A 70,639-nucleotide genomic window follows, 5' to 3' on the forward strand; every position below is an offset into this window, starting at 1 on the left:
CTGGTACTTACCTTTAAGGCCCTACTTGGCTTAGGCCCAGGATACTTGCAGGACCATCTGCTGCCGGGAACGACTTCCCATCGCCCAGTGCGCTCACACAGAGAAGGCCTCCTCAGGGTACCGTCAGCTAGGCAATGTCGGCTGGCATCCCCCAGGGGGAGGGCCTTCTCTGTGGGAGCGCCAGCCCTATGGAATCAGCTCCCCCCTGAGCTTCGGATGGCCCAAAACCTCCAATCCTTTCGCCGCGGCCTCAAAACACTCCTTTTCCGCCAGGCTGACCTGGACTGACAGGCATTTTAATTAATTATATTTACAATTTTTAATTTATTTTTAGTTTTCAATTTTAATTTATTGCACAGATGATTTTAATTTTATTTTTATCTTAATTTCTGTACTTATTATATGTTTTGTTGTTAGCCGCCCTGAGTCCTTTGGGAGATAGGGCGGGATATAAATCCCATCAATAAATAAATAAATAAATAAACCTACAATGAAGGAGAAATTTCCTAACAATGAAAACAATTAACCAGTGGGACAGCTTGCCTCCAGAAGTTGTGGGTGGTCTTATCAATGGAGGTTTTTCAGAAGAGATTGGACAGCCAATAGTCTACACCATTGAAACACCGACGTCGTGAGAATGGCTGATGGTTGGATTCCGAAAGATCTCCTGCATGGAGAACTAGTGCAGGGAAAGCGCCCCAGAGGGAGACCCTGAGCTGCGATATAAGGATATCTGCAAGAGGGATCTAAAGGCCTTGGGAACAGACATTAACAGCTGGGAAACCTTGATCTCTGATGGTTCAGCCTGGAGGCTAAAGACGCAGCATGGCCTTCTCCAATTCAAAGAGACAGTTGCGCGGCAGGCTGAGGCAAAGAGGCAGTCCCAAAACCAGCGAAATCTGGGGGCTGGACAGGGGACAGACTGTATCTGCCCTAAGTGTGGAAGGGACTGCCACTCTCGCATTGGCCTTTTTAGCCACACCAGATGCTGCTTTAGGACCCCTTTCCAGAGCACGATACCATAGTCCAGGGGTAGGCAACCTCGGCTCTTTTATGACTCATGGACTTCAACTCCCAGAATTCCTGAGCCAGTCCATGAGTCATAAAAGAGCCGAGGTTGCCTACCCCTGCCATAGTCTCCTGAGACTGAAGGATGCCAGTGACTTTGGACAACCACCTGTCTGAAATTGACACATTGACTTGTGCTTAGATTGTAAGCCGCCCTGAGTCTTCGGAAAAGGGCGGGATATAAATGGGATTTTTAAAAAAATGATATACGGTTTCCTGCTTGAGCAGGACGGGGTTGGACTAGAAGCCCTCCTAGGTCCCTTCCAATCCTATGATTCTATGTTTCAAGTGATGACGGACACCCCCAAAACAGCACTTATAACCTGGTTCTGAAGTTCCCACAACTGCCCTCCCCATGGTCACGTGACTGTGTTTCAGGCACTCGGCAACTGGTCTCCATTTGCAGCCTCCTGCAGTCACATAACCACAACCTGGGACATTTTTGCCAAAAAACATTCTTTGGATTGCTCTGCATAGAGGCTATAAGGAAGGAGCCTGGCACATCTCTGGGGGTAGCATTGGGGGTGGGAGGCATTACAGAGAAAGCTGTGTGGTAGAGGGTTAAACCATCTAGTGCAGGGGATCTTCAAACTTGGCCCTTTTATGACTTGTGGACTTCAACTCCCAGAATTCCTCAGCCGGCGTGCCAGCATGCTTTAAGAGGTGACAGTCTTCCCGTACGAATAAAGAAGAACTTCTCAATCAGCTGTTTTGGGTTTTCAGTATCAAAAGCACAATAGACTGCAGGCAGTCCTTGACCTATCTTCATAACGGAGCCTGCCCATCACAGTTGTCACAGGACCAACCTGATTTTTACAACCTTTTTTCTAGTGGCCGTTAAGTAAACACAGCAGTTGTAATGTGGCAAGTGTGGTTGTTAAGCAAAGCAGGAGCTTGCTATGGTTTTGTTGCCAAACCCCCAAAAGTAAACGCCAGTTTCTGGCAAGTCCGTCAAAAAAACATGGTGTCGTGACCACGGGACACTGAAAATGGCCGTAAATGGAGGACAGTTGCGGTCACATGACTGTGGGGAGGTTGAGCCTGGCTTGAATTCAGGTCATAAGTAGCCCCCCACCCCTCCCTGTTAGGTCCATCTTAACTTCAAATGGTCACTAAGGGACCGGTTGTAAGTTGCAAACTACCTGTAGACAGTTTCCCCCATGGACGAAGTGATGCATATCTAATTCTGTTACTGTCCAGTTCACTTCTAACAATACCTAGGTAGCTAAATCTGCAGTTAACAGACATTTGCCTGTGGAGAAGCAGCATTTGGCTGATTGAATGGTTTTTTTGTTTTTGTTTTAATATGTACGTGCGTGCGCGCGTATTTATTTATTTTTTTGGCACTGCCAGCCATCTAAAGGGCATATTACCACTTTGACAGTATGTTTTTACATCAGGTTAATCGACAGAAGGACCAAAAAGTGTCGGACAGCAGAATGAGCAGTGTAATGTAGCCACAAAATTAATGATTATAGTAATTAGGAAGAAAAATAATAACTGGAATAAAACAAAAGTGTTGTGAAACAGCTCCAAAAACGGTGACCGTGTTGTCTCAAACTCTCTTCCCTCGTCTTTTGTCAAAATAATGATAACTCTTCAACGGTTGACAACCAACACATATTGCTGCAGATCAAATGTAGATTTCTTCTTCCAAAATTGGATAATAATTAGTTCAACCTGCTCTCATTCATTCCCTCCCCCTAAGCCTGAATTTGTGTTATTGCCACTTTTGGCAATACATTAATAATGTGAGTTTGCCGTCTCTTCCTGAGGGGGGACGATGCATATATTCTCGGCTAAATCCCTCGTACAGGTAGTCCTCAACTTACAACTGTTCATTTAGTGACCATTCAAAGCTAGCACAGCACGGGAAAAAAGTGACTTATGACCGCTTTTCACACTTACGACCGCTGCAGCATCCCCACGACCACGTGATCAAAATTCAGAGACTTGGCAACTGGCTCCTATTTCGGACCGTTGCAGCGTCCCGGGATCATGTGATTCCATTTTGCAACCTTCTGACAAGCAAAGTCAGCCCGATTCACTTAGCAACCATGTTACTAACTTAACAACGGCAGTGACTCACTTAACAACTGCAGCAAGGAAAGTCATAAAATGGGGTAAAGCAAACTTGACAAATGTCTCGCTGAGCAACAGAAATTGTGGTTGTAAGCTGAGGACTACCTGCATTTGGGATCTAGCACAAAGCCGTTAGAATTGAGTTTCGGGGGCGTGGGAGAGGGTTCACTTTAACATACTGCTAAGCTTGTAAGCCGCCCTGAGTCTTCGGAGAAGGGCGGGATATAAATGGAATTAAAATAAAATAAAATATATAAATTCACCCTTCAGTTTGAAAAATGAAACAAAATACTTAAGAAAATACTATTGTGCAGTTAAGTTCTGTTAAATGGGAGGAGACTAACCGAGAGAAGGGGATTCCTTCCCAGTAAGAGCAGGGGGGGCAGTGACATCCCTTTTAAATTTAAGAGTTGTTGGTGCGAGAATTTTGGAACAGATGAAGAACTAGCCACACAGCTGGAAGGAAGGAAGTGAAGGATTAACCCAGAGCAAGATTGGCTCCCGTGTTGAGAGATATCCAGGAGTGAAAGAAATGGCCAGGATTTCTTTGGTGTTCCTGTTCAGTTTGATCTGTTGTAGTTGCAGTAAGTCAGATTTTTTTTCTCGTACGTGCGTGTGTCTGTATGTGTGAAATCGCATATCATATGTCCTATTTATATATCTCTTCCAAAATTTCAATTCGCAAAAGCATTCATGCGCATCCTTATTATAGCTAATCTGAATTTAGTTGTGGGGAGACCCCGGAGAAGAGAGTCCAAAAGCGAATAGCGGTTTGCAGCACAGACAGTTGACACTGATTGCCACTGGATATCCAAGTCACTTCACTTCATAGATACATTTTGAAAACTGGACCCACAAAGCAATCAGAGGTGTATCTGCTGTGTTGATTGGTTGCCGTTTTTATTTTGTTCAGCCTTTCTTTTGCTGTAAGTTCAGAAATAGAATCTGAAAACGTTCGGTTGGCTGTGTACAATACACTTACAGGTGATTGTAGAACAGGTCCATCTTCCGGGTCTGCATTAGTATTAAAGCATCGATTAATTTGCCAAGGACCTATTTCATCCCCTGTGATTTCATCCCCAGATTTGTCCTTGGGGGCACTGGAGAATCAGCCTTTACCTTTGGCATAGGTAAAGGTAAAGGTTCCCCCGCACATGTGTGCTAGTCGTTTCAGACTCTAGGGGCCAGTGCTCATCTCCGTTTCAAAGCCGAAGAGCCAGCGCTTGTCCGAGGACGTCTCCGTGGTCATGTGGCCGGCATGACTAGACGCCAAAGGTGCACGGAACGCTGTTACCTTCCCACCGTAGTGGTCCCTATTTTTCTACTTGCATTTTTACGTCCTTTCGAACTGCTAGGTTGGCAGAAGCTGGGACGAGTAACAGGCGCTCACTCTGTTACGCGGCACTCGGGATTCGACCCGCCAAACTGCCGACCTTCTGATCGACAAGCTCAGCGTCCTAACCCACTGAGCCACCGCGTCCCTTACCTTTGGCATAGCAGACAACAAAATAACAGACTTCTGAGGTTTTCTAACCTGCTGCTCAGGCAGGAAACCCATTTTGCTATCTAGTCTCATCTTGAAAGCCTCTAGTGATGGAGCACCCAGAACCTCTGGAGGCATTGATTAAATGTTGTCGTTGACAGGGGAATTTCTCCCTAGTTTCTAAATTGGATCTTTCTTTGATCAGTTTCCACCTGTTTGTTCTTGTTTCTGCCTTCTGGTGCTTCGGAAAATAAGTTGACAAACCCCCCCCCCCCCCGCTCTTCTTTGTGGCAGCCCCGATGTAAGAAAAAAGAATATCTAAATAGCAATAGCACTTAGACTTAAATACCATTTCACGGGGATTTTTACAGCCCTCTCTGAGCGGTTTATAGAGTCAGCCTGTTGCCCCCAACAATCTGGGTCCTCATTTAACCCACTTCGGAAGGATGGAAGGCTGATCCGAGCAGCCAGTTAGCCTGCAGTACTGCATTCTCACCACTGTGCTACCACGGCACTTAAATGCTGATAGATTAACCCAGGATCTCCTGCACTGTAAAGCTGGGGTCTCCCAACTTGGCCCTTGTATGACTTGTAGACTTCAACTCCCAGAATTCCTCAGCCAGGCACGCTGGCTGAGGAATTCTAGGAGTTGAAGACCACAAGTCTTAAAGTTGCCATGATTGGAGACCCCTGTCCAAGACTGTCTAGCCTAGGGGTCTTCCAACTTGGCCCTTTGATGACTTGTGGACTTCAACTCCCAGAATTCCTCAGCCAGGCACGCTGGCTGAGGAGTTCTGGGAGTTGAAGTCCACAAGTCATAAAAAGGCCATGTCTGAAGACCCCTGAGGTAGAGGAGGTGGGGCTTACATTGTACCGGGTGGAAGGGGATGGAAGTGGCAGTCGAACTCAGCTGAGCAAGACATCTCCGTCAGTGCCTAGAGCTGAGGAAGTTGTTCATTTGCCCCAAGCAGGTCTTCCAACTTCTCGGCCCACCATCCAGCCTCCGAAGCCACTGGTGGAACGTGGAGGCACCCTTCAACTCATCTGTTCCATGGATTGTCCTGGCGCTGAAGTGCAATGGGAAGGCCTGGACACCGACTTGGGGAACATCATTTCAGACCAGAGACAGAGCATCCTAACGCTGAGCAGCGCAACCATTAACATGGAGGGGACAAAGTTGTGCTCGGGAGAGTGCCACGGCGTGCCCTCTGTGGCCAAGGTGGAGCTGAAAGTATATTGTAAGTTCAAAAGACATCTGCTCTGTCGGTTTCCTGGAATCCATTTCTAAGGGAGGAAGGGAAGGGAAGGGAAGGGAAGGGGGGCAATTTAAGAGAGAAGCAGAGTTAGAAGACTAGAAGGAGGGAGGGAGGGAAGGAAGGAAGGAAAGAAGATGGAAGGGAGGAAGGAAAAGAGAAAACAAAGGACGGAGATCATCTTTGCATACTTGTGTTCGTACTCGTGAAAACTCAACTTTGTCTCGAGGGCATCTCTAACATTTCGGGGACAGACAATGATGGAGTGTATCTCTTCTGGAAGTTGTTACCACTGTTCTTTCACAATGGGAACTATAATTATATTTCTAATCCAATAATGCCAGTCCTCTGGGTAGATTCCAACATTTCCCGAAACCATAAGGAAAAACAAATGGCCCAGGAATATCATTATAGTTAATACAGTGCAGTGCAATTATTACTCAAGTGGCACAGAAAAGAGACTGCCCCAGTTGGGGATGGGGTTGGTTGGCACTTAACAGCCGAAAGCAAAGCTACAAAAATACACAGCAGGTCTGCATCCTGCATCCTCTTGTCTCAGCTTTTCCAGATACTTTGCAGTTGGACTCCCAGCCCAAGACACTGACCGTTGGGCAGCCGGCTCGCCTGCTCTGCTCCATGACTCACGTCTACCCTCACGGCGCCCTTACGTTGAGCTGGTTCCAGGGAGACGAACAACTGGAGGCCTCCAGGGAGACGGAGGAGGAAGTAATGGAAGAGGAAGAAGAGCAGCTGTTCGTCTACCGCTCTGAACTGGAGCTCCCAACGGTTGCGGAAGCCATAGCTTATAAATGCAAAGCAACTTTGGTGGTCGAAGACCAGAGCTTTACGAAAGAGAGGGTTGCTATGGCCATCGCCAGCCCCAAATGTAAGTATCACGCGCGGTCGACATTTTTCCCAAGACTTTGAAACAGGGCCTGTTGTGTTGTGGGTTCTGGAGAGCAGGAAGGACGCCGAGACGATGAGTACAGCATGGCAGATCTTTATTCGGTGGAAGTGACTGTAGTGGGGAATAGGGGTTACCTGCCCTCCTTTTATACCTGGCAAGGTGAGCAGCCAGCCAATCGGTTTGAACCTCTGTTTCCCGCCGAAACTGGGTTCCCGGCCAAAACAGATACAGTTCAACGCCCCCTGGTGGTGACTGCTATGTAAGTGTGTATGTGTTCACTTCACCTGGATACATAACAGGGCCCGTGCCAAATCAGGATTGCAGGTGAATGTTTTCTTTGAGCGATGTTTTTTTTACTGTTAATTTTCACTTTAAAATAAAAATACAGGGGGGGAAAAGTTATAAAACTGAGAGAAAGAAAAGGGGCGCAAAGAGGAGGAAACATTGGGTTTTTTTATTACGTTTTTTTCAGTGCAGTAAAATACAAAAAAAGAGAGAGACAACCTTAACTTTTGGCTTCAGATTTCTAAATATTTCAAGTCATTTCTAGAATAACAAAATCATTCTAATCATCAAAGTTTCTTTTTTTCCCCAGTTTCCAGCAAAAAGTCCCAAAGCAATTTCCAAAGCAGAAACAAAACTAGATAAATCCTTCTAATTAAAACAATTTGGCTATCTCCATAATTACAGGCAAATCTTATATTTGGAGAGCTTGCCTTCATTTTAAATATTATCATTTTCATCCCCAATTTCATTAGTCAATAACTTTCACAAAAAATATTATTCATGTACAGCTTGGGTTGTTTTTTTTTAAAGAGCCAAAAATGAACTAGCTAAATTTAATCCATTTTGGATTTGGCAAATTCTTCAGCCTTCAGCCCCATTTTTTTTGGCTTTGGCTTGGGTGATGGTGGGGGGGGGAGTGGAACAGGACCAGTAAAGTTTTGACTTTGTTGTAATGGGTGAGGCCAATTTTTCAGGCCTGTTTTGTGCCTAGGGCAGAGATCCCCAAACTTGGCAACTCTTAAGACTTGTGGACTTCAACTCCCAGAATCCCTCAGCCAGCCACGTTTGAAGACCCCTGTCTCGGGGTTTTGCTGCTTTGTGAATACCTTAATTTAGGGAGGTCATTTTGCCAATTAAAAACTCCCTTTCCTGTCATTCTGGAGACTTTTGGAGGCTGCCAGTTGACCCCTACCCACCCTCTATCAAAGGAGACCTAAAGCCTTGAAACAATTTCTCTTAACAATTCTAAATATTTGGTTTCCAGCTATGCAGGAGCTTCTCAGTGCTAGTGAGACCACCGTCCTTACTCCCACGTCTGGAAGGACAAGTCGAACATCTGCTCTGGGGCTACTCACCACAGCTGATTGGAAGTCCTCACTTGGGACAACCACTAGCCTTCTCCAACTTCTTTCTGCTGAGCATAGCAGCTCTGGGGCATCTGTGGTTACACCAACAGCCACCCCAGCGCTGAAATCCCTAACCGAAGACCGTAACTCCATCACAGTGGCCACCGATCTCACCGGATCTTCTTACCCAACAGGTAACCCTCTGACAGAGCTGGGGACAACCTCTCCAAAATTTGAGACGTGGTCCATCACCATGCACAATTCCATCTTGAGATGTCCCTAGGTTTAGGTCTTTCAGCCAAACTCGTCGTTGGCGCTGTTTGAATTTGTTCTGACAGCAGCAAGATCTGACTGCTGGCCCAGCGACAGATTCTATTGCAAATCAGGGCTGCTTCCGAAGGAGGCAGAGGAGGAGAGGTCCCGGGGCTTATGGAGCGAAGGAACTGGATGAGGCTGTCGGCAGGCCCAGAGGAAGAGAGACATGCTTTTGGAGGAGTTGGTGGCCGCGGCAGTGTGCTCCAGGGGTGAAAAGAAGCAAGGCCTCTTTAAGGAAAAGGTGGAAGGGACAGGATCAGAAAAAGGAAGGGAGGTGAGGTTGTCGTGCAGGAATACAAGCTAATTTGAGGGCTAATCCACATGGAGCCCCGTTTCCATCTGTCCTGTTTGCCATCGTTCGCTCCCTACAGACTAAAATGGACGATCTGAAACTTGAGCTGGCCACGAACAAGGAGTGTATATTGGAGGTGGTGACCCTTTGAGAGCTGCATGCAACGAAATTTCATTTTGATGTATGCCGATTGGTGCACATTCAAAGTGACAATAAAGTTGTTGTTATTATTATTGTTATTATTGTTATTGTTTGTTGTTGTTATTATTATTTTGCTTGTCCCTTTCTTAACAGACCAAAAATTAACTACCAAGCCTCTTTCCAAGACCAACAGTTTCTCGACAGAAGGGGCCACAGAAAAACCAGCCACCAAGCCTCTTTCCACGGCCAACGGTTTCTCGACAGAAGGGACCACAGAAAAAACAGCCACCAAGCCTCTTTCCACGACCAACGGTTTCTCGACAGAAGGGGCCACAGAAAAACCAGCCACCAAGCCTCTTTCCACGGCCAACGGTTTCTCGACAGAAGGGACCACAGAAAAAACAGCCACCAAGCCTCTTTCCACGGCCAACGGTTTCTCGACAGAAGGGGCCACAGAAAAACCAGTCACCAAGCCTCTTTCCATGGCCAACGGTTTCTCGACAGAAGGGACCACAGAAAAAACAGCCACCAAGCCTCTTTCCACGGCCAACGGTTTCTCGACAGAAGGGGCCACAGAAAAACCCAAGGACCCCTGTCGCCCCCTGATCGTACCTGTGCCTGCCCAAGGGACCATGGGAGGTGCCCTTCGCATCACATGCCAGGCATCAGAGTGCCGCAGAGATGTCCAAATCCAGTGGGTGGAAACCCCGGTGGCCCAATCCCGGTACCGTCTGGAGGAAGCCGAGGGCCGGTCGACCCTGACGGTGGAGAATGTCAGCTTGGAGCACCAGGGGGTCTATCGATGCGTTGCGATTGCCAGCCCACCCCGGATAGCCAGCCTGCGTGTCGTGGTGTCTGCTGGTGAGTGAGATGAAATTGCACACTCAGGAGACAGGTAGTCCCTGACTCGCTAAGAGCACTCCAAGTTACAACAGCACTGGGGGAAAAGTGACTTACGACCGTTTTTCACTGCAGCATCCCTCACGGTCACGCGATCAAAACTCGGACGCTTGACAACTGACTCGTATTTACGACGGTTGCAGTGTCCCGGGGTCACTTGATCCCCTTTTGCGACCTTCTGACAAGCAAAGTCAAAGGGGAGGGGGGAACCATATTCACTTATCCCTGTTACTAACGTAACGACTGCAGCGATTCACTTAACAACTGTGGCAAGAAAGGTCATAAAACGGGGCAAAATTCACTTAACAGCTGTCTTGCTTAGCAACAGAAATTTTAGGCTCAGTTGTGGTCGTAAGTCAAGGACTACCTGTATTGGGTTTGGGTCGCATTGAGTGCACTAGGGTACAATCTGGTTGGGCGACTTTGGGCTAATCACCAGGAGACTGTGAGTTCTAGTCCCATCTTATGCAGAAAAGCTGATCTGGTCACTTTGGCTCAATCAAAAGGAAACCATGAGTTCTAGTCCTGCCTTAGGCATGGAAGCCATCTGGGTGCCTTTGGGAGAATCACCGTCTCTCAGCCCAATCTCACAGGCTTGTCATTGTGGGGAAAAGAGGAGGAGGAGGAGGAAGCATTAAATAAGTTTGCTGCCTTAAGTTATTTATAAAACTAATAAAAGGTTAAAAAAAAACCTTAATGTATTTTTTTTAAAAAAACATTTTTTTGAAAATGTGTTAAAATGGTTAATTGTAAAGTTTTTTTAAAAAAAAATCTTTACGAACAATATTATTTGCATTAAAAAAGAATGAACTTATGTGAATAAAGAAGAGGTCAAATTATCCTAAATTGTGGAGAAATGTAATTTACGGGCCTAGGTCTTTAATATTTGTAATCTTAATATTCCTACAGCTGGGAGGTTGCTCATCTTAGTCTCTTGCTCACCTACAGACAAAGGAAGGGTGGAAAATAATAGCAATAGTGATAACAATAGCCCTTAGACTTGTATAGTGCTTTACAGCCCTCTCTTAAGCGGTTTACAGAGTCAGCATATTTGCCCCCCAACAATCTGGGTCCTCGTTTTACAAACCTCGGAAGGATGGAAGGCTGAGTCAACCTTGAGCCAGTCAGGATCGAACTCCAGACTGTGGGCAGAGGTAGCCTGCAATCCTGCATTCTAACCACTGCACCACCACGGCTTAGATAGCAATAGCAATAGCAATAGTGTTCTGTCCCAGCCTACGTACGTCTTTGTTACTTCACAAAGACAAACCCCTCTTTTAACAAGTAGGCTGGAAAACTAACCCCTTTTATTTGAGTTACAAACCTGATAATTGTCCCAAAAGCAAAACGGAGCACGAGTCAAACAGGAAATAGTTCACAGGCAACGCGAACAAAACATGAGCCCTTGAAACTGGGATCCTTTACAAACAGTTGCCTTCAGCAACCAGCACCTCCCACACCTTCCCTTTTTATTATGCAGCCCCAGGGCATGGCTTCTGAATGCCTTCTCCTCCTCCCCTGGAGCCGCCCCATTGCCTCCCTCTGTCCTGCTCTTGTAACCTGTCGGTGTTTGCAGCATCTATAATGTCTTCCAGTTGTGCGTCCTTAAAGTCTGACTCAGCTTCCCAGCACATCTGAGTCTCATCCTGAACACAAGTGGAGGGGCCAGGTTCTCCATCAGTTTGTAAGTCTGGAGGCTCATCAGAGCCTTCCTCCGACTCTGATGGCTCCCCAAGCCCCTCCTCCTCCTCCTCCTCCTCTGATTCCCCGCACTCAGCTGCCAGGATTACAGGCTGGCACGGAATCACAACAAATAGCCTATAGACTTATATACCACTTCATAGTGCTTTACAGCCCACTCTGAGTGGTTTACAGAGTCAGCCTGTTGCCCCCAACAATCTGGGTCCTCATTTTACCACTCTGGAAGGATGGAAGGTTGAGTCAACCTTGAGCTGGTCAGGATCAAAACTCCTGGCTGTGGGCAGACTTTCCCTGCAATCCTGCCTTCCAACCACTGCACCACCAGGGCTGTATGAGGTGGGTGACTAGAAGATGGAGGCGTCTGTCTACTTAAGGTACTAAATGCATGGTTTGTGCACCTTTTCTTTTGCAGCCATTGTCAGGACAGATGCCCTTTTCACCATCGGAGCCACTGGATCCCTCTTAGGACTGATCGTCATAGGCTACGTCTCACATCGATGGCGGCAACAGCGGCGGTGGTGAACAAGGGAAGGGCCAAAAACCTGCTGTCCATCTCCTTGGCTATGCCCCCTTCTGGCCCCCTGGACTTCTGACAAGGCCACAAAAACTATTCTTTGGCCTTCAAGGGCTATCAAGCAAGGACTTCGCTGACATGTTGGCAGGATTTTCTGCCCTGGGCAAGAGGTGGAAACAAAAAAGCCTGTTTCCAAGGCCCTGCTTCAGGCCATTTGCCACATCGACATTCAGGCCATTTGCCACATCGGCATTCCCTGCCGAACCAGTGGCCGGATCCTGCTCCAGTTTGGATGTGAACTCGGTGGAACTGTAGTTTTGAGTGCCACTGTTTATGTCAGGCTCAGACAATCAGATCTATTGTGAAAAGTCTAAGTCAGCAACTTTATTGACTCGTATCTGTATTACAAGAATCTCGCCAGACCGCTTGCCTTCGCCTGGGAACAGCCAGATAAGGTTCCATGGGATTCGGGGCGGGGTCAAAGGTATATCTCTTGTGGCTGCACCAGGACTCAAGGCTAAGTCCGTCATGGGTGGCATGGGTCTGGATTATTTATCAACATCTATATGAAGCCGCTGGGTGAGATCATTCGTGGTTTTGGGGTGGGGTATCATCAGTACGCTGATGATACCCAGCTTTTTATTTCCACCCCATATCAACCCGGTGATGCCCTCGACGTGATGTCCCGTTGCCTGGAGGCGGTCCGGGTCTGGATGGGGAGGAACAGGCTTCGTCTAAATCCCGACAAGACCGAGTGGCTGTGCATACTGGCATCTCAGGTGGTCCATTCTATTCCATCTTTATCTATAGGGGGTGAGGTGTTACCCCCTGTAGATAGGGCTCGCAACTTGGGTATCCTCGACTCACAGCTCAGTGTAGAAGACCACATAGGAGCCGTGACCAGGGGGGGCTTTTGCCCAGGTTCGCCTGGTGCGCCAGTTGCGGCCCTATCTGGACCGAGATGCCCTACGCACAGTCACTCATGCGCTCGTGACCTCCTGTTTAGACTACTGCAACGCTCTCTACATGGGGCTGCCCTTGAATACCACTCGGAGGCTCCAGCTGGTGCAGAATGCGGCCGCGCGAGTTGTGATGGGGGTCTCCCGATACTCCCATGGAACACCTCTACTCCGCGAGCTGCATTGGCTTCCAGTTGTCTTCTGGGTGAGATTCAAGGTGCTGGTGATGACCTATAAAGCCCTAAATGGCTTGGGTCCGGATTATTTACGGGAGCACCTTCTGCCGGCGTCAACTTCCCATCGTCCTGTGCGCTCCCACAGAGAGGGCCTCCTCAGGGTGCCGTTGGCCAGGGAATGCCGACTGGCGGCCCCCAGGGGGAGAGCATTCTCTGTGGGTGCGCCTACCCTCTGGAACCAGCTCCCTGTTGAGCTCCGGATGGCTCCCGACCTTCGCTCCTTTCGCCGCGACCTGTAAACTTGGTTATTTGAGCTTGCCGGCCTGGACTGAGGGTTTGGGATTTTAAATTTTTAGAATGTGATTTACTTGTTGGGGCTAATTTAATTTAATTTATTTTTAACCTTGTATATTGTGTTTTAACTGCCCTGTACACTGCCCCGAGTCCCGAGTTCGGGAGAAGGGTGGTATATAAATCCAATAAAATAAATAAAATAAATAAATAAATAAGTCCCCGCTTGACCCCCTCCTCCCTGCCAGGTTGGACGTTTCCCAACAGTTTAGGATGGTCCTGTGCCGGATTGACTGCTATGGTTTTGAACAACGAGGGGAGAGTAAATCAAATGCTGTTTTTTTTCCTCTCTCTCTCTCTTTCTCTCTGCACATCCTGAACCTACATAAGCTGGTTCTCAGCTATGCACTTTCTGAAAGTTGCAGGGTGTTTTCACATCCAGCCAGCAGGAATTTTATTTCCGAGAAGGGCTAAGCTATCACTGGGGCTGGTGAGTATACTGGGAATTTTGAGAGCAACATTTATTTCCCAGGCAAGATTGGTCCTGCCCACCACGAGATAATAATAATAATAAAAATACAGTTGGAAGGGACCTTGGAGGTCATCTAGTCCAACCCCCTGCTCGGGCAGGAAACCCTATACCATTTCAGACAAATGGCTGTCCAGTCTCTCCTTAGAAACGTCCGGTGTTGGAGCATTCACAGCTGATCACTACCATGCCTGCTTAGCTTTCTATGTTGTTGCAGGTACATTTGAGTGAATCCCAGTTTCTAACTATTTAATTATTTGGTAAGTTGTAAGACTATGAAGGGATGCGGTGGCTCAGTGGGTTAGGACGCTGAGCTTGTCGATCAGATGGTCGGCAGTTTGGTGGGTCGAATCCCAAGTGCCGCGTAGCAGAGTGAGCGCCTGTTACTCGTCCCAGCTTCTGCCAACCTAGCAGTTCGAAAGGACGTAAAAATGCAAGTAGAAAAATAGGGACCACTCCGGTGGGAAGGTAACAGCATTCCGTGCACCTTTGGCGTCTAGTCATGCCGGCCACATGACCACGGAGACGTCCTCGGACAAGCGCTGGCTCTTCGGCTTTGAAACGGAGATAAGCACCGGTCCCTAGAGTCAGAAACGACTAGCACGCATGTGCGGGGGAACCTTTACCTTTACCTAAGACTATGAAGCTTCTGTTTTGTTCTTGTTCCCAGCATTAGGACTGTAGTTGGTTCCCAGAACAATAAGGATTGTCAACAGCCAACATCTCACTTGCTCCCCAGATCCCAGAAAGACCATTAGGAAAGGGCATCAGAAATTCTCAACCTACATGGGGATAAATTGGTTCTAAAAACGGAACTAATTCAGTTGCTGGAATTCTGGTGACACCCTCTCAATACCGGCGGCCCTCCGTTTATGAACATCATTAAGCCTAGCAATTGTGGTCCTAAGTCACGACGGGTCAAAAAGCAGCTCATTATGTGACTGACCGGATTTTACGACCTTTTTGCAGCGGTCGTTGAGTGAACACAGCCATTAAACAAACCACCGTTAATTGCTACGGGTAGCCTTTGCCGGAAATTAGAAGTAAAAAAATGGGGATCGCATGTCCGTGGGACGCTACCAAGGGCCATAAATGTGAGCCGCTTGCCAAGTGCCCAAAATGCAGTCACATGACCATGGGGGGTGGGGGGACATAGTTGGGACATAGTTAAGCTATCAGGCACAGAGTACTTGGCTGCCCTCTAGGGGCAGTCTAAGATTTCACAATCGATATGTTAGCTCTGCTCCAGCAAGCCAAAATTTTGCCTTTTTGGAGGCTAGAGATTTTTTTTTTCCCCCCGGGAAGAGGCTGCCGAGTACAGATTCCCAATTCAAAGGCAAATGTTTTGAAAACAGTTGCTAGGGAACAAAAAGTTCTGCTTGCAGGCTCTTTTGATTCCTCGTTATTCTCAAGAAAGATCTTTTTATGAAGATTGGATTGCAGAATCTGGGGACAGAGTTAAAAGAGGGATCAGGGTAGAATCATTACGTAGCCGCAAGAGAACATAAGTCCTTCCTTGAGTGCTGTTGACTCGTATCTAACTCCAAGCAGGGACATGCTTTAAATTGAGAAGACTTAGCAATAAATCAGTTTAATCAAATCTTCATGTGTGGAACTGATCTTTTCTGGTCTTTTCGTGCCTGACCCTTTCCAAATATATGAATCTTATACAAAAAAAGGACAAGTATTTCCATTAGCACCGGTCTCTTTTAATTTCTCTGATGGCTCTTGTCGTGGTTCCGACAGATGAAACTCTTCAAAGAATTTTGAGGCATTGTTTACCCTAAAGAATCTTTTTTTGAGTAGCGTAGCATCGGCACTAACACAATCGAAGCCAAAAACTAAATTCCTCCCCCCCCCCCCCGAGCAGGTAGTATCAAAGCACAATTCCCTCCTCCAGTGGACAGTCATAAATCACATCCCCCAATTAGTCTGAAACACGGGCTTTCCCTCCAGCTCTCCAGCCCGATTCTTATCATCTCTTATTTCAATAACCTTGGTTCTCACGCTAGGTCCAGCGTTATTATGTCTAGCTAGACTCTCGTGCACATTTTCCCCCCCCACCTCCCAGCATCATCTAACTCTAAAAGCAAAAAGGAGAAGATGGCTGCATCTCCATCTATTGTCAATGCAAAAACATCTGATGTTAGCAGCATTGACAGCTGTTTTAACAACTCCATTCTTGCCGTCACCCCGGTGTCCCCTGACTCACACGATACTTGCTGAAATTTATGCAAGAGCTTTCCTACATTCTTTAGGGCAGGAACCACTGCCAGATTTACACACACAATAACTCAAATTCATTCCCTGACTTCTGCAGTGCAAAGTCTAATGGAGTAAGCGATGGGTGGATGGGGAGGGGGGCGGGGGAACCTAATTAGATAAGAAGCAGAGATGGTGAACCTACGACACGCGTGTCCAAAGTGTCACCCTAGCATTCACCAACACCCAACACCTATTCTCAAAAACGTGCTTGGTAACTGACATGTACTTTGCAATGGTTGCAGCATCCCATTTGCCATTTGCAATCTTCCCAGCCGGCTTCCAACAAGCGAAGTCATGAGGGGAGCTGGATTCAATTAATGACTGTGTGACTCACTTAACAACTGCCTGGCTTAGCAATGGAAATTCTAGTCTCAATTGTTCTCGTAAGTCAAGGGCTACCTGTACTGTATGCTTTTGCCCAGATGTGTGTAAGTTTAACCATACAGGGCAAAAGTACACAATACAGATACAATCTGAGGAAGGAGGGAGGGAGAGGGAAAGAGGGAGGGAGGGAGGGAGGAAAAGAGGGAGAGGGAGGGAGAAAGGGAAAGGAGAGGAGAGAGAGAGACAGAGACAGAGACCAGATAGAAAGGTGATCTACTGTACATTTTTAAAATGCTGACTGATCATCCCATCCTAGAATGTGTGCTGATTTACGATCTTATGACTTTCAGACCAACTGTCCATTCAGAGATTTCAAAAAACCAAAGGGCTGGAAGGGGCCTTGGAGGTCATCTAGTCCAACCCCCTGCTCAGGCAGGAAACCCTATACCATTTCAGACAAGTGGCTGTCCAGTCTCTTCTTAAAAACTTCGTGTTGGAGGCAGGTAGTTCCGCTGGTTAATTGTTAATTAAATTGTTAATTGTTCTCACTGTCAGGAATTTTCTCCTTAGTTCTAGGTTGCTTCTCTCCTTGCTTAGTTTCCATCCGTTGCTTCTTGTCCTGCCTTCAGTTGATTTTTAAAAAAAAAAATCCTAGAATGTGTGCTGATTGACAATCTTATGACTTTCAGACCAACTGACCATTCAGAGATTTCATAGAACCAAAGGGCTGGAAGGGAGCCTGGAGGTCTTCTAGTCCAACCCCTGCCAGAGGCAGGAGACCTTATTCCAACTGGGACCAATGGCTCTCCAATCCTTCCCTGAAAACCTCCAGCTCAGAACTCTCACTGATGGCTCTCAAGTGTCAGGAAATGTCTACCTAGTTCTAGATTGGCTCTCTCTCTCTCTCCAACTAGTTTCAGAATAACAGTATTGGAAAGGGATCACGGAGGTCCTCCAGTCCAACCCACCCGATCAAGCGGGAGATCAGACCATGTCAGACAAATGGCTAGCCATTCTCCCCCTAAAAACTGCCAGCGAAGGGGCACCCACAACCCCTGGACACAAACCGGTCCATGGATCAATTGCTCTGTCAGGAAATTTCTACTCATTTCCATGCTGGATCTCTCCCCGCTAAGCTTCGACCCATTGCTTCCCATCCTGCTCCCTGGTGCCCTAGTCAATCCCCTTTTTTGCTACAGCTCCCCAAACACTGGAAGACCACCACCCCGATCCCTCTCCTGATTGAATAGAGCTGGAAGGGACCTTGGAGGTCTTCTAGTCCAGCCCCCTGCTCAAGCAGGAGAACCTATACCGTCTCAGACAGGTGAATGTCTCTAGTCTCTTCTTAAAAAACCTCCAGTGATGGAGCGCCCACGATTTCTGGTGGCAAGCTGTTCCACTGGTTGATTGTCCTCACTGTCAGGAAGTTTCTCCTTAGTTCCAGATTGCTTCTCTCTGTGATCAGTTTCCAACCATTGTTTCTCGTCCTTCCCTCTGGTGCTTTGGTGAACAACCTGGCCCCCTCTGCCTTGTGGCAGCCCCCCAGATACGGAAATAATGCTATAATGTCTCCCCTATTTCTTCTTTTCTTTAGACCGGCCAAACCCAAGCCCTGCAGCCGTTCTTCGTATGTTTTAGTCTCCAGGCTTTGGATCATCTTAGTTGCTCTTCACTGAATTTTTTCCAAACTCTCAATGTCTTTTTTTGTGATATGATGACCAAAATTGGCTGTAATATTCCAGATGTGGTCTTAGTAGGGTTTTATAAAGCGGAATTAATACTTTGCGTGATCTTGATTCTATGCCTCTGTTTATACAACCAAAGGATTGTTAGATAATGGAGAAGAGCTATTATTTGTCCCTATGCAGAGAACAGGCAACAGACAGCAACTTGTAAAAAAAAAATTTAATGGAAGCTACATACATTTTAGTGTAGATTTCATTTCTTGTAACAAAATAGGGCTATTTATCACTGGTTACCATTGATGCTTTTTTAAAAAAAATGCAAAACACTCTCTCTCTCTCTCTCTCTCTCTATATATATATATATATATATATATATATATATATATATATATATATATATAGGGACGCGGTGGCTCAGTGTGTTAGGACGCTGAGCTTGTCGATCAGAAGGTCGGCAGTTTGGCAGGTCAAATCCCGAGTGCCGCGTAACAGAGTGAGCGCCTGTTACTCGTCCCAGCTTCTGCCAACCTAGCAGTTCGAAAACATGTAAAAATGCAAGTAGAAAAATAGGGACCACTATGGTGGGAAGGTAACAGCGTTCCGTGCGCCTTTGGCGTCTAGTCATGCCGGCCACATGACCACGGAGATGTCCTTGGACAAGCGCTGGCTCTTCGGCTTTGAAACGGAGATGAGCACCGGCCCCTAGAGTCGGAAACGACTAGCACGCATGTGCGGGGGAACCTTTACCTTTATATATATATATATATATATATATATATATATATATATATATATATATATATATATATATATATATATATATATATATATACACACACATACAGACACACACACACATAATATATATATATATATATATATATATATATATATATATATATATATATACACATACAGACACACACACACACACACACACACATATATATATATATATATACAGACACACACACACACACACAAATATATATATATATATATATATATATATATATATATATATATATATATATATATATATATATATATATATATATATATTCCAAATTTAATTATTATCTTCAATACCCAATGCGGAGTCAGGTTTTTTCCCAAAATAGGTGGGAAGCAAGTCTCTTAAGTCAGATGGTATGTTAGCTGCAGCAAGCCACAAAAACCTAGACTGAGACCACGGATGTATAATTGGGAAGCCTAGCCAATATCAATCATCACATTTGCTACACCATGCTAACATTGAATCCAGTAATAATGAGAATTACTACACCACCCCTTCACTGAGCATAAAAACAATTTTCTACATTTCCTTGCAATGTAGCATCGAAAAACCCCTAGTTTCTCAACCGAGGCAACTTTTATGATGCAGGGACTTCAACTCCCAGAATTCCCTAGCCAACATGCTGGGGATTCTGGGAGTTGAAGTCCACACATCTTAAAATGAGAAACACTGCCCTATACTTTTAGATTCCCAGAAAATAAAACCTGGGAAAAAAGACTTTCTGAAACCCTCAGATCCATCAGAGGAAACCAAAATCAGTTTTTGGTCCACTGATTTTCAAACTGGGTACCCAGGTGCCAAAATACTGGCCATTGATGACAAATTGTTTCTAGGATTCATTTGATTGGCTTTTGTTTCATATGCTCAAGCAAAGGGAAACACTCAGTTTTACAAGAATTATAATACGTATTTTTGGGTGAGGTTAAAAAAGGCACAACATGGTGGTAGACCGAAGGAAGAAGGCATCGTAAAGTATATAAAAGCTCACTACAGCAGGGGTCGCCAACCTGCGGGCTGTGGCCCACTACCAAGCCGTGGCTTACTGGCCACCGGACTGCGAAACAGGCTAAGTGCACTCACCCCCACTCGTGCTACCTCCGCCATGCAAACGGGGGCGCACAGCACAAAAATTGGGTGGTGTGCGGCATGAAAATGGAAAATTGGGCATCGGGCGGCTCAAAAATTGGGTGCTGCCCGGCGTGAAAATGGGGGGAAACCAGGTAGCGCGAGGTGCGAAAATGGGAGAAACCAGGGGGCAAACCGGGTGGCGTGCAAACCAGGCGGGGCACGTGAAAACCGGATGGCACACAGCACGGAAATGGGAGAAAACCAGGCAGCGCATGGTGTGAAAACAGGCAGCGTGCAGTGCAAAAATGTGGACAAACCGGGCAGCGGGCGACACAAAAAGTGGGCGGCACACATGGAAAACTGGGCAGCACGTGGTGCGAAAACCGGGCACTGCACAGCACAAAAATGGGGCAATGCTAGCGCCCACACGGCAAAACTGGTGCAGTGCTACCGAGTGTCACGTGAGTGCTAGCACCGCCCCATTTGCGTTGCACGTGCTCGTGGCCCCGTTTGTGTGTTTGCGTGCGCGCGTAAAATGCTTCTCTCCCGCTCTCTCCGGTCCGCCAACTGAGAGAGGTTGGAGACCTCTGCACTACTGCTCAAACCTGAGGTGGCATTTACCATGTCCAAAATGGGTAAGTAGTCCTTTACTTACAACCATCTGTTTAGTGAGTTACAACAGCATGAAATAAGTAACTCATGTCACATTCTCACATGACTACTGCAGCATCCCCATGCTCATGTGATCAAAATTCCTCTCATGAGAAGCATACTTCTTTGTACAAATGAACACAACGCGCTAATTTTGGCAAAGGGGCGGGAAAAGATCGGGGGGGGGAGTCCTGGGTGGTCTCTGAGCTTGGTGGTTTTCTTGTGGACCTTTCACTACCCAACTAGGTAACAACCTCAGTCAAAGGGAACGCCTCCATTTTTATCTGCTGCTGCTTCTTCTACAACTCAAATCCTTTGGTCACCTAATGAGAAGGAAGGACTCACTGGAGAAGAGCCTAATGCTGGGAAAGGTTGAGGGCAAGAGAAGAAGGGGACGGCAGAGAATGAGGTGGCTGGATGGAGTCACTGAAGCCGGAGGTGTGAGCTTAAATGGACTCCAGAAGATGGTAGAGGACAGGAAGGCCTGGAGGAACGTTGTCCATGGGGTCACGATGGGTCGGATACGACTTCGCAACTAACAACAACAACAAACTTCTTCTACAAGACATTTAGGGACAACTGTCTCGTTTGAGCTTTTGCCAATGAGAAGAAAGCCGTTGCACATCTCACAAAGTCTTGAAAGAGGAGGTGGGGGGGTCACTTGTGGATCCCTTCCTCACTCACCCTCTGGCCCCTAACAGTGGGGGTCCCCAAATCCTGGTCCGTGGACCGCTACCGGCCCACGGCATGCCAGCAACCGGTCCGCACAAACAAGCAAAGCCCCGTCCGTGGGATGCAGGCAGCACACAAAACCACACACTCTCCGGTCTGTGGAAAAACCTTTCTCTACGGAGCCAGTGGTCCCTGGTGCCCCCAAAAGGTTGGGGAACCTCTGCCTAAGAGTGCAACCGACGGACGTGCTTCAAGAGGTTGGATTTGTGATTGAAGGACTTGGTGCAGTGCTTGCAGCTGAAGGCGGGGTACTTCTGGTGGGTGCGCTGGTGCTGCAGGAAGGTGGAGCGGTGGGTGAAGGTTTTGGGACACTGGTCGCAGCAGTGGGGGCGCTCGCCCGTGTGGACCCGCTCGTGCTCTTTGACCGAGGCTTCCCACTTGAAGCGCCGGCTGCAGTGGGAGCAGGCAAAGGGCTTCTCCTGGGTGTGGATCCGCAGGTGCTTCACCAGGCAGGAAGATCGCTTGAACCGCTTGGGACACAAGTGGCAGGGGAAGGGGGCCTCGTCCGAATGCACCTTGCCGTGCTTGTCCAGGTCGGCCTGCAGCTTGAACCGTTTCCCGCAGATCCGGCAGCGGAAAGGCCGGACGGCCGAGTGCACCAGGCGGTGCTTAATGAGGTCGGCGCCCCGGACGAAAGTCTTCTGGCAACGCTTGCACTGGTACGGGCGCTCTCCCGTGTGGATGCGCTGGTGTTCCCGGAAATTGGACTGGTGCTTGATGTCCTTCCCGCAGATGTCACAGTGGTGGAGCTGTAAGTCGGGGACAGCCGGCGGGAGACATCTCTTTGGCTTCCAGACGGCTTTCTTCCTCCGTTTCCGCAGCCGGGTTTTGGGAGGGCTGAGTCGGGGGTCCATGAATTGCCTGGGAAAGCAGAACAAAAGGCCGCAGCGCACCTTTTAACGCTTTTCACGGATTTCTCGCAGCCAAAATCTCCGTGGACTGGCTCAAAGATGCCATTTCAAGAGGCAAGTGGACTTTCTTGTTTTTTTCTTTCAAGACGTTTCGCTTCTCATCCAAGAAGCTTCTTCAACTCTGACTGGATGGTGGGGAAGGGAAGGATTTATGCTCCTTGGAGACAACTGGTCATTTGCCTTCTTAGAGTCGTTGAGGCCACTTGGAGGCTTACCTGTGACCTCAGGGTCACCTGAGTGGTGCGAATGTGTGTGGAGCCTTCAAAGGACCATGTTGTAGACTGGAGACAGATGATGTCATATCTCTCCCCCTGTTCAGAGAGGGCTGTTCAGACCCATCGGGACAAGAGTCAGCAGCCCATCTGGATTTGAAAGACAAAAGGCCCCTCTCTCGAAGACAGCAGAGTCCACATTTTGGACAGAGAGGACCGCTGGTTTGAAAGAGGAGTCAAAGAGGCCATCTGTGTCAAAACTGAACAGCCCTCTCTCAACAGAGGGGGAGGGATACGACATCATCTGATTCACGACTCAGTTTTGAAGATCATATTGGAGTCGTGGCTAGGGGGGCATTTGCCCAGATTCGCCTAATATACCAATTGTGCCCCTTTCTGGACCAAGATGCCCTACGTACAGTCACCCTCGCACTCGTTACCTCCCGTATAGACTACTGTAATGCTCTCTACATGGGGCTGCCCTTGAAGACCACCCGGAGGCTTCAGCTGGTGCAGAGTACCCCGATACTCCCATATTACACCCCTCCTACGTGAGCTGCATTGGCTACCGGTTGCCCTCCGGGTGAGATTTAAGGTGCTGGTACTTACCTTTAAAGCCCTACATGGCTTAGGCCCGGGATACTTGCAGGACCATCTGCTGCCGGGAACGAATTCCCATCGGCCAGTACGCTCACACAGAGAAGGCCTCCTCAGGGTACCGTCAGCTAGGCAATGTTGGCTGGCGACCCCCAGGGGGAGGGCCTCTGTGGGAGCGCCAGTCCTATGAAATCAGCTCCCCCCTGAGCTTCGGATGGCCCAAAATCTCCAGTCCTTTCGCCGCGGCCTCAAAACACTCCTTTTCCACCTGGCTGACCTGGACTGACAGGCATTTTAATTATATTTACAATGTTTAATTTATTTTTAATTTTTAATTTTAATTTATTGCACAGATGTTCTCAATTTTATTTTTATCTTAATTTCTGTACTTATTATATGTTTTGTTGTTAGCCGCCCTGAGTCCTTCGGGAGATAGGGCGGGATATAAATCCCATTAATAAATAAAATAAATAAATAAATCATCTACCTCCAGTCTACAACACAGTCCTTTCAGAGGGTTCCAACAAGATTCGACACCCACTTGCGGCACTCAGGTGAGCTTGAGGACAAGTGGCTTCAATGACTCTCTAAAAGAATGCAAATGACCAGCTGTCTGCAAGGAGTATAAATCCTCCCATTCCCCACCATCCAGTCAGAACCTGAAAAAGCTTCTGGGATGAGAAGTGAAACATCTTCAAAGAAAAACAAAGGAAGTCCAGTTGCCTCCTGAAAAAAAAAGCACCTTTGGGACAACCGTGACCTGGATGACGGAGAACCTCCATAGGCACTTTGTGAACTGGATTAACATTATCAGGTACATGTTCACCAAAAGTGAGTGAGTGACTAGAGATAGTCCTTGACTTACAACCTTTCATTTAATGACTGTCCGAACGGCACTGAAAATAAGCAACTTAGAACCATTTTTTGCACAATTGCGACATCCCCCTTGGCCATGTGATCAAAATGGGGACACTTGGCAACCGGCATTTTATTTGTGTCGGTTGCCGTGTCCCGAGGTCATGCTGTCCCCTTTTGCGACCTTCTGACAAGCAAAGTCAATAGGGGAAGCCAGATTCGTTTAACAACCGTGTTACTAACAACTGCAGCGATTCACTTAACAACTGTGGCAAGAAGGGTCGTAAAATGGAGCAAAAGTCACTTAAAGTGTCTTGCTTAGCAAGAGAAATCTGGGAGTCAGTTGTGGTCGTAAGCTGAGGACAATCTGTAAAGGCACGGCTGGAAAAGGCAACTCACAGGTCGCAAACGGCTGCCTTTGCATGACTTGATAAGCCAATGACAGAATGCAATTCGGCTAACATCTGTGTATCAAAAAAAAAAAATCACAGTGTGCCTTACATCAGCATCATCATTCATGCAGGCAATCCTCACAACTATTGGTTTAAACCAGGGGTCTTCAAACTTGGCCCTTTTATGACTTGTGGACTTCAACTCCCAGAATTCTTCAGCCAGGGAAGTTGTGGAAAAAGCAAATGGAGGAGGCATATAGGTAGCCCACAACTTACAGCCACCACCCCAAATTTATGTTGTCAAGACAGTTGTTTTAAGTGACCTTTGCCCCATTTTACAACCTCCCTTGGCACAGTTGTGAAGTGCATCACTGCAGCTGTGAAGTTAGGAACACGGTTGTTAAGTGAATCTGGCTTCCACCACGGACTTTGCTGGCCCGAAGGTCGCAAAAGGGGAATCACGTGATCCTGGGACACGGCAACCGTCATAAACATGAGTCAGTTGCCAATCTTCTGAATTTTGACCACGTGACCCTGGGGATGCTGCGACGGCCGTAAGTGTGAAAAACAGTCATCAGCCACTTTTTTTCCAGTGCTGTTGTAACTTTGAACAGTCACTAAACGAACGGTGGTAAGACAGGGACTAAACCTTGGGTAAGGCAAAGGAATCCGGAAACTGCCTGGGAAGGATCTTTCTAAATCCCCTTAGTCTACCTTAGAATAGAATAGAGCTGGAAGGGACCTTGGAGGTCGTCTAGTCCAGCCCCCTGCTTAGGTAGGAGAACCTGTACTGTCTCAGACAGATGAATGTCCAGTCTCCTGTTAAAAATCTCCAGTGATGGAGCGCCTACAATTTCTGGTGGCAAGCTGTTCCACTGGTTGATTGTTCTCACTGTCAGGAAGTTTCTCCTTGATTCCAGGTTGCTTCTCTCCTTGATCAGTTTCCAACCATTGTTTCTCGTCCTTCCCTCTGGTGCTTTGGTGAATAATGTGACCTCCTCTGCCTTGTGGCAGCCCCTCAGATACTGGAACACGGCTATCGTGTCTCCCCTATTTCTTCTTTTCTTTAGACTGGTCGAACCCAAGTCCCGCAGCCATTCTTCGTATGTTTTAGTCTCCAGGCCTTCGTGCCCTGGATCAATTTTTTTTCCCCACAAGCTGCTGATCTCTAACTTCCCTGCAAGGGGCCACTGAGCCCCTCTCCTGCACCTCCATTTTACCAAAACTCTCTTTTGCAGTAAGAGAAAGAGGGGGCAGTCGAAAAACGGTATCCCATCCCACAGTCCCCCAATACTTACCAACTTTCACGTCTAATCCCGCTCCCGAGACCAAATGGTTAGGGAAAATATTCCGTGACCTAAAAATGAAGACACCAACATGGAAAGAGAAGGTTTGTGGCTGTGGATCGGTGTCACAGGAACAAAACGCCAGTGTCAGCACACACACACACACACACACACCCCAAAAATGGATTTGCTTGCAGTTTATTGCCTGTGCCTATGTATTCATTTTTTGGGGCCTGCCATTCTGTTGGAAGTGGGGGTGGGGATGTGCTTGTTCGTTGGGGAACGTAATTGCCTTGCTCTGCTTTGCCCTCCCTCTGTGTGAAACGAACGTGGTCTGAAAACATCTGCCTTTATCTCCAGGCAACGGAGCCTGGGACTGTTGCGAAATGAAAAACAGACTCCATTGTCTGGAGACAAGACAGATGTTTTCAGACCATCTTCCTTTCACATGGAGGGAGGGCAAGGCAGAGCAAGGCAATTACGTTCCCCAACAAAAAAGCGGCCCCCCCCACTCCTTCCAACAGAATGGCAAGCCCCGAAAAATGAATACATAGGCACAGGCAATAAACCGTCAGCGAAAACATTTGGGGGGTTCTGACATACGCCCCCCCTAAAAGAACGGCAGATCCACCTGTAAAACAAAGAAAAAGGAAGGGGGGAAAAGAGGAACACACACCTAGCAATCAGGTTTATGGGGATATCGTTCATGAAACGGTTTGAGCAACTTAGGAGCTCTAACGTGCTTCTTATAGACCAGGGGTCACCAACCTCTCTCAGTTGGGGGGCTGGAGGGAAAGGGGAAGGAAGCATTTTATGCGCGCGCACAGGCACACAAATGGGTCTACGAGCATGCGTGACGCAAACGGGGGGTGATGCTAGCGCCCGTGTGACACTCGCTACCACCGCGCCGTTTTTGCCACGTGGGCACTAGTACCACCCCATTTTTGTGCTGTGCGGCACCCGGTTTCCAGCCATTTTTGCGCCATGAGGTTTTGCACCACGTGGCACCCAGTCCTCCCCCATTTTCGTGGCCGGTAGTGGGCTGCAGACTGCAGGTTGGGGACCCATGTTATAGACCCATTCATTCTGCGAAGCAGGAAGATCTTTCCAGAAAACTAAATACCGAGTGGACCCATGATGTTTATGAGAGTCTAGAATGTCCTTGATTTCAAAGTCCATAACAGGTTACGGGGTAGCAGCAGAGGCAGGCCTTAACGCAGAAGTAATCTCGGGTTTCAGCAGGCTGCAATGGAAAACCGGGTGGATTTGTCGTAAACTCTTAGGGAGTTCTAATTCCACGGTGACAGGATTTATAATACACTTAATGGGAAAAGGACCGATGTCAGGATGATAATTTACAGGCTAAACAGCTTGTGTAATTATGTAAAGATGTAATGTAATATGGATGATGCAATACTAGGAATGACTCAGCAGGTGTGTGTATCCCTTTAAGAGTCTGAGTATAAAAGGGAAGTTTTTTGCTGGAGTCTTTCTCTCTCGTCCGACTGCTGTAACTGCTGTGTATTGGAGTTTGCTGTTTCACCATGTGTATGTATTTTATTTCTAGTGTATATTTGTAGATATAGTGTAATATAAAGCATCATTTAGATACAAACTACTGTGTACTGCATTTACTCCTGGGTTACCTCAGCGATCTGGCAACCGATATACTTCGGCCCTAACTTTTGGGATGGTTGCAATGACTGTAAAAATCTAGCGGAGAGGTAAACCCTATCCTCTATATCAAGGGTAGGCAACTTGGCTCTTTTATGACTCGTGGACTTCAGCTCCCAGAATTCCTGAGCCAGCCTGGCTCAGCTTGGAAACCTCTCCCTTTCCCCTCAGCATGGCTGGCTCGGGAATTCTGGGAGTTGAAATCCACAAGTCATAAAAGAGTCAAGGTTGCCTACCCCTGTCCTATATAAAAGGGTTTAGGCTGCATCCATTTTTTATCTGCTGGGGCCTTATATGCCGCCCTGGCTTCATCCAGAGCTTTCCTAACAACGGCCAAATGTTCTGCAACTGATTTGCTCACTCCTTGAGGGAAGGAATGGCAGGTTCGTCAGCAGGCAATTCAGGCATAGGGAGGAAATGGATTGGCTGGATTTCAAATGGACAGTTGGACACTGGGGGGGGAGGAGACCCGAATGGGCATTTTGATGTAACCTTCTGCGCGCAAAATCTTCAGACCTTGCTTTGCCTTCCCGCTATCACTAACTCTCAATGAAAGTTCCTTTTGAAAAAAAAATGCCTGTTTCCTTGGGAGATCTAGTTGAGGCAGGTCCTTATAGCCAGTAGCTCAGTTCGGTGGATAATGCATGATATCTTAGTTGTTCTGTTGCAATTTTAATGGGTTGCCATTAATGTGTGTGTATATATCACAATGCTACAGCGGTGTTTCTCAATCTTGGAATTCTGGGAGTTGAAGTCCACCCATTTTTAAGTGGCCCCGGTTGAGAAGCCCTGTCCTATCGTGACAAACGGAAAAGATCGTAAAAGACTCCTTAAGGATGCACAATCGTTTTATTCTGCTGTAATTTCTATTAGCTATTGATTCGACTGTACCCCTTAGGAGGTACATAATTTTCATTACATCAAACAGGAAATCACACGTGTCGGAAGAATCAGCGTTTCTGCCAACAGAAAGTCCCTAAAAGCTTGCATTTCACAGGTGACCCTTAATTACCTCCTTTACTGAAAATACATACCCTAAATTTGACTTTATTCAAAAGCACACAAAATTTATGTCTTTTAGGACACTACACAACGAAAGACCCAGTTCAGTGTTCGGCAGTGGAAAGAAAAGGGCTTTCCTTTCCAGACTTGTAAATAGTTCCCTACGGACATAAAACAATTGTTTCCAACCAAGTAAGAATCACTTTAAAACATGTTCAGCTGAAGCTTAACATAATCGTCACAGCATGAACTAAGTTCTGCATGTAGAGATCATTCATTTCATCTATACCTTGCCATGTTTCTAGAACTGCTTTGGATTCTAGTGGAGGATTCTGAAACAGATATGGGTCGTCTTTGTTATTGGTGGGTTCAGTATATGCTAATTCACTGACGGACTGAAGTATAAACCCTAAGTCCATATTTCCTAGACCTAGTTCTTTGCAGACACGCACTGACTCGCTAGCGGATAAACTGTAACCCTAAATCAATACTTCCTAGTTCTTCGCAGACATGCACAAAGGGGCAAAAATTTTGAGCCGACGCTCTGCACGTTTTCTCTCACACTTTACAAAGCCCTAGTAAGACCACACCTGGAGTACCGCAGACTATTTTGGTCACCATATCACAAAAAAAGATGTTGAGAGTTTGACGATGGTGGTGGTGGTAGTGATGATTGATATTGGCTAGGCTTCCCAATTATACATCCATGGTCTCAAACTATGTTTTTGTGGCTTGCTGCAGCTAACATTAACCTACCATCTGACTTAGAGACTTGCTTTCCATGTATTTTGGGAAGAAACTTGACTCCGCATCGGGTATTGAAGATAATAAATTTGGGATAGATTATACATATACATACACACATATTTTTTTAAAGAAGCATCAATGGTAACCAGTGACAAATAGCTCTATTTTGTTACAAGAAATGAAATCTACACTAAAATGTATGTAGCTTCCATTAAAAAAAAAACACGAGTTGCCGTCTGTTGCCTGTTCTCTGTATAGGGAGAAATAACAGCTCTTCTCCATTATCTAACAATCCTGGCTTGTATAAACAGAGGCATAGAATCAAGATCACGCGAAGTATTAGTACCACTTTATAAAACCCTAGTAAGACCACACCTGGAATACTGCAGACAGTTTTGCTCACCACATCACAAAAAAGTTGTTGAGAGTTTGGAAAAAATTCAGAGAAGAGCAACTATGATGATCCAAGGCCCGGAGACTTAAAACATACGAACAACGGCTGCAGGACTTGGGTTTGGCCAGTCTAGAGAAAAGAAGAAATAGGGGAGACGTGATAGCAGTGTTCCAGTATCTGAGGGGCTGCCACAAAGAAGAGGGGGTCAAGTTATTCTCCAAAGCACCAAAGGGAAGGACGAGAAACAATGGTTGGAAACTGATCAAGGAGAGAAGCAGCGTGGAATTAAGGAGAAACGTCTTGACAGCGAGGAAAATCTACCAGTGAAACAGCTTGCCACCAGAAATCGTGGGCACTCCATCACTGTCTGAGATGGTACAGGTTCTCCTGCTCGAGCAGGGGGCTGGACTAGAAGACCTCCAAGGTCCCTTCCAGCTCTATTCTATTCTACCTATATGCTGGTTGCCAAGTGTCCAAATTTTGATTATGTGGGGATGGTGCAGCGGTCTAAGTGCAAGGACAGCTTGCGAGTCACTTTTTCAATGCAGCTGTAACTTCAACGGGTCGCTAAACTAATGGCTGTTAAGGACTGCCTGCATTTAAAAGCCTCGAAAAGAAACAAATCTGAACTTAGGCTTGGAGGCAGCGCTTTAAAATGGTAGGAAACAGCTCAGATTGCATTGGATCAATCCGGCGTTTATCAACTAAGGCCACTTTAAGAAGTATGGACTTCAACTCCCAGAATTCCCCCTTGCTAGCTGGGGAATTCTGGGAGTTGAAGTCCAGACTGCTTAACGTTGCCTAGGTTGAGAAACAAAACACCGGCTATACTGTAATTTCCCCAACGGAGGACTAACAGTTCCAATTCTTATCTGAAACTTTATCGTTAGCATTTTTCGAAGATGATATTAGCATTTTTAACACAGCAGTCGAGGCCTGTTTTTCTTCTTTAGCCAAGGTCATTTCTTTTGAGATGGAGAACTTGCCTTTCCAGTCAGTAAACAATAGCGTAAGTATTCCAAAAGTCCTTGAATACACTTGCAAGTCTAAATGCTTTGGGGGGGGGGGCTGCAGCGGAAGGAGTAACAGAATCCATAAATTTTCCACTTGCCAGGAACGTTATCTAGAGTTAATGTTTCCTGTTGTTCAAGTCTCACATGAACTCAACATGTTTTGTTGTCTAATCCTCTGCTGTCTGATGCATTAGATATATTCACTGTATCTTTTGTTTCTCTATCCCCAAATAGGTCAGGGGGAAGGAGCACTGGATATTTTCCCTGCCTTGAGCGGTTTTACAAAAATAAAGGCAGGGCACGCACGCACAAATAAATAAAGGAATAAATATTGCCTGAGCCTTAATAAACTTTTTTCTTTTGCTTGAACTGTTTGGCGATTCGTATTTTTGGGAGGTGGGGGGAAACCCCACCTTCACAAACCACTTTCCCTTCCAAAATCAGAGAATCGGTCCCTTCAAGTCGAGGCAAACTTGAGTTTTAAGGCAACACCATCATCCCCTGCCAGGGTGAACAGGAGGAGTAGCCCAACACCTGGAAAACGAAGAAGCTTTGCCGGCTGTCTTGCAACACTGAAGTCATGCCATGGACTGCTGGGACCGTTTCTCCCAGAACAAAGAACTGGCTGAGTTCAGGCGCCCGGGATCAACCCTGCTAAATTAGGCTAGGCTCTTACGGGAACCCTATTTCCTATTTATTTTTTTATTATTTATTAAATCTGTTTGCTGCCCATCTCGCTACAAGGTGCCTCTGGGCGGCCTACAATGTCAAACCTAACCTATCTGTTAGGTAATCCCGAAGACGCTTTTTAAAAGTCAACCGGACTTTGGTTTCTCTTTGAAAACATTTCGCTTTTCATCCAAGAAGCTTCTTCAGTTCTGACTGAATGGTAGAGGCTGGGAGGATTTATATTCCTTGCAGTCATCTAGTTGTTAGCCCTCTGAAAGTTGTTGGAGTTAACTAGAGTTTCCTTCCTTCCTTCCCATTTTTATACATTTTTCCATACTAGAGTTAGAGTTACAGTTGCAAGAAAAAGTATGTGAACCCTTTGGGATTACGTGGAGTTTTGCATGAATTGGCCATAAAATGCGCTCTAAACGTCATGTAAGTCACAACAATAGAAAAACACAGTCTGCTTAAAATAATACTACACAAACATTAGCTGTTGTCATGTTTTAATTGAACATAAGATGGAAACATTCACAGTGCAGGGTGGAAAAAGTATGTGAACCTTTGGACTTAATAACTGGTTGACCCTCCTTTGGCAGCAATAACCTCAACCAAACGTTTCCTGTAGTTGCAGATCAGACCTGCACAACGATCTGGAGTAATTTTGGACCACTCCTCTTCACAAAACTGTTTCAGTGTAGCAATATTCTTGGGATGTCTGGTGTGAATCGCTCTCTTAAGGTCATGCCACAGCATTTCAATTGGGTTGAGGTCAGGACTCTGACTGGGCCACTCCAGAAGGCGTATTCTGTTCTGTTGAAGCCATTGTTTTGTTGAATTACTTGTATGCTTTGGGTCATTGTCCTGTTGCATCACCCATCCTCTGCGGACCTTCAGTTGGCGGACAGATGGTCGTACGTTTTCCTGCAAAATGTCCTGATAAACTCTGGAATTCATTTTCCCATCAATGACAACAATCCGTCCAGGCCCTGAGGCAGCAAAGCAGCCCCAAACCATGATGCTCCCTCCGCCATGTTTTACAGTGGGCATGAGGTTTTGATGTTGGTGTGCTGTGCCTTTTTTTCTCCACACATAGTGTGTGTGTTTTTCCCAAACAACTCAATTTTGGTTTCATCTGTCCACAGTATATTTTGCCAGTAGTGCTGTGGAACATCCAGGTGCTCTTTTGCAAACTTCAAATGTGCTGCAGTATTTTTTTTGGACAGCAATGGCTTCCTCCGTGGTGTCCTCCCATGTACTCCATTCTTCTTTAATGTTTTCCTTATTGTAGATGTGTCAACAAAAATGTTAGCATGTGCCAGAGATTTCTGTAGGTCTTTAGCTGACACTCTAGGATTCTTCTTTACCTCATTAAGCATTATGTGCTGTGCTCTTGCAGTCATTTTTACAGGACGACCACACCTAGGGAGAGTAGCAACAGTGCTAAACTTTCTCCTTTTGTAGACAGTCTGTCTTATCGTGGACACATGAACATCAAGGCTTTTGGAGATACTTTTGTAACCCTTTCCAGCTTCATGCAAGTCAACAATTCTTGATCGTAGGTCTTTTGAGAGTTCTTTTCTGCGAGGCATGGTTCACATCAGACAGTGCTCCTTGAGACCAGTAAACCCAAAACAGGTGTGTGTTTTTAAAGGGCAGGACGGCTGTCAGCAACACAGCCAATATCATCACACTGATTGGAGTCAAGGTTGGCTCACTCCTGGCTCCAATTAGCTCTTGGAGAAGTCATTAGGCTAGGAGTTCACATACTTTTTCCACCCTGCACTGTGAATGTTTCCATCTTATGTTCAATTAAAACATGACAACAGCTAATGTTTATGTAGTATTATTTTAAGCAGACTGTTTTTTTCTATTGTTGTGACTTACATGACGTTTAGAGCGCATTTTATGGCCAATTCATGCAAAACTCCACGTAATCCCAAAGGGTTCACATACTTTTTCTCGCAACTGTAACTTTAGCAATCGATCTTCAGAGTGCTGACGATCAGATGACAGCAAAGAATATAAGGGAATCCTCGACTTACGACCACAATTGAGCTCCAAATTTCTGCTGCTAAGCAAGATAGTTGTGAGTTTTGTTCCTTTTTACACCCTTTCTTGCCACAGTTGTTAAGTGATTCATTGCAGTTGTTAAGTTAGTAAACTGGCTGTTAAGTAAATGTGGCTTCCCCATGGATTTTACTTATTTTATTTATTTATTTTAATTCCATTTATATCCTGCCCTTCTCCGAAGACTCAGGGCGGCTTAGAAGCTTAGCAGTAGCCTTCATTCTATGTATATGCCTGCTTATTAGGGCTTTCACACACACCCCAAGCAGCATTATTACAAAGCTTATTGCCCCCAACAATCTGGGTCCTCATTTTACCTACCTGGGAAGGATGGAAGGCTGAGTCAACCTTCAGCCTGGTGGGACTCGAACCTGCACTAATTGCAGGCAGCTGGTGTTACTTAAGGAGGCATCAGCCCACTGCTCCACCAAGGCTCTAATATTTTGATTTTGCTTATCAGAAGGTCACAAAAGAGGATCAGGTGACCCCAGGACACTGTGACCGTCATAAATATGAACCAGTCACCAAGTGTCTGAATTTTGATCACATGACCATGGGGATGTTGCAGCGGTCGTAAGCATGAAAAATGGTTATAATTCACTTTTTTCAGAGCCATTGTAACTTCAAACGGACACTAAACGAACTGTTGTAAGTCGGGTTAATCCTTCCATTCCCCACCAGCGAGTCAGAACTGAAGAAGCTTCTTGGATGAGAAGTGAAGGGTAAAAAGTCCAGTTGCCTTTTGAAAAAGCACCTTGCAGGGGGGGGCAACCATGACCTGGATGACTGAGAATCTACACAGACATATCCATGGATGGTTCAGCAAACTCCAGGTTCCACGTGTCGTGTAAATGAAGCCATTGGACCTGGAGGACAAAACGAAGGTAGAGCACTTCTTGCGGATGCCAAAAGACTCTTCCAAAGGTCTATGGCAGGGGTGTCAAACTCAATTTCATTGAGGGCCACATCAGCATTGTGGTTGCCCTCGGGGGGCCGGGTGGGTGTGGCCAGGGTGGGCGCGGCCTACTGGGTGGGCGTGGCTAGAATGCGTATGGCCTACTGGGTGGGCGTGGCCAGCTCTACATCATTGGCATCAAGGGTGCCTATGGGGGCCTGGGCAGAAGTGGGGCAGATCTGGGGGTCTCTGGCAGAAGGTGGGTCTCTGGGCCAGGGCCAAGGCAGCGGGGACCGTTCCCTCACTGTTTCCAGGATGGCTTCGTGGGCCACATGAAACCACTTCGCGGGCCGGATCTGGCCCCCGGGCCTTGTGTTTGACATGTCTGGTCTATGGAGATGTTCAGTCATCCAGGTCATGGTTGTCCCAAAGGTGCTTTTTTAAGAAGCAACGGGACTTTCTTGTTTTTCTTTGAAGATGTTTTGTTTCTCATCTGAGAAGCTTCTTCAACTCTGACTGGATGGTGAGGGGGGGGCGGAAATGGAAAGATTTATACTCCTTGCAGACAGCTGGTCATTTACATCCTTTTAGAGCAGGGGCCCTCAAACCTGGCCCTTTTATGACTTGTGGACTTCAACTCCCAGAATTCCTCAGCCAGGCATGCTGGCTGAGGAATTCTGGGAGTTGAAGTCCACAAGTCACAAAAGGGCCACGTTGGAAGACCCCTGCCGTAAATGAAAGGTCACCCTTCAGCGGCTTCAGAATTCTACAGACTTTGGATGACAAAAGTCCATATATTAATTGCACGTTGCACAAAAGTGTCTAATTTTCCCGCCAGTGAGCTGCTCAACAGTTTGAAAGAAGAGAAGAAAAACTGCTCCCTAAAACAACTTGGGGAATGCAGGTCCAGGTATCCCCCAAAAGTCCAAAGGTGCTTTTTTTTCAGGAGGCAACTGGACTTTCTTGTCTTTCCTTGAAGACGTTTCGCTTCTCATCCAAGAAGCTTCTTCAGCTCTGACTGGAGGGTGGGGAACAGAAAGGATTTATACTCCTTGCAGACAGCTGGTCATTTGCCTTCTTTGAGGGTCCTTGAGGCCCCTTGGAGGCTTACCTGCGTCCTCAGGGTCACCTGAGTGGTGCAAATGGGTGTGGAGCCTTCTTGGCTGCAGGCTGTGTTCTGCCCTGGGTCCCTTCCCTGTTGGAAAACGGGCACAGGCTGTTGGGGATGAGCCTGTGTTGTCTTCATCTCAAGCTGAAGTGCAAACGGTTCCCGTAGTTTGCAATGTTTTCTGGAAATCCGTTCGCCCTCCCGCAGCATTCGAAGGGTGTCCATCCCAAAGCGCATAGCTAAATATCTATGGAGATGCTCCGTCACCAAAGTCATGGTTGTCCCGAAGGTGCTTTTTCAGGAGGCAACTGGATTTTCTTTCTTTTCTTTGAAGAAGTTTCACTTCTCCTGAAATCCTTCCCTTCCCCACCATCCAGTCAGAGCTGAAGGAAGCTTCTGGGTTGAGAAGCAAAACGTCTTCAAAGAAAAACGAGAAAATCCAGTTGCCTCCGGAAAAAGCACGACCTGGTTGTCCATAGACACATCCCCCAAAAGATGCAATCAAATTTATTTGCTAAAGGGGTGGTCCTGTTTCCCTACCAGGAGCTCGAGATAGTATAGGTAGTTCTCAATTTACAACTGGTCGCTTCAGGACCGTTCAAAGTTATGACGGACCTTCTCAGAGCTACTCATGATCCATTTTTGGAGTTACAATGGTCGTGTACGGGTAGGAGATGACCAGGCTGAGCCTGAGGGAGGGGGTCAAACGTGTTACCGGTCTTGAGTCCTTTGTGCCCACAGGAGATCTGAGTCCAGCCCACCTTGAATTCCGTTGACTCTTATCCAAGGCCAGTTTGCATTGACCGTTAGCAGTTCAGATTCTTGTATGTAGTACGTAGAATAAATATATTCATTTGAGCTGCCTAGACTCCTGATTTCCTGCACTTGATAATACACATACACACACACACACCACACACCCTGAAATCACGTGATTGCATTTGGGCGCTTGGCAACCAGCTCACCTTTTTGGCTTTTTCAGTCTCCTGCAACCACATCCCCGTTTTAGAGGGTCGTTAGGGCCACTTGGGAGATTTACCTGTGTCCTCAAGGGCACCCGAGGGAGTGCAAATGGGAGCGGAGCTTTTTTGGCTGCAGGATGTTTTCTGCCCTGGGTCCCTTCACTGCTGAAGATGGTCGCAGGCTGTTTGGACACAGGTAAACCTCCAGGTGGCCTCAACGACCCTCTGAAAGAATGCAAATGACCAGCTGTCTGCAAGGATTATAAATCCTCCCATTCTCCACCATTCCAGTCAGAGCTGAAGAAGCTTCTGGGATGAGAAGCGAAACGTCTTCATAGAAAAAAAAACAAGAAAGTCCAGTTGCCTCCTGAAAAAGCACCTTCGGGACTCTCCAAGTTTCTGCCAATCTCTTCTGGGAGGGAAGGAAGGAGACTCTTGCAGCGCAACCCTCCAGCCCAGCAACCTCACCTACTTTCCCGCATCCAGGCGCTCCAGAAGCGACCATCCCCAGCTTCAGGACCGCCGCGTCGAGTTTTCCGCCTCTCTCTCAACTCTCGCGAGACGTCCTTCGCAAAGGCAGCCGACACGGGAAAAGGTTAAACGTGGAGACGGCGAAGCTAGATGGGGAGATACGCACGTAGATTTCCCCGATGAAACATCCGGGTTTTGAGACGTTAGAAGAGTCCTAGAGCGGTTTGATTTCGGAAACGGAAATGCCTCTACACTTCCGGTAAAGACGGAAAAACAAGGATGCTCTCTATTTTGCTCTATGGCGGGGGGCGGGGCTGTCTTCAAACATGGCCCTTTTATGACTTGTGGACTGCAAATCCCAGAATTCCTCAGCCGGGCACGCTGACTGAGGAATTCTGGGAGTTGAAGTCCACAAGTCATTAAAAGGGCCAGGTTTTAAGACACCCCCCCGCTGTATAAGGGGCCACTCTAGCCTCTTCTAATCTCTATGGCTGAAACGTTTGGGACGCTTTCAGAATGAAGGTGCGCTTCCGCTTCACTTTTACGTGGGGAATGGCAGTAAGTTTGGAGGGCGCCTTCTTTGCTCCCGTTCATAATTAATCCCCCTTTTTTGCTGCTTTAGAAGCCATTCATAAGACAGATTCATGACCTCACACCAGTTTCTGGCTGGCTATAGATGGCGCTCCCGGGGAGGGAAGGAGCGTCGAAAGAGGGGGCCCTCACTTAAGATGGCGGACGAACAGACCTCAGTCGAAATGGCAGCCTGCGGGAAACAGTGCCCTCAACCAAAATGGCGGCCAACGAGAAAAGGCGCTCGTCCCCCGCGGCGGCGGCACCAGCAGCAGCCGGGACAGATCAGGGCCGGTCGGCCTTGTCAGCGAACGGCGTCGCCGACGGCGAGGCGGAATTCCTCCTGCAGTCCGGCGTGACCGACATGGTGCGAGAGGCTCTCCTGAAAGTGCTCGAAGCCCGGCCGGAGAAGCCTGTCGATTTCCTGGCCGGCTACTTCGAGAAGCTGATGCAGAGCAGCCCGGAGGCGGCGACAGAGGCCTTGTCGGACGGCGGGGACCCGCAGCGGCAGCTCAGTCTCGACCGGGCTTTGTGGTACCTGGGCTTAGCCCACCATTCTCACAGGTAGGCGCTAAGAGTCCCCGCGCGCGAGGGGCAGAACTACGATCCCCACGATGCAACGGGGCGACCCACGGGTGGTTCTAAGAGACTCCGCCCGCGGGGCTCATTGGGAAATGTAGTTTTTCTCTAAAGCGGCCAAACATGGGGGGGGCGAGGCAGGCACAGCAAGGACGTGGAAATAACGGATTGTGCTGGGCCGCACCAGGAACTTTGACTGCATTTTAATTGTCGGTTTGGGCTAAACTTGTGAGGGGGTCGGGAGGTCCATCTGGAGCCTGGTAGGCTACAAATCTCGGCTTTTGTAGCCCATTTTGGCCAATTTAAATCCTCCATCAGACTAGCCACTCAACGTATCTGATGAAGTGAGGGTTCATCTCACAAAAGCTGGTGCTTTTAATAAAACGTGTTATTCAGAAAAGTTGCTAGCACACCCCTCTTTTTTTTGCTACCAGCTCTTCCTACGAGGCACAATGATTCACCCATTTTACAATTATACTGCCTACGTTACAAAACATAATTTATAATGATTAAAACTTTAAAATAACGCATGGTGTAAATCACATGGTTCATCATAAAGAATTGCAGTATAATCAGCTAAAATTATTACATCTTAATAAATGGGGAAGCGGGAAGCATAGTCAGTGACTAAGGACATTTTACTTCAATTTTCAATGTGCTAAATATTTGGGTATTAAAAGAGGGGAAATATCACATCAACCACTCAGGACTGTTAGATGGTTTTTATGTTGAGATTAAAATTCTAAAAGAAGAAGGAGGAAAAGTGAAGAAAGAAAAGAGAACTGGATTTATTAACAAAGGAAATTTACAGAATAAAATATCTTGCTTTTGCATCTTACAGGAAAAGCTAAAGATTAGAGTTGGAAGAAATTCAATATATTCTGTTAGCCGTAATCCAGAAATATTCCCCTTTATCTCACCATTTTCATAAACACCAGTATCCTTCAACGAAGTACAGTATTTTATGAACCATGAGCCAGAGTTTCAGTGAATAATATTAATTTTTATTGATAGCCACCTCTCCAGATCAAATCATTACTAATTTCTTTAATTTTCTGCTTTTTACTTGATTTACTTTTGGCCAAAGCCAAGTCACAAATATGTCTACTCCAAGCATATTTTTCTCGGCACGACGCAAATGTAATGTGTTTTCCCTGGGCAGTCTCCCATTTTTATGTGTAGAAGTAACAATTAAAATAATTCTACCTTATGTTAATGTATAAGTAAAAGAAAATATAAGACTTTTCTCAGCTGACATGTATCACATGTTAGTTGTCACATAAAGTAAGCATAAGCTTTTTTGGCAAGTCTCAACAAGCACAACTGGGACCAGAATTTCCATTGCTAAGCACAGTGATTGTAAAATGAGTTGTGTTTTATATTATGACCTTTTTGCCATGGTTGTTAAGCAAATTGCTGCAGTTAAGAAAATCATGCGGTGGTTGAGCAAATACAGTTTTCCCCGTTGACCTTGCTTGTCGGAAGCCAAATGGAAAGGTGGTGAACACATGACCCCAGAATGCTCGAACTATCTTAAATGAATACCAAATTTTGATCACATGATTTGGGGGATGCTGCAGTGGTTGTAAGTGTGAGGATTGGTTGTAAGTCCCTCTTTTTCTGTGCTGCTGTAACTTCGAATGGTCACTAAACAACTGGTTGTAAGTCAAGGACTATCTGTACGGCGTTTCCTAGGAAGAAGTACAGAAATGTTTTTGCCAATGCCTAAATCCTATTTAATTGATCAGAATCATGGGACACATACAAAAACTCAGCAAAGCTTACGCCATTTTCTAAAGTTAAAACTGAAATTAAGTTCCCAGTTTCTTTGCTTTTCCCAGTTGAAGTTAAATTGCCCTACATTGCATTACATACAGGGGTCTTCAAACTTGGCCCTTTTATGGTTTGTGGATTTCCAACTCCCAGAATTCCTCAGCCAGCGTGCCTGGCTGAGGGATTCTGGGAGTTGAAGTTCAAAAGTCATAAAAGGGCCAAGGTTGAAGACCCCTGCTTTAGGGCCTTTGCAGCTCCGAGAGCTTTGAGACCATCCCTTAATATTGCTCATTTCCCCCCACCCCCTCTTCCATTAGGACGGCCTTTAACAACAACGTCCACTCCGCCTACGATGCCCTCGGTGCCAGGGTCAAGGGCAAGAAAGCCGGCGTCGACGGGAAGACCTACAGCGAGCTGCTGCGCCTACTGTGCCAAGACCGGGGCGCCTCCGACGAGACCTTGCAGCCCCTCCTGCAGAAAGTCTCGTGCCGGGACCAGGAAGCAGTGCCCTTTGACCTCTTCCGTTACGGGGTCCTCACCTGCCTGATCCTTCTGGAGTTCCTGGCCAAGGCAGACGGTCTTTACGACGCCCTGGACAACGGCTCGGGCGCCGCCGACAAAAGGGTCTGCACAGCCGTGCTGGGTACGCTGGAGGATGCTCTCCACCTAGCCGACGTCTCTCCTCCCATCCGTTGCTTGGAGGCCGGATCCAAGCTCAGGCCGGACTGCTTGGCAATGGCTATGGACCGGGCCCTGTTGGAGAGGAAGGCCAGCGCGGCCATGAAGAAGGACGAGTTCCTCAAGAGGGCTTCCTCCATCTTTGTTACAAAAGTGAAGTCGATTCACTGAGCCCGGCGAGCAGAGTGGCGGTTCCCTCGACTTTCCTGAGCGGCAGAAGTCTCTGATGCTACGGGGCGCAAATGGACACTGGCTTGGTCTGCAGGCAAGGAGGAGAACCGGTTTTCTTTCTACTGTTCAGCCGGGCTACTGCCATCTTAAGGCAGGGGTGGGGAGCTGTGGCCCCTTTAAGGACCGGTGGACTTCAACTCCCAGAATTCCCCAGCCAGCCATACTGGCTGGGGAATTCTGGGAGTTAAAGTCCACCGGTCCTTAAAGGGGCCATAGTTCCCTATCCCTAGTCTGTATGCCCCAAGTCTGGAACCCCCTCTTGTTATTTGTTTACTTACCGTATTTATTATGGGTTCTTATTTATTTACTTTAAGGGACGCGGTGGCTCAGTGGGTTAGGACGCTGAGCTTGTCGATCAGAAGGTCGGCAGTTTGGCGGGTCAAATCCCGAGTGCCGCGTAACAGAGTGAGCGCCTGTTACTCGTCCCAGCTTCTGCCAACCTAGCAGTTCGAAAGCACGTAAAAAATGCAAGTAGAAAAATAGGGACCACTCCAGTGGGAAGGTAACAGCGTTCCGTGCGCCTTTGGCGTCTAGTCATGCCGGCCACATGACCACGGAGACGTCCTCGGACAAGCGCTGGCTCTTCGGCTTTGAAACGGAGATGAGCACCGGCCCCTAGAGTCGGAAACGACTAGCACGCGTGTGCTGGGGAACCTTTACCTTTACCTTTATTTATTTACTGGTTCACTTCCTGATTAGATTTCCTTCAAGAGCTCAAGGCAACAGCTGGAGCACTCCCTCCCCCACAGTGACAATTTTATAAGGTTGATTAGGCTGGGAGAGACAGGCTGGCCCAGTCACCCAGAGAGCTTATGAAGATTTAAAGGGGTTCTTTTCCAGCTGAGACTTCCCCCACCATGTCCTTGGGCATTCACAGTCCGGGGGTGTTCGAGCCTCGGATTAGGTCTGTGTATCCTGGCATAGGAGGAAAAAGCAATGGGATAGGCAGAGGCAGGTATGATGGGACCCTGAAAGCATTGTCCATTTGTTCAGCCTTCGACTTTTCCCCTTGACCCTTGGCGGTGGCATCCTCTGCGGCTGTGGCTGCTGCTTTGGAACGCCCCGTCGGTGTGCATTAAGGCTGCCCTCTTTGAGAATATTTTCGCGGACTAGGCCAGAGGTGTCCAGCCTTGGCAACTTTTATGACTCGTGGACTTCAACTCCCAGAATTCCCCAGCGTTCCCTAGCCTGGCTGGCTGGGGAATTCTGGGAATTGAAGCCCACGGGTCTTAAAAATCGCCAAGGTTGGACACTGCTGGACTAGGCAAACTGTGAGCCACGGGGTCAGCCTTCCTTCCGTGTGTAATATAGTCTGGGTCCATTTCCCCTCCCCACCCAGCCCTCAACCTTCTCCCAATGAAGCTTCCTCCTCCTCTTCTTCACCTGACCCACAGATCTGCCTGTCACTTTGCTGCGGGGAAGGGAGAACAAAGGGAGCTGCTGAGCAGAAGGAAACCTCCACTCCCCACTCTCCATTTCGGCATCTCTGCAATGGAGGAAGAGGGGGTCAACCACCAGCCCCCCCCGCCAGTCCTACCTAGCCAGCAGGCATCCGAACTGCTCCTTCATCCTTCCCTCACCGTCCAGAACCGTAAAAAAAAAGCAGATTTCAGCCGTGGTTCCAGTGCAGCCAATTGCTGCTTGCACAGCGTGCCTTGCCACCCAGCCAATGGGCTGCAGCGGGCAGAGAGAAGTGGGGAAGAGAGCCAGCATATGCCCATGACAATCACATGACCTCAGCTGGACGTGGCGGCGCTGAAACTGCCCCAGCTTTGCCAAATTTCAATCCCACAGGAGTCCCGGGCTCCAGATTTTGAACTCATTCTGTAAGTTAGCCCCTTTGAGGTATGTTGGTTTGATTAATTGTTGCCCTAGGACAGGGGTAGGCAACTTTGGCTCTTTTATGAGTCGTGGACTTCAGCTCCCAGAATTCCTGAGCCAGCATGGCTCAGCCTGGAAACCTCTCCCTTTCCCCTCAGCATGGCTGGCTGAGGAATTCTGGGAGTTGAAGTCCACGAGTCATAAAAGAGCCAAGGTTGCCTACCCCTGCCCTAGGATTCACCGTTTTGCCCAGTTGATGGTTACAAGCAGAGAAACAAGAAAGCTTTAGTAATATATGGATGCAGGTGCCATGTTTAACCAAGACATGGGTGGGCCCTAAGTGGGGGAGCACCTCTCTCCAAATTATGCCCACCCAGGTTTCAGATTTTGCATTAGCTGAGAGCCCAGGAGGGGAGGGGCTGTCCTTCTTGTAGGCCAGGGGTCTTCAAACGTGGTCCTTTTATGACTTGTGGACTTCAACTCTTTCTCTTTTTGGGGGGGGTGTCTTTGTGGATCCACAGCTGCTGCTCAATGAGCAGGTGGCCAAGAAGGCTTTTGGGCAGCTTTATCTGGTGTGGCAGGATCAGGAGGTTTTCCAGATGGCCGCTCATGCCCTAGTCACCTCTTCACTTGACTACTCCAAAGTGCACTAAATGGGGCTGCCCTTGAAGACTGCTTGCAAGCTTCCTCGGGCCCAGAATGCAATGGCGCAGATAGTGATGGGCATATCTCGGTATGCCCATGATGGCAACTCTGCTCCGTCAGTTGGTCTGGTCTTGTTTCAAAAATGCAGGAACTAGAAAGGGAAAAATCATTAATTTAAAATTAAAAAGATTAGAAACTTAAATAAACATACATATATACGTGTACATATACATATATATATATATAGTTCTAGCCCAATGCCGAGATGTTTCCAAGCGGCAAATCATTCTTTGTGCACATTGGTCCCAGAGGGACACGCTGTAAAAGATGGATAGCTGTTTGAGCAGTACCGCATTTGCAGTAAATATATTTGTCCTCTGGGGAAAACTCCCATTCTTCCATGTGGTCTTTAGTTAAAAAGGATGTTTGATAAACGCATTTAATAAAAAGGATATTGAGATTCTGGAAAGAGTACAGAGAAAAGCAACACAAATGATTAGGGGGCTGGAGGCTGAAACATACAAAGGAACGCTTGCTGGAATTGGGTATGTCTAGTTTAATGAAGAGAAGAATGAGGGGTGACATGATAGCCGTGTTCCAGTATCTCAGGGGCTGCCCCAAAGAAAAGGGAGTCAAGCTATTCTCCAAAGCGCCTGAAGGCAGGACAAGAAGCATCGGATGGAAGCTAATCAAGGAGAGAAGCAACCTGGAACTAAGGAGGAATTTCCTGACAGTAAGGACAATTAACCAGTGGAACAACCTGCCTCCAGAAACTGTGAATGCTCCCAACACTGGAGGTTTTTAAGAAGAGACTGGACAACCATTTGTCTGAAATGGTATGTGGCAGACATGTCAAACTCGCGACGTCGCGCGACATATTGGAACTTTTTTCCCGTTGCCGGCAATGGGATGGGTGCGGTTTCTCCGTGACGCGTCCGGCCCACGGGCCAGCAGTTTGACACCCCTGGTATATGGTTTCCTCAAGCAGGGTGGTGGACTAGAAAACCTCCAAGGTCCCTTTCAACTCTTGTTACTCTGTTAAGTTCTAGTCAAACCAGCGCACAGTCTAAACATCTACAAACCATCCACGCCTCCACAAACAGCTCCTCAAGTGCTTCAATCCAATTGGTTTCGTTATCGTGTTTCCAGCCGCGAAAAGGTGCTAGTTTTACTGCAATTTAGAAAGTCCTAAACGGCATACAGACTAGTAATTTGAGGAGCTACCTATGTCTTGTGGCATCTGCCTGGCCCTTAGAAATTGTCAGCAAGGGTCCTCACTTTCCAGGTTCTATCAAACAATGTCATTTATCAGGACCCTGGAAGTGTTTCTGTCATGGTCCCTGGATGAGGTGATCCCTCAGATCTATATACATAGAATGAAGGCTATTGCTAAGCACATTTGATTTGTGCTTAGATTGTAAGCCACTCTGAGTCTTCGAAGAAGGGCGGGATATAAATGGGATTTAAATAAATAAAAAAATAAAATATCTGTGTGATCTTCCAGGAAATGTGAAAGAGTTTTCTCGCAGGCCTTTAGCTAGATCAAACTTGGCCCTCTCATGACTTGTGGACTCCAAGTCATAAAAGGGGCAAGTTTGAAGGCCCCTGGGCTAGAGTGACTGGAGCACACCCTGGAGGTTGATGGTATATACCAGGGGTAGGCAACGTTGGCTCTTTTATGACTCGTGGACTTCAACTCCCAGAATTCCTGAGCCAGCCATGCTGAGGGAAAAGAGGTTTCCAAGCTGAGCCATGGTGGCTCAGGAATTCTGGGAGTTGAAGTCCACGAGTCATGAAGGGGCCAAGGTTGCCTACCCTTGGTATATGCTCTTGTGTTGACCAATTTTGTCCTCATTTCCTTTTTTCTAGTGTGTTTGGAGGGTGGTTTTTTTGCTCTGTATCATTCCCTATTTATGTTTTTAAAAAATTCTGTTCATTGTAGGGGAATTGCTCAGAATCATTCTGGAATCTAGCAGCAGCAAATGGAATTAAATAAATAAATTGTATCATACACACACACACAATTCCCAATTCCAGTATCTTCACCAACATCTACCTTACTCTGATTCTTGGGGTGGGAGCTGGCCTAATGTCAGCAAATGGGTTTCTGTGGCTGGGGGTGGACTTGAACCCAAGTCTCGCCACTCCTCCGACTTTTCTGCTACCTGTGAGTGGTTCTTAGGTGTAGAGGGAAGGAATTAGCCCTAAATCAGCCAATGAGCTTCTGTGCGTTTGAGGGGAGACTAGAACCCAGATCTTTCCATTACTAGTCTAGCCACTGAATAAAGTAGATTTTTTTAAAAAGGCAAATCTCAAGTTGGTTTAAAAATTATGGAGGTGTTTGATTTGTTTTTAAAGGCCACAGTAGAAACAATTTTTCACTGCAAAAGTCTAGATATTTCCTCTAGACTTTTCCAAGCTTCAAGAAGAATTCAGTGCATACAGAAGCAGAATTATTTATCCTCTTTGATCTTTTTTTTTCTTCAAGATTATATTCCTGCCTGCGATTTAAAATTTTCCCTGCTTAATCAAGAATTGGGGGTTCAGTAGCATTATGACTCGTCCTTGGTTCATCCTTTGGCCAGACACAACTTATATTCTAACATCTTCTAGATCAAACAAAAGGGTTTTATCTATTAGTCAAACAGTCATATGGGCCATTCAGTGTCTCAGATAAGACCCTGTTTTTTCCTCCAATTTTTTCTCAGCATTCCTTACTCTTCTGCAGCCTGTTTAATCCTTTTCTTCAGTTGGGAAAAAAAAGTTTGTAGACTGGCAATGGTTAAAGTGTCTTTATCAGCAGCACTCTAAAACGGGTCCTGAACCTTGGCCACTTTAAGACTTGTGGACTTCAACTCCCAGAATTCCTCAGCCAGCAAAGCTCTAAAACACATGAGGTGGAAAGGAATGATACTGAAAGGGGAGAAGGAATTAGAATTAGCAAATTCAGCTTTCAGAGACTTCCATCTTTTTTTACTCACTGGGTGCCTTTACAATCCGAACTGCAGTTGATCTTAGGGCATTGTGTGAACCTGCCCCCAAGTGGGATAACATGGTTAAATGAATCCGGCTTTGAATTTGTTTCCAGAAAGTCACAAAAGGTGACCGCGTGACCCCAGGATGCTGCGACCATCAGAAAATCACGACAGTTCCCGGGCGTCTGAATGTTGATCACGTGATCAACCACAAGGGAATGCCGTGAGCGTCGTGCAAAAAAAGTCCATAAGTCATTTTTCTTTCCCCCAGTGCCGTTGGTCCCATGGTCCCTGAATAGTTGTAAGCAGTGGTGGGATTCAAATATTGTGAACCACCGGTTCTTAGTGTTGGATGCCGTTTGCGGAAGTCCATTCCGGAAAAATTAGCTACCGGTTCTGCCGAACTGGTGCGAACTGGCTGAATCCCACCACTGGTTGTAAGTCAAGGACGGTAGTGAATTTAAAGGTGGAAAAGGCTTAGCGTCTATGGAGATCCAGGTCATGCTTGTCCCAAAGGTACTTTTCTCCTAACGGCAACTGGACTTTTTCAGGGTTTTTTGAAGACGTTTTGCTTCTCGAGAAGCTTGTCAGAATCCATTTATATCACATTCATAAATGTATGTTTAAAACATTATCCCCCCCCCCTATGGATTCTGCCATCTCCCGAGGAAGGAGGAGCATATGTGGATTCAGCCTGCCTTAGGTTATTTCAAAGGCCAAGGGAACCTTTTGAACTGGGGGGATCAAAAGGGAGGGTTAGAGAAAAAGGTATCTGGCTTGTGTTTTCTTTTAATTCTGGAGAGGAAGAAGCCTTGGTGGAGCAGTGGGCTGATGCCTCCTTAAGTAACACCAGCTGCCTGCAATTAGTGCAGGTTCGCATCCCACCAGGCTCAAGGTTGACTCAGCCTTCCATCCTTCTGAGGTAGGTAAAATGAGGACCCAGATTGTTGGGGGCAATTAAGCTGACTTTGTAATAATGCCGCTTGGGGGTGTGTGTGTGAAAGCCCTAATAAGCAGGCATATACATAGAATGAAGGCTACTGCTAAGCTTGTAAGCCGCCCTGAGTCTTCGGAGAAGGGCGGGATATAAATGGAATTAAAATAAATAAAAATAAAAATAATAACCATAAAGATTCGAAGTTCCTTTTTTTTTTCTTTCCCACAAAAGGGATGACACGAAGTAGAAGGATGGGGTTGAGGGAAAGGGGGTTGAACTGGGTACCCTTTATAAAATTTCAATTCGTAAAACAATACTAAGTCCTGTCTTGTATTCCCACAACCAAGCATGTCCTAGTAAAGATTCCTTTTGGACTAGCACTGACTCCAAGAGTTTTTGTCTTCCTAAGACAGACATGTCAAAACACAAGGCCCGGGGGCCAGATCCGGCCCATGAAGTGGTTTCATGCGGCCCACGAAGCCATCCTGGAAACAGTGAGGGAACGGTCCCCGCTGCCTTGGCCCTGGCCCAGAGACCCTCCTTCTGCCAGAGACCCTCAGATCTGTCCCACTCCTGCCCAGGCCCCCATAGGCACCCTTGATGCCAACGATGTAGAGCTGGCCACGCCCGCCCTGGCCATACCCACCCGGCCCCGAGGGCAACCGCAATGCTGATGCGGCCCTCAATGAAATTGAGTTTGACACCCCTGTCCTAAGACGTGGTTTGGGGTGGGTCCTGACAAAGCTTCTTGGTTGAAAAGCGAGACTTCAAGAAAAACCAAGGAAGTCCACTTGCCGTTGGGAGTAAAAAGCACCTTTAGCACACAAAAAAAGCTTTGCGCGTTTTGGAGACAGGAGAGTTAACAAGGTTTTGGTCTTGCAAGTGTAGACCCTCCCAATAGGTCTGAATAAACGACCCGGGTCAGGAAAATGTGGCAAAGTCAGCCGATCGTCGCCTGAAACGCACCAACCCAGAGGCACAAGGTGTGATGACGCACAAGCAGCTTAACAGGGCCGGTTACAAAAAGGGAATTATTGCATTCTGGCTAAGGCGCCTTAGTTGTAACCTTGCTTATAAAGCCTTTTGCGGTACAAAACCATATAAATAAAATAGTTCAGCTATTCTCAGGCGGGTATGGTGAGCACTGCCAACTACATGACACCATTGCACACGCGGGACACGTGTTTACAGTCCGGTTCTGAGAAAGTCTAAATAAACAACTCGGACGGGGAATCCCCCAACTTTCTCACGAGGGGTGTGCGTAGCTCCGCCCCTGCCCCGCTTGCTGTCGGGAATTGTAGTCCAAGACAAGCGGACTCACGTGGGCTGGAGGAGGCTACGTGAAAGGCCCTTTTCTCAAGTGTTGCTGGGAGATGTAGTTCTCTCCACGCCCTCCGGACCGCCCTCTCCGGAAATCCTTCTCTCATTGGCGGTTGCGGGTGGAGGAAGGCGGGTCTGGCGGCGTTTTTTTTTTTCTTCACCCCCTCCCTCCCATAAAGAACTACGCGTCCCAGGGAGCACCGCGCGCGCGCTCTCTGTTGTCGTGCCGCCGCCTTTCAGCGGTGCGGTCGTTCGTGGCGCTCTTTCGGGTCCGCGGCGCTTCCGTTCTTTCTTCCCTTCCTTGGCCCGGCCCCGGCGCTGTTTTTCCCCAGCCGCTTTCCCCGTCCTCCTCCGCGGCCGGCGCATTCACGCGAGTCCCCGGCTTCGCTCGAGGCCTACGTCCCTTTCCGCCTCTTCCCGTCAGCCGGTGACATGGCGCGGCTGTCTGTGCCCAGCTCGCAGAAGGCCCTGCTTCTGGAGCTGAAAGGGCTTCAGGAGGAGCCCGTGGAGGGCTTCCGAGTCAGCCTGGTGGACGAGGGGGACCTCTACAACTGGGAGGTGGCCATCTTCGGACCTCCCAATACGCATTACGAGGGGGGCTATTTCAAGGTAAGGAGAGGGGCTGCCTTTGGGGTGGGGGGGGCTGTTTGGGAGGACACCCTCCTTTATTAGTGGTCTCTGAAATGGGAGGCTAGATTACAGCTCGCATCATCCCCGGCCAGGTAAGGATAACCAGGTAAGTGTCCCAAGTCCAGACACCTTATTTTAGGATGGCAGAGATTACGTTGGATCAGGTGAACAGAACTTCTGTGAAGCAGGAAGGAAGAGGTGAAAATCCTTGGAAGCACAAAATGGGGGCGCCAGGAAAAGGCAGCGCCGAAGCATCTCCCAAGCGGCCAGTTCCAACAGGCGGAAAAACCAGGAGGTTAAAATTAAAAAAAAGATCAAAAGGGGAAAAAGAGCCCAGCTGGAGGAAAGTATCCTGGAAATGTGAGTGTGAACCTTCCAGTTTGGGATGATATCCGCCCTCCTGTGTCCCGTCTGAGCCCGAGAAAATAAGAGGGACTTTCTTCCAAGTAGTAGACCCCATAACCAGGCGACGCGCTATAAATCCCTCCTCGGTCTAGAAGTAAACAAAGGCACCGCAGTCCTGGCTTGGTTCCTGCTGAGGAAGTGCCACCAAACTGGATAGATCAAAAACCCTGTTCTGAGAAATCGAAGGAGCTTCTCGGAATAAATCCTGCCCCGGGTGTCCAATTACCTTCTGCTAAACATGTGCACCATTGTTGTTGGCTCCTGCTCATTTTTAGGTTGGATTAAATCGGTCCTTGTCAACATAAGCGCTTTTCAGAGGCAGGGGGATTTTTGTTGTGGTGTTGGCCAGAATTACTGTATAAGCCTTTGATTGTTTCCCCACCCAGCCACCCCTCCTCTTTTGCAGATTAGTTTGCCGGCTAATGCTCATTTTTTGCGTTGTATTAAATTGGGGGTGGTCCTGGTCACCGTTCGAGCACTTTTCATATGTACAAGGATTTTAGGGTGTTGTGTCAACCAGAATTACTGTAGAAGCCTTTGTTTCCCCTCGCTTTTCTCAATTTGTACTTCTGCTTAAAGGAGTTGTGGTTATAAAGAATAGCATGAGCAAGTGTGTGTGTGTGTGTGTGTTCACATCCCCATTTCCTGTTTATCGGATTGTTTTCCAGATGTGTGGGTTACAATAGCTACAGGAATGAGAATTGATACTCCAACATTGAGGGAATAATAATGTTGAGGAAGACCGAAAAGGTTTGCCTGTATAAAACTCCCCTCTCCTCCCTTTTCTGTAAAATAATTTAAATTACTTGAAGAGTCCTTTTAGATTATTGCAGTTTCTCCCAATAATACTAGAAATTGTGTAGGAAACCCTTTTCACGTCTTATCCACTCCCAGTTTTATTTCTCCTGAAAGCACAATTCCTTTGAGAAGGAACAAATCCTCAATCTTTTATTTACAGGTCTTCAGAATAACAAATGGGTAAATTTATTATTGTGAATTGATGGGAATTTTCTTGTACAACCTTAATATTGATATTTATTGTTTTTAGATCTTGTTTATGGTTTTTATTGTTAGCCATCTTGAGCATGGGCTTCCTCTGGACCCTGTTTTCAGGATCCTTCTTCCACTGTGTATAAAAGTTCAACCCTTTGTTTTCCACAAAGCAGTATCGGGTTTTCATAGCATTTATGCCGAATTTCTGATTCCTTTAGAGCAGGGGTCTTCAAACTTGGCCCTTTTATGACTTGTGGACTTCAACTCCCAGAATTCCTCAGCCGGGCACACTGGCTGAGGAATTCTGGGAGTTGAAGTCCACAAGTCATAAAAGGGCCAAGTTTGAAGACCTCTGCTTTAGAGGAACCGGAATGACAGTCTCTGATTACTTCAAATTAAATTTAAGATTTTTAAAACAATGGAAAGCTGCTTTATTAGCAACCACATTAAGGTAGCTTTTAATCACCAAAATAATAGTTAATTCTGGACACCTTTTAACAGGTGTCTGGGTTCATTCTGCTTGCGGTTTACATCCTTTAAAGAGTAGGGAGATCCTTTAAAGGACAGAGGTTCTTGCCTCAGTGGGGTAAAGAATATGGTAGAAATTACAGCAGGAGGAAGAACTCACAAATAACTTCATGGACAAGTCTGAGTAATTTTCTTGGCAGCCTGCCTGACGACTTCTTGGGTCCATCTAACATAAAACCTGGGATTTCCATTTCATTCCCCATCCAAGTACAGGTAGTCCTCAACTTACAACCCTTCATTTAGTGACTGTTCAAAGTTACAATACCACTGAAAGGCGTGACTTACGACCATTTTTCACACCTACAATCATTGCAGCATTCCCATGATCAAAGTTCAGATACTTGGCAACTGGTTCATATTTATGACAGTTGCAATGTCCTGGGGTGTGTGTGTGTGTCTGTCTGTCTTTCTGTGTCTGTCACATGATCCCCCTTTGCCACCTTCTGACAAGCAAATTCAATGGAGAAGACAGATTCACTTAACAACCATGTTACTAACTTAACAACTGCAGTGATTCACTTAACAACCTGTGGCAAGAAAGGTTGTAAAATGGGGCAAAATTCATTTAACAAATGTTTTGCTTAGCAGCATAAATTTTGGGCTCAGTTGTGGTCGTAAGTTGAGGACTACCTCTACTAGCTGTGTCCAGTCCTACGTCAGCCAATGTCAACTAGGTGCCACCCGTGCTATGGCACACAAGCTGGTAACAGTAGAAAAAAATTGGTATTTAGAACAAACCCAAATGGTATTTCTAGACTATAGTTCCCCGGAACCCCAACTTTTGATTTAGAAAGGATTTGTAGATTGGGAGAAAAATGATAGAATGACTGCGGCAAAAGAAAACAAAGCTAGTACAGATTGCAATAGGTGCCTTGGATGCAATCCCAGAATACCTGGAGCACCACTTGAAGCCCATCAGCATTAACAAAATCCCCATCAGTCAATTGCGAAAGGCAATTTTATTGCCTTCGCACCGATCAACAAGAACATCTGCCCATCCTAGGTCCTTGGAAGGACTTGATAAGTGAATAAAAATGCCACATCCAGTCCAAACCTCTGGCTGAGAAGCAATTGGACAACCACGGTATAGGTTCTCCTGCTTGAGCAGGGGGCTGGACTAGAAGGCCTCCAAGGTCCCTTCCAACTCTGTTACTCTGACTGTATGATAAACCTTAATAATAAAACAGCTCCAAAAACATCACATCCTATGCTTTGATAGTGAACTACAGTATGTTGGAAGTGTAGCCCACGAGACGAGAGGGCATTAGACTGGCGAAGGTGCACCAGCAGTGCATATAAAGCGATCTTTTGTCTCATGACGGATAGTCCTCGACTTACAACAGTTCATTTAGTGACCGCTTGAAGTTACAACAGCACTGAAAAAAGCGACTCGTGACCATTTTTCACATTTAATGACCGTTGCAGCACACACACACCCCACGGTCATGTGATCAAAATTCGGACGCTTGGCAACCGGTTCATATTTATGACTGTTGGCAGTGTCCTGGGGTCAGGTGATCCCTTTTGTCAACATTCTGACGAGCAAAATCAACGAGGAATCCAGATTCGCTTGGCAACCGTGTTCCTAACTTCACGAATGCAATGATCCACTTAACGACTGCGGCAAGAAAAATGGTTAAATTGGGGGAATTTCACTTCACAAATGTTTCACTTAGCAACACAAATGTCAGGCTCCATTGTGGTTGTAACTCAAGGACTAAGTGTACTAGAATAGTTTGGTAAGAAGGCTAGAATCGTGTGTAAGTGAAGCTTTATTTCCTGGGTAAGCAATAAGTTATAGATAAATCTAGGGCAGGGGTAGGCAACCTCGGCTCTTTTATGACTCGTGGACTTCAACTCCCAGAATTCCTGAGCCAGCATGGCTCAGCTTGGAAACCTCTCCCATTCCCCTCAGCGTGGCTGGCTCAGGAATTCTGGGAGTTGAAGTCCATGAGTCATAAAAGAGCCAAGCTTGCCTACCCCTGATTCTAGGGGAAGTGAAATACAGACTCTTCCACTGAATAAAATCTAACCAGGGATGGTTTGTAGGCTTATGTCTCAATTCCCTACTTCCTGCCATGGTCTCACTTCCTTTCTCCCAGGCCTAGGTGGAGTTGTGGATGTGTCACCCCAAAGTCAGTTGCAATCGACTTATAAAGGCAGCTGCTGTTTTTCCTCAACTGTCTCATCTTAAGCCTCAGGGCACACAATAACCTGTGGTGATCCGATAGGTATCATGATGGCTTCTTCCGTTTGGCTGGGCCAGGAAGGCATATTTTGCACATTGATAGCTTTAGTATTTCACTTGTTTCACCTGCTTTAAAGAGCATTCCAAGATCTCAGTGAGGTAGGCCAGGATTATCATCCTGGTGTAGCAGGGAGGAAGGCTGAAACTAAGCCGTGATTTCACCTGAGGTCACCTAAAGGATCCGACATTGGTTGCAGATCGATGTCTTTATTCTAACCAATATAACCAGCCCCAAAGATGTACAAAGCTGCACACAGGGGTGGGCGTTCAGTGGTTAGGGCACCAGGCTAGAAAGCGGGAGACCGTGAGTTCTAGTGGCACCTTAGCTGAACGTCAGCTGGGTGACTTTGGACCAATCACCAGGCGACAGGGAGTTCTAGTCCTGCCTTAGGCATGAAAGCCAGCTGGGTGACCTTAGGCCAATCACCAGGCGATGGGGAGTTCTGGTCCTGCCTTAAGTATGAAAGCTGGGTGACCCTGATCCAATCACCAAGAGACTGGAAGTTCTACTCCTGCCTTAGGCATGAAAGCCAACTGGATAACTTTGAGCCAGTTACTCTCTTAGCCCAACTCACCTCCCAGGTGAGGTGTTGTGCGGAAAATAGGAGGAAGAAGGTGTGTTGGGTATGCTCGCCATCTTGAATTCTTTGTAAAAAAACAAACACCACAGTATAATCACAGCAGGAGATGAAAAGAAACAGGATGGGAAAGAAGCAAGGACATTCAAAATAAGCCAGATGTTTGAACCACAAGGTTCCATGCTGGTGAGTGGGAACTGAATGTGTCGATCAATAGGATGTGGTTGGGGTCAGGTACACCCTAAGACTCGAGAGGGGGGGTGCAAAGAACAGGGTCTGATTCCAATCTAGCCCAGCTGGAGTGAAGATTTCCTAGCTTATCCATTCTCACCTAATGTTTTATTTAAGGAAGGAAGTGGGGCAGCTGACTCTATTAGCAAGGGTCTTCAAACTGGGCCCTTTTATGACTTGTGGACTTCAACTCCCAGAATTCCTCAGCCAGCCACACTGGCTGAGGAATTCTGGGAGCTTAAGTCCACAAGTCATAAAAGGGCCCAGTTTGAAGACCCCTTGCTCTATAGCAGACATGTCAAACATAAGGCCCGGGGGGCAGATGCGGCCCGCGAAGTGGTTTCATGTGGCCCGTGAAGCCATCCTGGAAACAGTGAGGGAACGGCCCCCACTGCCTTGGCCCTGGCTCAGAGACCCTCCTCCTGCCAGAGACCCTCAGATCTGTCCCACTCCTGCCCAGCCCCCCATAGGCACCCTTGATGCGAACGATGTAGAGCTGGCCATGCCCACCCAGTAGGCCATACGCACTCTAGCCATGCCCACCCAGTGGGCCATGCCCACCCAGTGGGCCACGCCCACCCTGGGCATATCCACCCGGCCCCCTGAGGGCAACCACAATGCTGATGCGGCCCTCAATGAAATTGAGTTTGACACCCCTGCTCTATAGCTTGATTCATTTAGTTCAATCATCCAGAGCAGGTCTCTTCAATACGCTATGAGCTATAGCTCAAAGCTAAATCACAGGTAGTCCTTGACTTATGACAGTTCATTTAGTGACCGAAGTCACAGCAGCACTGCAAAATTGACTGAACATCATTTTTCACCCTTACGACCGTTGCAGTATCCCCGTGGTCATGTGATCAGAATTCAGACGCTTGGCCAACTGACTCATATTTATAACGGTCGCAGTGTCCTGGAGTCACGTCATCTGCTTTTGTGACCTTCTGACAAGCAAAGTCAGTGGGGGAACCGTGTCATCGCTAACGTAACAGCTGCAGTGATTCACTTAACTGTGGCAAGGCAGGTCGCAAAATGGGGCAAACCCCCACTTAACCCGTCTTCTCACTTAGCAACAGAAATGTTGGGCTCAATTGAGGTCGTTAAGCCTGCACAACGATACTAGGGTGCACTCTTATTATCCACCCAGCTTTTGGGCCCAAGAAGGATCCATTTGAGGCCCTACAGTCCCACTGTGGCAAATCACGAAGCTCCATATCCCTAGAGGGGACATCAGCCACTCAACCACGGAAGGGAAAAAGAGGAATTGTACCAGCCAAGACAGTTGCCTGTGATTTCCTGTTAACAACAGGAAATCTTTAGAGCAGGGATGGGGGAACCTTGGCCCTTTTATGACTCCTGGACTTCAACTCCCAGAATTCCTGAGCCAGCCATGCTGAGGGGAACAGGGAGAGGTGTCCATGCTGAGTTATGTTGGCTCAGAAATTCTGGGAGTTGAAGTCCACGAGTCATAAAAGGGCCAATGTTCCCCCACCCCTGCTTGAGAGTCAAGATCCAGTTGGCCATTGCGCAACAGCTACTGGAAAATAAGACAGGAGGAAACTGGTGTTCTGTACCAGCCTGCTACCGGCCTTGCAGAAAGGCAACCCCTGTACAAACGGCAGAGGCTGGAATTCGTCTGCCAAATTTATTACACGAACAAACAAAACATGAAACAAGATACCGGAGCTTTGATCCTCTATCGGAGCGGTTGCTTTCAGCAAACCAGCCCTCCCCCAAACACTCCCTTTATAAGAGTTCAGGGCGTGGCCTCTCTTTGCCTCCTTCCGAGAAGTCCCACAGCCTTTCTCTGCTTGCTCCTACTTGACTGCCTCCTGCGTCGGGTGTCCTTGAACAGGGCCAGCTGTGGGTCATCTTCATCCACACTGTCGGGCTCACACAGCTGGGTCTCCACCAAGTAAGAGGGGCCTGGCTGGGGGCTCTGCGGAGCCTCCAAGCCATCATCAGCAAGTTCTTCTTCAACACCCCCCTCCTCCCCCTCATCTGAGTCATCCGACCCAACTGCCGAACCCACAGGCTGACCCTGAATCACAACAACTGGTTCTTGTTGTTGTCTTCTCAAAAAGATTTAGAAATGTAGAAATGTTGTTTTCCTGTTGGGTCTCCGACAACATTTGTGGTTTTTCTTTTTTTGTTTTTTTGCCAACTGCAATTTTGTTTTGTTTTTTTGGTAGCATTTATTGTGTCTGTAGTCTTCTTCCCTTCCTGAGATCTATCTGACAGTTGACACTGATTTGATGACCCCCTAATCAAGCAGTGGCTTCTTTTTAACTCTTCTCAGAAAACGTGTCAGGAATACAGGTAGTCCTCGACATATGACCACAATGGAGCCCAAAATTTCTGTAGCTAAGCGAGACAGTGGTTAAGTGAGTTTGGCCCCATTTTACGACCTTTTTTTACCACAGTGGTTAAGTGAGTCCCTAAAGTTAAGTTAGTAACACGGTTGTTAAGTGAATCTGGCTTCCCCCTTGGCTTTGCTTGTCAGAAGGTGGCAAAAGGGGGTCACATGACACACACACCCCAGGACTCTGCGACCGTCATAAATATGAGGCAGTTGCCAAGTGCCTGAATTTTGATGGTGTGACCATAGGAATGCTGTAATGGGCGTAAGTGTGAAAAACGGTCGTAAGTCACATTTTTAGTGCCCTTGTAACTTCAGTCACTAAACAAATGGTTGTAAGTCGAGGGCTAGCTCTATCGTCCTTCTCTCTCATTCCCACCTGGCCCAGGTAATATTCATTCGTCTCTGGCCCTATCTCTGTCCTGAAAGGTTTTGAAGCTTTGATCCTCAAAAAATCCACAGGTCTTCACTTAGTGGCCATTCAAGAGTTACTACGGTAAATGTGACTTACAGCTGGTCTTTTCACATAACAACCATTGTAGCATTCTCGACGGTCAAAATGTTCAAAATTCAGGCACTTGGCAACCGGCATGCATTTGTGATGGCTGCACCGTCCAAGGGTATGTGATTGCCAGTTGCAGCTTTCCCAGACGGCTTTGGGCAAGCCAAGTCAGTTGGGGTGAGGGAAGAGCCAGGTTCTCTTAATGATGCCACGGTTCACTTAACAACTGAAGCGATCGGCTGAACATCCTTCACAGAAAAAGGTTGCAAAATGGGGTGGGGGCGCAACTGGCTTAAAAAGCAGCTGTTGCAGGCTGGCGCTGCCCCACTGCCAGCAGTTCGATCCTGACAGGCCCAGGCTTGACCTCAGCCTTCCATCCTTCCTAAGTCAATAAAATGAGGGTTCAGATTGTTGGGGGGCAGTACAGGTAGTCCTCGACTTAACAGCAGTTCATTTAGTGACCATTTGAGTTACTACAGCGCTTTAAAAAAAAGTGACTTACGACCGATTTTCACATTTTGCAAGGATCCCCGTAGTCACGTCATCAAACTTCAGATGTTTCGCAACTGGTTCATAATTTATGTCCGTTGCGCTCCGGGCTCAGGTGATCACTTTTTACGTTTCCTTCTGATGAAAGTCAATGGGAAAGCCAGCTTCACTTAACAACCATGTTACGGACTTAACAATTGCAGCGATTCGCTTAACCGCGGCAAAAAAGAGGTCATAAAGTGGGTCAAAATCCTCTTAACTGTCTGGCTTAGCAACAGAAATTTGGGGCTCAGTTATAGTTGTAAGTCAAGGATGACCTGCATGCTGACATTGTAAACTGCTCAGAGTGTGCCATAGAGCAGGGGTCCCCAACTTTTCTGAGTTGGTGGCCCGGTGGGAAAGGGAGGGGCGGGCACCTTTATGCATGCATGCGGACACACGCAAATGTGACTGTGTGCGCAAACGGAGCTGCGAGCAATCATGCTCTGCAAGCGGGGCTGCTAGCACCAGCGCAAGGCTCAGCGCTCAGCTAGCACCAGTACAAGAGGGGATGAGCGTACACACATGCACGCACCCACTGGCCAGCCACTCACACCGCCCGGTGGCCAAGAAACCACGGCCCGGTAGTAAGCCACAGCCCATAGGTTGGGGACCTCTGTCGTAGAGCAGAGGTCCCCAACCTTTGGGGCACCAGGGACCACCAGTTCCGTGGAGAGAGGTTTTTCCGTGGACCGGAGGGTGCGTGGTTTTGTGTGCTGCCTGCATCCCGCGGATGGCGCTTTGCTTCTTTGTGCAGACCGGTTGCTGGCGTGCCGCGGCCCGGTACTGGTCCACAGCACGGGGGTTGGGGACCCCTGTGGTAGAGCACTATGGAGTGGTATATAAATCTAAGTGCTCTTGCTATGATTGTAGCTGGTTCTGAGTATCAAGGGGACCTGGCGGTCTGTGCACTGCTGCACGTATGTGGAAAGGAGAACATTGAAGCACGTTCAAAGGCTTATAGGAACTCAATTTTTAATCCCACGAATCTGGTTCACACAGTGTAATGGAGTGGGTTGGGTTGGGGGGGGGGGGCAAATGCACTAAATTTAATTAAGATATCCCTTAAAGCCAAAGCTTTCTGAATGCACCAGAGTTGGCAGTGTACCCCCCGGGCTCGAAAAGCCCAAAGCTCTGATTAAAAGCTAACAGTGACCTGCTTCATAAAGACGTTTTGTATGACTGCTCTTTTTAAATGGTGTATTTAAGGTTCTCGGTGCAGCTAACAACCAACCCATAAGGAAAAAACAACAACAACATAATCTCATAAAAAAAGAATGAAAACAATTAAGAATGTAATTGTCTGCTTAGACCGGGGTGGGCAGCCATGGCTCATTAACAACCCGTGAACTTCAACTCCCAGAATTCCTGAGCCTGGTACTTTGGCAAATAATTAATAGATCTGTTTTTTTTAAAAAAGAAGAAAAATATTCACCCCACATATACAGGTAGTCCTCAACTTACAACAGTTCACTTAGTGACCATTTCAAATTATATCAGCCCTGAAGAAAGTGACTGATGGCCGTTTTTCACACACTCAATTGTAGTATCCCCATGGTCACATGGTCAAAATTCAGAGGCACAAGCCAACTGACTCACATTTATGATGGTCGCAGTGTCCCAGAATCATGTGATCCCCTTTTGTGACCTTCTGACAAGCAAAGTCAATGGGGGAAGCCAGATTCGCTTAACAACCATATCTGTAACTTAACGGCAGCGATTCACTTAACAAGCGTGGCAAGAAAGGCCACATAACGGGGCAAAATTCAGTTAGCCCCGTCTCACTTAGCAGCAGAAATTTTGAGCTTAATTCTGGTCGTAAATCGAGAACTGCCTGCCCCCAGGTTGTTAATACGGGAGTCCTTGACTTGCATCCACTTCTGGGGCCAGAATTTCCACCGCTAAGCAAAGCAGTCGTTAAGGGAGACGTGCCCAACTTCACAATCTTTTTCACCACGGTTATTAAGCAAATCGCCTTACTCGTTAAGTGACTCGGTCATTAAGCAAATCTGGCATTCTCTTCCTCCCCCTCCCACCCAATTGATTTTGTTTGTCGGAAGCCGACCGGAAAAGTTGCCTGGGGTGATCAAATGACCCCAGGAGATTGCAGCAACCGTGCTAAGTACACGTCAGTTGCCAAGCCTCCGAATTTTGATCACATGACCATGGGAATACTCCGATGGACTTAAGGACGAGGGTCGGCCCTACGTCCCTTTTTTCAGTGCTGTTGTAACATTGAATCACCGCTAAACAAGCGGCTGTAAGTTGAGGACTGCCTGCCAACAGCCTATCGACGCAGGTAGTCCTCAACCAACGTCCACAATTGAGCCCCAAGCTTACGTTGCTAAGTGAGTTTTGCCCCCCTTTTACGACTTCTCTTGCCGTGGTTGCGAAGTGAATCACTGCAGTTGTTAAATGAGTCACGCGGCGGTTAAGTGGATCCGGCTTCCCCCCCCTGTTGACTTTGCGCGTCAGAAGGTCCCAAAAGTGGATCACGCGATCTCAGGACGCGGCGACCGTCGTAAATGTGAACCACGTGCCACGCATCCGGTTTTTGATCACGTGACCCCGGGGAATGCTGCAACGCTACAGTCGCAAGTGTGAAAAAGGGTCGTGGGTCACTATTTGCAGTGCCGTCGAACAGTCACTAAGCGAGCCGCTGTAAGTCGAGGACCCCCTGTCGTTTGTCAGGGAGAATAGAAAAGAACCGGTTGTCTGCTAATAAAAGTTCAGCTGCTCCACTTGTTTGCCACGGGCTCCTGGTTGGGTGCACTTCGATAAATCTGGGCAGTGTATAATTGACAGAAGGTGAGAGGAAAACCGGGGTGGTGCTCGAAACTTAAAAACACCAACATAGGTTAGGAGGAAGTCAAAAAGTCTTGTGTGGATGTTTGCTTGGGGTGACTCACCGGGGTTTTTGAGTTTCGGATCTCAGTCCTACGATAAGGTTGAAAACAAGGAGGGATCCTGGAAGGCTAGCCATACTTTTGAGCTGAACGTGACGTCTCGCAAAATGTTTACAAATAGACCAATAAAATAGGACAGTTTGCTTTCAGAGCAGCGTATCTTCTCCGCGAGCTGCATTGGCTTCCGGTTGCCCTCCGGGTGAGATTCAAGGTGCTGGTGATGACCTATAAAGCCCTAAATGGCTTGGGTCCGGACTATCTAAGGCAGGGGTCTTCAAACTCGGCCCTTTTTATGACTTGTGGACTTCAACTCCCAGAATTCCTCAGCCAGGCATGCTGGCTGAGGAATTCTGGGAGTTGAAGTCCACAAAGCATAAAAGGGCCGAGTTTGAAGACCCCTGATCTAAGGGAACACCTGCTGCCGGCATCAACTTCCCATCGTCCTGTGCGCTCCTAGAGGGAGGGCCTCCTCAGGGTGCCGCCGGCGGGCGGGTGATCCCCAGAGGGAGGGCGTTCTCTGTGGGCGCGCCTGCCCTATGGAATGATTTACCTGTGGAACTCCGGACTGCCCCCGACCTGCGCTCGTTTCGCCGGGACCTGAAAACCTGGCTTTTTGATCTGTCTGGCCTGGACTGAAGGGGGTTTTAGTTTTACATTTTTAGTTTTATATTTTAACATTGTTTTATTGTTGGGCTATTATTAATTTAATTCTTTTTAATTCTATTTTTATCTTAATTTATATTGTCTTTTAAATATTGCCCTGTAAACCACCCTGAGTCCTTCGGGGAATAGGGCGGTATAGAAAACCAATTAAATAAATAAAATAAATAAATAAAATAAGTGTCACAAGTTGTGTGCACAAAATAAGGTGGCGGGTCAGAGGTGTTGAGACGTCTCGGCAACAGGAGAGCAAGCACACCATCTGTTAAAAAAAACACCTCATGTTTTACCCGTTATACAGGTAGTCCTCGACTTATGACCATTTGCTTAATGGTGACTTGAACTTATAAGAGCACCGAGAAGTGTGATTTATGATTTCATAGTCAGAATTGGGGTGTTTGGCAACTGGCACATATTTCTGTCCTGGGCAACGGTCCCAAAGTCGTGTGATCACCTTTTGCAACTTTTTCCAGCCAGCTTCCAAAAAGCAGAGTCAGCGGGGGAAGCCAGACTGACATAATGATTCATGGTATAATAATAATAATAACAATAATAATAATAAAGCTCGAAGGGACCTTGGAGGTCATCTAATCCAACCACCTGCTCAGATAGGAAACCCTATACCATTTCAGACAAATGGCTGTCCAATCTCTTTAAAACCTCCAGTGTTGGAGCATTCACAGCTTCTGGAGGCAGGTTGTTCCACTGATTAATTGTTCTAACTGTCAGGAAGTTTCTCCTTAGTTCCAGGTTGCTTCTCTCCTTGGTTAGTTTCCATCCGTTGCTTCTTGTCCTACCTTTGGGCTCTTTGGAGAATAGCTTGACTCCCTCTTCTTTGGGGCAGCCCCTGAGATACTGGAAGACTGCTATCATGTCTCCCCCAGTCCTTCTCTTCATTAAACTGGACATACCCAATTCCAGCAAGCGTTCCTTTGTATCTTTTAGCCTCCAGTCCCCCGATCATCTTTGTTGCTCTTCTCTGCACTCTTTCTAAATTCTCAACATCTTTTTCACATCGTGGTGACCAAAACTGGATGCAGTATTCCAGGTGTGGCCTTACCAAAGCATTGTAAAGTGGTATTAACACTTTACGTGATCTTGATTCTATTCCTCTGTTAATGCAGCCTAGCACTGTGTTGGCTTTTTTGGCAGCTGCAGCACACGGCTGGCTCATATTTAAGTGATTGTCCACTAGGACTCCAAGATCCCTCTCACAGTTGCTACTATTGAGCAAGGAACAACCTATACCAGGGCTAGGCAACCTTGGCTCTTTTATGACTCGTGGACTTCAACTCCCAGAATTCCTGAGCCAGCCATGCTGAGGGGAAAGGGAGAGGTTTCCAAGCTGAGCCATGCTGGCTCAGGAATTCTGGGAGGTAAAATCCACAAGTCATAAAAGGGCCAAGGTTGCCTACCCCTGACCTATATGATCATACATCTCTATAATAGCAGTATTTTGAAAGAATACAATATTTTTCCTACCTTCCCTCTTATGCTCAAGAGAATCAAGGCTGGGCAGTCTTGTTTTTTGTTTTCCTCAATTTTTTTTTCTGCTTTCCCCGACTAAACTCACATTTTACTAACAGTTGCTGTGTATTTTCTTCATGGTCATTTGGGCCCCTTTACACATTTTCTGGAAAAGTCTGTGCAGCTTCTGTTTCTTTGAACCTAAAGCGATTACTAGCTGGTGGCTCCCTTTAACAGCATTAGAGGTGACATCTTTTTTCCACTAATCAATTTATAGTATCATCTGTCAGATCTATTTGTAGTTCACCATATATATAGAATAGAATAGAGTTGGCAGGACCCTGGAGGTCTTCTAGTCCAGCCCCCTGCTCAAGCAGGAGAGTGTATACCATCTCAGACAAGTGACTGTCTCTAGCCTCCAGCAATGGAGCCCCCCACAATTTCTGGGGGCAAGCTGTTCCACTGGTTAATTGTCCTCACTGTCAGGAAGTTTCTCCTTAATTCCAGGTTGCTTCTCTCTCTGATCAGTTTCCAACCATTGTTTCTCGTCCTTCCCTCTGGTGCTTTGGTGAACAACCTGGCCCCCTCTGACTTCAACCTCACTTAACAACGAAAATTTTGGGCTCAATTACGGTCGTAAGTCGGGGACTATCCTAGATTTTTAAGGCTTGGCTTTGGGACTTGTGCAATGTAACGCTTTTCGAAAGGGTATATTTTTCTACTCGTCCAAGAATGTACAGTATGCTTCTCTTTGGCAAACATTTCAATATGTCAATATTGAGAACCAGTTTGGTGTAGTGATTAAGGCAGGGGTCTTCAAATTTGGCCCTTTTATGACTCGTGGACTTCAACTCCCAGAATACCTCAGCCAGCGTGCCTGGCTGAGGAATTCTGGGAGTTGAAGTCCACGAGTCATAAAAGGGCCAAATTTGAAGACCCCCAGCTTAAAGCCACCAGGCTAGAAACCAGAAGATTCGGCGTTTTAGTCTTCCCTTAGACATGAGGCCAACTGGATGTCTTCGGGTTGTCCTCAGTTTACGACCATTTGCTTAGTGACCGTTTGAACTTTACAGTGGCACTGAAAAAAGTGACTTGCAGTCAACCAGCCCTCCAGTGACGAAACTGCTTAGAATGGTTATTATCTTTGTGAGGTTTCAATTATACTTTCACTCCTGCTGAGTAACAGGGCCCATCTTTCTTTAGAGCTTAATTGCTACCATAACTTTTTGTGGTTTTTTTTTCTTTTTGGGATTGCTCCACTTCAATTCAGCCCTACTTGGTTTTTATGTGTCTGTTTCTGTGTTAAAGGTACAAAACATTTCGGTTTGAGCTGGAAACATCAGGAAATGTCCATCAGACAAAATGGAGGCTCTCTAGAGCACAGGCTCTTCAAACGTGGCCTTTCCATGACTCGTGGACTTCAACTCCCAGAATTCCTCAGCCAGGCACGTGTTGAAGTCCACGAGTCATGGAAGGGCCACGTTTGAAGACCCTCCGCTCTAGAGAATTTGAGAAGCCTCCAAACTTTAGCAAAATTCAAACTGGTTCCAAAATATTTGAAGCAGGACATTCCCCAAAGCTTGAAATGGCTCGGGCTGAAGTGTTTTACACAGACCTGTTTTTGAGACACCTTGAGCAGAAACAAGGAAGTCTTAAATAGCGTCATATTTATTATTTTTATCCCTCCCTTATTATTTTTGTAAATAACTCAAGGCAGTAAATATATCTAGCACACCTTCCTCCTATTTTCCCTCACAACAACAACAACAACCCTATGAAGGGTTGGGCTGAGAGAGAGTTACTAGGGCCAAAGTCACCCATTTGGCTTTCATGCCTAAGGCAGGACTAGAACTGCCTCCCGTTGATTGGCCCAAAGTCACCCAGCCGGCTTTCATGCCTAAGGCAGGACTAGAACTCACCATCTCCTGGTGATTGACCCAAAGTCACCCATTTGGCTTTCATGCCTAAGGCAGGACTAGAACTGCCTCCTGTTGATTGGCCCAAAGTCACCCAGCTGGCTTTCATCCCTAAGGCAGGACTAGAACTCACCGCCTCCAGGTGATTGGCCCAAAGTCACCCAGCTGGCTTTCATGCCTAAGGCAGGACTAGAACTCACCGCCTCCCGGTGATTGGCCCAAAGTCACCCAGCCGGCTTTCATGCCTAAGGCAGGACTAGAACTCACCGCCTCCCGGTGATTGGCCCAAAGTCACCCAGACGGCTTTCATGCCCGAGGCAGGACTAGAACTCACCGCCTCCTGGTGATTGGCCCAAAGTCACCCAGCTGGCTTTCATTCCTAAGGCAGGACTAGAACTCACTGCCCTGGTGATTGTCCCAAAGTCACCCAGCCCTCTTTCATGTCTAAGGCAGAACTAGAACTCACTGCCTCCTGGTGATTGGCCCAAAGTCACCCAGCTTTCATGGCTAAAGTGACACTAGAACTCACCAGCTACTGCTGATTGGCCTCAAATCCGTCAGCTGACTTTCAGGCCTCAGTAATCCTTATTGGAACCAAATGTCCCAGCCCCCAGTTCGATGATTTAGTGTTTAGTTTTATAGTCCAGGGAATAACCTTATGTCAGAGGAGGAGGAGGAGAAGGAGAAAGAGGAGGAGAAGGAAGAGAGAAGGAGAAGGAGAACGAAGGAGAAGAAGTAATCTAATTGGATAGGAGGCCACTATGAAATATCCCAGAAAAAGAGCAAGGCCATCTCTAGCCAACAAAACCCCACGGAGGGCCGTGGGTTCAGCTCAGAAGAGGCATCTTTATGATACCAAGATTGGTTTGGAGAAGAGGTCCTCAACCTTTTTGGGCACCAGGGACCGGTTCCACGGAGAGAGGTTTTCCCACCGACCGGAGGTTGCGTGGTTTTGTGTGCTGCCTGCATCCTTTTCTTGTTTGTGCAGACCGGTTGCTGGCATGCCACGAACCGGTACTGGTCCACGGACCGGCGGTTGGGGACCCCTGGATTAACAGGATTTGAGACCAGGTTACGTTCCTTTGGATCCATGATGGTTTTCCCCGTGCTATTCTCAAAGGCCTCCTTTGTGAGCAGAGAGGCAAGGAACAGGGCTCCTGTAAGGTGTGGCTAGAGCAGACATGTCAAACACAAGGCCCGGGGGCCAGATCCAGCCCGCGAAGTGGTTTCATGCGGCCCGCGAAGCCATCCTGGAAACAGTGAGGGAACGGCCCCCACTGCCTTGGCCCTGGCCCAGAGACCCTCCTTCTGCCAGAGACCCCCAGATCTGTCCCACTCCTGCCCGGGCCCCCATAGGCACCCTTGATGCCAACGATGTAGAGCTGGCCACGCCCACCCAGTAGGCCATACGCACTCTAGCCACACCCACCCAGTAGGCCACGCCCACCCAGACCATACCCACCCGACCCCCTGAGGGCAACCGCAATGCTGATGCGGCCCTCAATGAAATTATTATTATTATTATTATTAATTTTATTTGTATACCGCCCTTGTCCCGAAGGACTCAGGGCGGTGAACAGGGCAATACATGTTAAAAGACAAAATACAAAAATTAAAAGAGATTAAACAAAATGCCCACAACTCTTACAATAGGGTAAAACACATTAAAAGTAATAAAAACCCAACCCCAGCGAGAAGCGAAACCCACCCAAATCGAGGCCCAGAGGGTCTCTTGCCAATGGTCATTTTTCTGCGATGAGGCCCAAAACACTCCCCCCCCCCACCTCTCCCTAACAAGTTACTTTGAGTTTGACACCCCTGGGCTAGAGACAAACTGGAAGCTGGGCTGTTCCAGCTCTAAAATAAATAAATAAATAAATAAATAAATAAATAAATAAATAAATAAACCACCCTTTCTGCAAGGGATGAGTGGCAGGATGAGCAGTCGGGGAGAAACGGGTTCAACCCGTTTGACAGGCCAAACCTGAGCAGCAAACCCTGCTTGGGAGATTCACGGAAGGTTCGGCTTCAGAGTGTGGTTGGTGGGGACAAAGCAGTTGTCAGTGACTCAGTTGTGGCTCCTTTGGGGTCCCTGATGCTGGCAGACAAGCAGACCATGCCCCTGGTTTAAACCATGCCCTGACTTGGCAGCCCTTGACTTCCAGCCACAGTTGGGGGCCAGGATTCCCCACTTCTTAAGCAACGTGGTGGTGGTTGCGAGCCGTGCCTGATTTTACAGCTTTTTTTTTTTTTGCTATGGTTGTTAAGTGAATTACTGCTGTTGTTAAGCGAATCCGGCTTCCCCACCGTTGAGTGAGTTTGTTTGTTGTTTGTTTGTTTATTATTTATTTATTTGTTTATTTATTTATTTAAATTTATATGCCGTCCTTCTCCCCAAGGACTCAGGGCGGCGCACAAGAATAAAAATAGAAAATAGAAAATTTAGAAAAGAATCAAACAATAAATACAATAATTATATGACAATTTAAAAACCAGTAAAAACCTAATTAAAACCATAGTTCGGAAGGTCACAAAGGGTGATCATATGACACAACACACACACACACACACACACACACACACACACACACACACACGGGATGCTGCAACCCTTGCAAATACACGCTGGTGGCCAAGTGGTCTGAATTTTTGTCACGTGACCGTAGGGGTGCTGCGATGGTCATAAGTGTGAGCACCGCTTGTAAGTCACTTTTTTCCGATGCTTTTGTAACATTGAACGGTCGCTAAATGAATGGCTGTAAGTCGAGGGCTACTTGCATGGAGAAGGGAGTGTCAAGCCATTTGGGGAGATTAGTCTGGGTTACCGGAAGTTATACCAGCAAGTCCGCTGATTAGAGACACTCGGACTTTGTTCTGTGCTATTGATGCTGTGAATGCACATGTGTGCGTGTTTACATTAGAATGTCAGGGGCTACGTCCAGGAGCAAAACAGCATCAAAAATAAGGAGCACCCCGTTCTTTAATTTAGATTAAACATATTTAGATTAAATATGTTTAATAAATTTAGATTAAATTGGTTGTTCGCCAAAGCACCAGAGGGAATGACGAGAAACGATGGTTGGAAACTGACCAAAGAGAGAAGCAACCTGGAATTAAGGAGAAACTTCCTGACAGTGAGAACAATCAACCAGTGGAACAGCTTACCACCAGAAATCGTGGGTGCTCCATCAATGGAGGTTTTTAAGAAGAGATTGTTGTTTGTCTGAGACGGTATAGGTTCTCCTGCTTGAACAGGGGGTGGACTAGAAGACCTTCAAGGTTCCTTCCAGCTTGTATTCTATTCTATTTTTATTTCTATTCTATTCTGTATTCTATTCTGTTTTCTCTTCTCTTCTCTTCTCTTCTCTTCTATTCTATTCTATTCTATTCTATTCTATTCTATTATTAATAAACCATAAACCATCCTTTAATTGTGGCTCGGCAGGTTGCTTGGATCCAGTCAGGTTGATTCTAAACTCTGATTAATGGCTTAGCATGGCAACCATCTGTATGGTCACTAGGAAGCCTTGATGGAACGTAAAGCTCAATCTGAGTAGGATCAATGCAGGCAATTGAATTTATTCAGCACCCTTTGGTTAAAAATGCTTATTGAGTTGTGTGTATCTAGCAACAGAAAGGAACAATAGCTGTCTCCAAACACAACTTGGTTTCTCACTCTGACCCCAATCTTGGTTCTCCTGCCCCACTTATTTAAGTGGGGTTTAGTGTTGGAGGGAAGGATCCCTCTTTCTCCCCTTAAATCAGTATTTCTCAACCGTACAACTTTTAAGACCTGTGGACTTCAATTTCCAGAATAGCTGGCTGGGGGATTCTGGGAGTTGAAGTCCATACCTCTTCAAGTTGCCAAGGTTGAGAAACTCGGCCTTAGACATCCATAATTCTGAATTTAACACAAACTACCAGAACTTTTAATATTTTATTTGCCTTCTGAAGTTGAAGGTCCTCACAATTTGAGGTCGGAAGAAGTCTCTCTGCCAGTTGTCCTGAACTTACAGCAGTTTATTTAGTGAGCATTTGAAGTTACAGCAGAACTGGGGGGGGGGGAAGTGTCTTGATGACAATTTTTCATACTTATGACCGTCCCCACGGTCATGTGATCAAAAATAAGACGCTCGTCATCTAGCTCGTATTTAGGACAGTTGCAGTCTATCTGGGATCGTGTGATTCCCATTTTGCAAGAAACAAAGTCAATGGGGAAGCCAGATTCACTTAACAAACATGTTACTAACTTAGCAATCGCTGCCGTTCATAAGTGGCAAGAAAGTGGTAAAATGGGGCAAGGCTCACTTAACAGTTGTCTCACTTAGCAACAGAAATGTTGGGCTCCATTGTGGTCGCTAGGTCGAGGACTACCTGAACTTGAAGATGGCCGTCAAGCTTTCCCACCACTCTTATGCCGGGCTTCAAGAAGTTAAATGAAATAAATCTCGAACGCCAAAACTCTCCTTTCTGGGACATCCTTACAAGCTCATTCTTTGGCCTAAACCAGGGGTCCCCAAACCCCAGTCTGTGGATCGGTACCAGGCCGCGGCATGCCAGCCACCGGTCCGCACAAACAAGCAAAGCCCCCATCCGTGTGATGCAGGCAGCACACAAAACCACACACTCTCCAGTCCGTGGAAAAACCTTTCTCCGCAGAAGCAGTCCCTGGTGCCCAAAAGGTTGGGGATCTCTGATCTAAAGCATAAGGATGATAACATGTCACCTTCACTGAAGCATGTAACGCTTAATAGTTGTGGGTATTTCCCCCCATTTTAACTTCACAGGGACTGTAGAAGATTGTAGAAGCCAATTTAGTCAGTCTAGGGACGCGGTGGCTCAGTGGGTTAGGACGCTGAGCTTGTCGATCAGAAGGTTGGCAGTTTGGCGGGTCGAATCCCGAGTGCCGCGTAACAGAGTGAGCGCCTGTTACTCGTCCCAGCTTCTGCCAACCTAGCAGTTCGAAAGCACGTAAAAATGCTGCAAGTAGAAAAATAGGGACCTCTACGGTGGGAAGGTAACAGCGTTCCGTGCGCCTTTGGCATCTAGTCATGCCAGCCACATGACCACGGAGACGTCCTCGGACAAGCGCTGGCTCTTCGGCTTTGAAACGGAGATGAGCACCGGCCCCTAGAGTCAGAAACGACTAGCACACATGTGCAGGGGAACCTTTACCTTTTAGTGATTAAACCATCAGGCTAGAAACTAAGAGATAATAACTTCTAGTCCTGCCTTAGGCACGAAAGCCAATTGGGTTGCTTTGGGCCAATCACCAGGAGACTGGGAGTTCTAGTCCCGCCTTAGACAGAAAAGCCAACTGGGTGACAGGGCCAATCACCGGGAGACAGTGAGTTCTAGTCCCCCCCCCTTAGGCATGAAAGCTGGCTGGGGGACTTTGGGCCAATCATTAAGAGACTCTGAGTTCTAGTCCCGCCTTGGGCACAAAAGCCAGCTGGGTGACTTTGGGCCAATCACCAGGAGATGGTGAGTTCTAGTTTCCCCCCCACCCCCCCACCCCAGGTATGAAAGCTGGCTGGGGTACGTTGGGCTAACCCCTCTCTCTCTCAGCCCAACCCACCTGACAGGATTGTTGTTCTGGGGGAAATAGGAGGAAGGAGTAAATTTAGGGTAGGATTGCTACCTTGAGTTATTTATAAATAATAATAACAGTAATAATAGTAGTAGTAGTAGTAATTACGCAAGCCCCTTCGCCGCGACAAGGCAGTAATCCATAAAGGGGAATAATAATAATGTATATAAAAATAACAAAGAGCTGAAATGCCTGGCTTTCGTGCCTTGTTGCTGAGGAAGGAGAAGATTGGATCTTGTGACCTCAAGTTCAGCAACACTCTTAGCAATTTGCAGTCAAAAAGAAAGAAATCATTTCTGCTTTATTTAGTGTGCCTCATCACAACTTTTTTGCCCCAGGAAGCTCTCTCGTGCGTCATCCTCAGCTAGCATGGCGTAAGGTGCTGAGTTTGGCCATTGTTCGGTGCTGCAGGCAGTTGTGTCCTTCCTCTGCTTTTTGTCATCTCCCAAACACCCAGCGAGGTAGGCAAAGCGGAGATCAAGACGACTGGATGGATGGATGGATTTTGACCCCGCATTCCTAGCCATCCTTCTGCCCTTCCCAGCAACCTCTGTGGCATCTGCCTAAAAACAACCCGGATTCTTTTCCAAGCTTGGTTCTCGCAGAGTTGTCTTTAAAGGAGAATATTTGTAGCTCAGGGTTGAACTGTGGAGTCCTCGGTGCTCTCTGAGCTGGGTTGGTTTTCTTGCAGACGTTTCGTTACCCAACTAGGTAACATCCTCAGTGCTAGTAGAGAGTGGGGTTTGCTCTCACTTTATATTCTAGTGCAGTGTTTCTCAACCGTAGCAGTTTGAAGATGCGTGGACTGCAACTCCCAGAATTCCCCA

The 70,639-nt window shown here is 47.1% G+C and overlaps 4 protein-coding genes across 7 annotated transcripts in view; 3 read left to right on the plus strand and 1 right to left on the minus strand.

Moving 5' to 3' along the window:
- Positions 1-5,684: 5,684 nt before the first annotated feature.
- MADCAM1 (mucosal vascular addressin cell adhesion molecule 1) lies at positions 5,685-13,123 on the plus strand (the record flags this gene model as incomplete). The annotated part of the gene is made up of 3 exons (XM_081315028.1): positions 5,685-5,871; positions 6,446-6,672; positions 8,902-13,123. 3 exons carry the CDS (start codon positions 5,685-5,687, stop codon positions 9,760-9,762), a joined length of 1,275 nt encoding a protein of 424 aa, XP_081171154.1. The 3' UTR covers positions 9,763-13,123.
- A 6,182-nt stretch (positions 13,124-19,305) lies between these two features.
- On the minus strand, positions 19,306-36,929 carry LOC308664343 (uncharacterized protein). Of its 3 annotated transcripts, XM_081321510.1 has the most exons (4): positions 36,740-36,820; positions 29,536-29,683; positions 25,750-25,808; positions 19,306-22,345 (listed from the first exon to the last, which is right to left on the minus strand). In XM_081321510.1, exon 4 carries the CDS (start codon positions 22,336-22,338, stop codon positions 21,649-21,651), a length of 690 nt encoding a protein of 229 aa, XP_081177636.1. In that variant the 5' UTR covers positions 22,339-22,345; positions 25,750-25,808; positions 29,536-29,683; positions 36,740-36,820; the 3' UTR covers positions 19,306-21,648. The 3 variants fall into 3 exon arrangements, with proteins under 3 accessions (XP_081177636.1, XP_081177638.1, XP_081177637.1); XM_081321512.1 differs by lacking the exon at positions 29,536-29,683 and having other exon boundaries at positions 36,744-36,929; XM_081321511.1 differs by lacking the exon at positions 29,536-29,683 and having other exon boundaries at positions 36,740-36,809.
- Positions 36,930-37,512: 583 nt separating this feature from the next.
- On the plus strand, positions 37,513-42,042 carry TPGS1 (tubulin polyglutamylase complex subunit 1). 2 transcript variants are annotated; one of them, XR_014027674.1, is made up of 3 exons: positions 37,513-37,876; positions 39,982-40,607; positions 41,968-42,042. XR_014027674.1 is itself a non-coding variant. In XM_081337285.1 (2 exons), the coding sequence occupies exons 1-2, from the start codon at positions 37,533-37,535 to the stop codon at positions 40,511-40,513; spliced, it is 876 nt and encodes a 291-aa protein (XP_081193411.1). In that variant the 5' UTR covers positions 37,513-37,532; the 3' UTR covers positions 40,514-40,673. The 2 variants fall into 2 exon arrangements, 1 of the variants encoding a protein (XP_081193411.1); XM_081337285.1 differs by lacking the exon at positions 41,968-42,042 and having other exon boundaries at positions 39,982-40,673.
- A 6,410-nt stretch (positions 42,043-48,452) lies between these two features.
- CDC34 (cell division cycle 34, ubiquitin conjugating enzyme) overlaps positions 48,453-70,639 on the plus strand; it is a 35,979-nt gene continuing 13,792 nt past the window's right edge. The window contains exon 1 of the mRNA XM_081321498.1: positions 48,453-48,880. Within this exon, the coding sequence (XP_081177624.1) occupies positions 48,704-48,880 (177 nt within the window). The 5' untranslated portion in view covers positions 48,453-48,703. The remainder of the gene's footprint in view (positions 48,881-70,639) is intronic.

This window comes from Vipera berus (genome assembly GCF_964194415.1).
Source record: "Vipera berus genome assembly, chromosome: 1".
NCBI classification, from domain to species: Eukaryota; Metazoa; Chordata; class Lepidosauria; order Squamata; family Viperidae; genus Vipera; species Vipera berus.

Excerpts from the sequence above, each read along its gene's own strand:
- LOC308664343 (XM_081321512.1), bottom strand. The coding sequence starts at position 22,338 with ATGGACCCCCGACTCAGCCCTCCCAAAACCCGGCTGCGGAAACGGAGG.
- TPGS1 (XM_081337285.1), top strand. The coding sequence starts at position 37,533 with ATGGCGGCCAACGAGAAAAGGCGCTCGTCCCCCGCGGCGGCGGCACCA. Across the intron at positions 37,877-39,981 it reads TTAGCCCACCATTCTCACAG|GACGGCCTTTAACAACAACG; the intron begins GTAGGCGCTAAG and ends CTCTTCCATTAG.